At 25.5% G+C, this 72089-nt stretch overlaps 3 protein-coding genes across 4 annotated transcripts; 2 read left to right on the forward strand and 1 right to left on the reverse strand.

Annotated features, from left to right (window-relative positions):
- Nucleotides 1-3483: 3483 nt before the first annotated feature.
- LOC145840206 (ATP-dependent DNA helicase Q4-like) lies at nt 3484-29118 on the reverse strand. The gene is made up of 25 exons (XM_082947374.1): nt 28951-29118; nt 25172-26007; nt 24623-24756; nt 24116-24263; nt 23637-23687; nt 22918-23139; nt 22676-22812; nt 22369-22467; nt 21648-21818; nt 21031-21118; nt 20600-20688; nt 19831-19962; nt 19697-19766; nt 19583-19630; nt 19066-19204; nt 18560-18644; nt 17818-17915; nt 17561-17640; nt 8892-9050; nt 8210-8256; nt 7573-7654; nt 7173-7350; nt 4963-5101; nt 4296-4356; nt 3484-3824 (listed from the first exon to the last, which is right to left on the reverse strand). The coding sequence occupies exons 1-25, from the start codon at nt 29091-29093 to the stop codon at nt 3640-3642; spliced, it is 3621 nt and encodes a 1206-aa protein (XP_082803500.1). The 5' UTR covers nt 29094-29118; the 3' UTR covers nt 3484-3639.
- An 18575-nt stretch (nt 29119-47693) lies between these two features.
- Nucleotides 47694-48270, forward strand: LOC145840220 (NADH dehydrogenase [ubiquinone] 1 alpha subcomplex subunit 6-like). The gene has a single exon (XM_082947392.1). The coding sequence runs from the start codon at nt 47718-47720 to the stop codon at nt 48123-48125; it is 408 nt and encodes a 135-aa protein (XP_082803518.1). The 5' UTR covers nt 47694-47717; the 3' UTR covers nt 48126-48270.
- On the forward strand, nt 48163-66749 carry LOC145840219 (2-oxoglutarate dehydrogenase complex component E1-like). Of its 2 annotated transcripts, none has more exons than XM_082947391.1 (19): nt 48163-48526; nt 48592-48777; nt 52741-52843; nt 55295-55395; nt 55556-55710; nt 56711-56857; nt 58158-58240; nt 58482-58830; nt 58906-59002; nt 59068-59148; nt 59295-59417; nt 59604-59792; nt 63263-63450; nt 63933-64060; nt 64249-64427; nt 64617-64817; nt 65008-65244; nt 65478-65632; nt 65793-66749. In XM_082947391.1, the coding sequence occupies exons 1-19, from the start codon at nt 48290-48292 to the stop codon at nt 65893-65895; spliced, it is 3042 nt and encodes a 1013-aa protein (XP_082803517.1). In that variant the 5' UTR covers nt 48163-48289; the 3' UTR covers nt 65896-66749. The 2 variants fall into 2 exon arrangements, with proteins under 2 accessions (XP_082803517.1, XP_082803516.1); XM_082947390.1 differs by lacking the exon at nt 52741-52843 and adding an exon at nt 53959-54082 and having other exon boundaries at nt 48165-48526; nt 65793-66748.
- The last annotated feature ends 5340 nt before the right edge of the window (nt 66750-72089 follow it).

A 72089-nucleotide genomic window follows, 5' to 3' on the forward strand; every position in this document is an offset into this window, starting at 1 on the left:
TGTTGGCATAATTAAAATTATAGTACAATTTTTAACAATAAAGTTATGTTGCAGTTGTAATAAAACAACTATCTGTTTGTTACTGGTAGGTTTTTTTCGTTATATATTTTAACATCGATATTTTTTATTTTTATTTCACATTAAAATCTTAATGCTTTACTACTAGAAGTAGTAGTTAAATCTATCATATAAGTTATGTAACAATTTTAATATCTATAATTTAAGTAACTATATATTAATAAATTTGGTATGTATCCCATGAAGAAAGTTAAGTATACTGTAAAGTGTTTATTATAAGTATATATTTATCTCTATAGCACTATAAGTTAACATTAAAAGACTAAAAAAACTTATTATTAGTACTTCGTAAGACAATAATTGATAAGTTTTATATATTTGTAAATTTTTAGTTAGGATTATGATTAAAAAATATTTAATTTTATTGTTATTTGGAGACCAGTAAAACCATTTATTTTTTCTAATTTCAAATGAAACTATATTTTTAGTTGATGTTATATTTTTAAACTTTTCTAGAAATTCAAAAACTTCTACTTGAGAGCTTTTTTTTTGTAAGTTTTATAGTAATTAAAAAGCTATTTAAGTACTGTCAAAAAAATTGTTACTCAAAACTGTGTAATTAGCAAAGACTTTAAAAGACCTAACTTTAAAAGCATTATAATACATATTTTAAATTCTAGTATAAAATATTGTTTTTTAGCTAATATAGTTACGCTAAGGTAAGTTTTTTATTTAATGTAAAACAATTTACTATAAATTTTTTCAGATACAAACACTGTCTTAAAGTTTGTTTTGAAAACACTTTTTTTTTTAACCAAACGACTTTTTCATTTAAAAGATAACTTTTAGTCAAACTAACTAAATATTTATTGTTCACATTTCCAAACTGAAACTAAACGTAAGTACTTTAAATAAAATGCTGTATTAGCATTTTCTTAAAATAATTTATTTTGACTAATAATTTTGGCTATTTCAAGTTTTTTTTTATGTAAGATGAAAGCTTGTTAGCATTTTTTTTTTTTTGAAACCAATCACATTATAGAATATAAACATTAATAATCAATTACAAACGCTCCTACTAACACTTAATACATGTAACTAAACAAATTAGTAATTGCTAAAAAATATGTTTCAACTTTGAAAAGTACTTAATATACCAAAACTAAGTTTTTTTCTGTAAATACAACAAATCAAACCTCCTTACTTGGTTGAAAATATTTAAAATGTATTGAAACAAAAAATCTACTGAAAGAAATTAAAATAAAAGCAAATTAAAAGCTTTATTTCTTCAATCTATTTCAAGCTATTTGAAAGTAAGTACTCAAAACAAGGTTCGTACGCAAAATTTTGTACTGACATTCCTGATTAAGAGTGAAACTTTTCTAACGTTTGTTGGTCACCCAATTTAACTTATAGTCAGATAAAACGAAGTAATTTATCAGATAAGCTGTAACTGTGTGGCTTAATAATAATAGAATTTTTTCAATAAATTATTTAGTTAAACATTGTTTCTGGAAAAACTAATAAACATTTTGAGTTTTTTAAACCTACAGACATATTTAACAAACTACTTTCAGTGTGTTAGCTCACATACACATCCATCAACAACACTGATACACTCGCATTAAACATACTCGACTCCTTACAAAAAACCCTTAAACGTGTCAACTGAAAAGTTCTTTAACAATAACTGCTCAAAACAGAAGAGGTCTCAATTTTTTTACAAAATACTTGAAGCATTTATACTTGACATATTGCCTACAAAAACAAATGCTTTTTAATAAATAAATTTACGATTCAATGATCTAATCAAAAACTATTTTTACATCTTTTTTAGAAATTCATATATTTTTAATATTTGAATTGATATTCAAAAACTTTCAAGCATATGAAAAGATATTTTTCTATTTAAAAAAAACTGATTTAGCCTGACACGTATGAATCCTGGAAACACAAAAAGATATATTTCTTAGAAACACCTTATATAATATTGATAAAAGTCCAACTACAGTCACCTCTAGCGAATCTACGCACGTTGTGTCCATAGCAAAAATACATAACCAAACAAGAGAACGTAACTAAACGAGATGTAGCAAACATACCTACTATGATAGCTATTTTCTTATTTTGAATTTGATTAACTATAATATGGTGACTTTCTCACTTTTATTGTTTAAAAAATTAGTTTTCATTCAAGTTATACATTGAAGAGCTTTTTAAAAAAATCTTTATGTCTATTCAAATTTTTTTTCTATTTTGTAACATGCCTATTTAAGATTATACTAGTATTGCATGGTATTAGAGTTAAATCTTTCTATAATATCATGCAAGACAAGTTAAATCTTAGATGGCAAAGAACAAGTCAGCTAAATTTATTTATTTTTAAAACAATTTAATTTATTGAGTTGAAATGAATTTTTATGCCATAAATATTGTGAGTATTGAATATTGTTTGATTTAAAGGTAAAAAGAGAGGCTAAAAAACCAAAATTATAAAGAGGAAAGTTAAAGAGTTCACTAGGTTCCTTATAGAAAGCACAAAATAAATATTCAAAAAAAATTTATATTCTATATTTTCAAACCATATAAAAAAATAAAAGTATATTGCTAACTTTATACATACAATAAATTGACAATATTTACAATTTTGCAAAAACTTTGGAGAATTCTAAAACGCGTAATTAAACGAGAGTTCGTAACCAAACGAGTGCGTAGATTCACGAGAGGTGACTGCAATTTGATATTTATACCCTTTTACTTGATTGTCCTAATGTCTTAAGTACAACTATGCAGATTAATAAAATTAAGTAGTTTCCCTATTTCTTTAAAACATTTATGTTGTTAAACCTAGAAAAACGTTCTACACATTGCTAAGAAACACTTTTAAGTTCAGAAAGCATTGAGATAGATAAACCATAAAAGAAAAAATAATTAAACAAAAGTTATTTGTTATCTAAAAAGAATCCGTAAGTAAAATACTTATTATACAAAATAGTAAAATAATTTTATTAAATTATTTTTGTAAATGATACTAAGAAATACTGTTGAAGTTTTTAATTTCATACCAAAACTTTTTATTGAAGAAATTCAATGTAAGTGAGGACCTAATTAATTTCATTGATTAACCGAGTGAAACATTGTTTTATAATAAACTCGTGGACTAATAAATTTTTAATATTCTCATTGAATTCAAGTTGAGAACTTTGATTTATACTCTCTAAATTAATTAAACGTTTATAAAAGTTATTTTTAAATGCAGTATTTTATTTTATGTTAACTTTTAAAAGAGTTTAAAAAGTTTTATATTACATCTTTTTAAAAATTTTTAATTTGTTTTTAGAACGATGTAGAAAAACAAAACATTATTAAAAGTACATATACTAAAAAACTTTAAAAAAAAGTATATTTAAAGCAATATAGAAACTTTTACTTTTAATATAAAAATGTTACGTTTTATAAGTAGATGTATAAATAAAATTTGACTAGGTAAAAAAAATACAACATTTTTAGGCAAAAGAAAAACAGTCTTAATTATCAAACAGCTTTATGGCTATAAATATCAAAGTGGCAAAAACAGATTTAATGTCTAAATTTAGTTTAAAGAACGTAAGAATTTAAAGCTTATTGTCTCCATTTTATAAGCTCTTGGGTGGCAATTTTTATAATGAAATTGAATTCAACGTGAATCAAGTTTCTCCAAAACCTTCGTGCAGGCCCCCAACTTTTGCTGGGGTACCTGGGACTGGAAATTCCGTGGAATATTCTGGCCAGCACACGACCATTACAATCTTCACCAACATCCCCACCTTATATATTTACATTTGAATTTTAAAACTTATGTGTCTTATAAAGTTAGTTCGAAAATGGCTGTTTTAATACTAAAATATTTTTTGTAACAACTTATGAATAATTTTTTTATGGCTGTTTACAGTATAGCAAACATACTTTTATCGTTATTTATAGAATACAAACATTTTATTCAATTATAGAACTTAAATATGACACGTATAAAAGGAAAAATTCAAAGTAAGAAATAAATATAAAATGTTAATATAAAAAAACAAATATTTTTTAATTAAACTAAATAACTTTTAAAATTTTTATATTATTTTTTGTTTGAATCATTGTTGAAAAACGGTTTAATTTCAAATAAATATACTATAAAATATGAATCATTATTTATCTAAAAATTAGTAATTGTATTTAAGAATGTTAAATTAACCGTTAAACTTAATAAAATTAAATAAAAAACAGATTAAAAAAGTTATAAATCTAACCATGAACCATGAGAAAAGAATTTGTCAAACTTCTTATATCTTGTTCAATGGAAGAATCGGGCTATAAAAAAAAATCAAAATTTTGAACTAAATTACAATTTGTTTCTAAAATAATGTTATACTTTTCGAAAGAAGAATTAGCTTTCCATCGTTTAAAATATAATATAACAGACACTAACTATATTTAGTTTATATTTATCGATTAGAATTATTTTAATCTCTATAAAATAAATATCGTATATTTATATCAAATTAGTTTTTAAGTTAAAAAATAGTATGAAGATTTGTTTGACTTATTCTAGGCAAAGCTTCTAGAATATTTTTTGTTCAATTGAAGCTTCTTTATATAAAAACTCATACTTATTAGGTTTAATGTTATATTTTAATATATATTATAATTCAGTACTTAATTAGTTGTATATTTTTAATTTATTTACTTAAAAGGTACACATTAAATAAATATACTAAGAAAAAATTTGTATCAAATAAATTATTTATTTATAAACTTTATTTAAATCTAAAATAACTTAGTCGTTTTTGAAAGTTTAAAAAATAAAAGAGTAGCATAACAAATTAATAAAGTTCAATTTTCTTATCTCTAAATACCTGAGGTTATAAATTTTACATTTAAACAGGTTTGAATTACTTCATTTAAAACAATAAGTACCTGTGCATAAAAATTAATTTCAGGTTTGCTAAAGTCATCAGTTGGTTTTTCAAAATAATCATCTATGACCACTTTCATATCTTCGCTTGATTTTTCATCGAAATTATCCAAACAGCTATTTATAGTCGGCTTAGAAAACCTATGAAACAAAATTAGCACTAAAAAATGTGAAAAAAAGTGAAAATTTTGTCATAAGCAATATTCAGGGTTCGTGCGCGAAATTTTTTTCATTTAGCCTGACTGGGACCAATTTAGCCTGACATTTTTTCAAAGTAAGGAAAATCCCTTTTAGAAGTCATTTTAGATATTGAGGGGTCTTAATTAGTACTATTGTAGTCTCCGACTTCAACTAGCTTTATCTCAAAAACATATTGAGCTTTAAAAGTCTGCAAAAAGCAACTCATAGCTTAGTTACAACTCAATATAATAAGACTAAATTGTGAAAAAGGTGATTGACCCCCCCCCCCTATGCCCTTAACATAACAAATTCAGTGATAAGTTTAAAAATAAGTGTTATATCTAACACTAGTGTAAAAATTTAATATATTACTAAATACAATTGCTCAATTTAATTAAGCATCAAGTAAATACATTATAACCAAAAGATTTAAATTAAAACAACGTGCACTGTCGTGTTTTATTAAAATTTAAAATGAAATGCTTAGACAAATATTGAAATTCAAACAAACAGCTAAGTTGTTGAAATATACTCTAATGTTTAAACTGTATTTTTTTTATGAAATTTCATAATTATGACGTATATAATCTACTCAAAACAAAATAATGAAGATTCATAAAAAATTTTAGAGATTCAACAAAAGGTTTTAAGCATTTATTTTTACAAATGCTGACTGATTTTTTCTTTAATAGTTTTCTAATCATTATTTAGAAATAAATTCACATCTTAATTTGATCTTAAAAAGATTTCTTAATTCTTTTTAATCAATAATTTTGTAGCATTTGAACTGAGAAAAACTGAGATTCTCAAATTTTAAATAAAAAACTGATTTAGCCTGACGTTTTTCAACTTTTTTCAAAAAAACTGATTTAGCCTGACTTAGCCTGATTTAGCCTGACGCGCACGAACCCTGAATATTATTTAAAAACTGCACTCTCAACTAATTACACGTTATATTATTATTAACCTTTTAAATATATATAAAACATGTCTCAAAGAAAGCTTTTTAGTAAAATTTTGTGTTAAAATTAAAGTGAAATTTTAACTATGTTTCTCACATAACTATAATTGTTCAGTAATTCAAAATGCATAACTTTTTGTAACAAAACTGTCAGTAAGTACACAACAAAAAACAAAGGTTTTGTTACAAAGTTTATAATTTGTTGTTATTTCACGAATAATAAAATTCTAAATAACTAAAACTTTAAAGTGTAGTTATTAAAAATTTGTAATTAACAAGTAGTTTAAATGTTTTCAACTGAAATTAAAGAGTTACCACTATTTAAAGAAAAATTAACTGGATCATATTTTTATTCTAAATTACTCATGGAGAATAGCCTAAATAGATCTAAATAAATCTAAGATATTGACGATATTGAATCGAACTAGCTTTTAAAATGAATTAGACCTACTTGTCATTAATTGTATGTGCAGCTATACATAGTTGACATTTACAATATAAACTTTTAGATTTGATATTTTTCAATATAAACCTTACTAGTTATAAATACATTTAGGTTTTATCAATAAGTTTTTTGTTAAAATAGTGCAAAAACATAAAATTTTATTGTTTTGAGTTTAAAATTCTACTAAGACTTTTAATATTTTTGGTGACTTAAATTAATAATAATTATTGATGCTCTCCTATAAAAACTTTTAATTAAATGCTGATCCCAAATATTTTGGAAAAGTTAGAAGCTAAGCAGCAGGCGACTGTACTTAAAATTTTAACTAAAAATATTTAATTTAATTTCATCGATTGATTAAAACTTCTCTGAATGAAAAATCCGAACTGCCAAATGTTTCAGAGTAAAGAGTAATATATAAATTGTAAAAACCAATCTAAACTTATTTGCTATATTTGCTATAATTAAGTGCTCAACAGTCACGAACTAAACTGTTTAGTTGACAATAACTTTTTTTTTTCACAACTTTAACTTAAAAATGTATTAATTGAAAAAAAAAGAATTTATGAAGTAGAAATAATGAAATAAATTTTTTAAACTAATTGTTATATTTATATATTTTTTACTTTTTCATCGTTTGATAGCAAGTATGAAGTTGATTTAAATCTTTATTTTGTTGTTTGTTCACTCTGACGTATAAATAGTTGCAAATTTCGTCTAAGCTGTTGATTTTGCGACAAATTTGCACCACAAAGCAAGTATCACTGAACTCAACGGATATTCCACTTTTTGAATCACTACGATCTATTATTTGAAGTATTTTTTAAAGTTAAACTTGTTTAACCCTTGAAATTTTTACCTATAAAATTATACCTTATAAGTAAAAAGACTCTTTGACACAATTAAAGTTTTATTTTTTTTAAATATATAAACTTTGAAAATAATGTATTTACTGCTAAAAGTCAAACTTTTTATAACAGATGTTTAACTTCCAGTAAACATGTTTTTAGCTATTATGAAACTAACCAGTAGACAAATTTGAATCCCATGGAATTTTTCTCAAAATTCTACGAACATCAGACAAACTCATTTGTAGTTTATTAGCTACCTATTTAGAATTAATAAATTTTTACATAAACATATGTTTATTTAAGAAACACTAAACACAAACTAAAAACAAAAATAAAATAAAAATTAAATCAACCGGGGTTTCCCAAACCTTATTATTTATTAATCGCCGCTCTTCACTACAAACCCCAAAATATTTAGTGTCATTTAGTTGTTGTTGCTTTACTATTTATCGCCCTAAGTTTTTTAGTCTTAACTACAAACCTCAGAATATCTAGTGTAAGTTTTAAAAATTTGATTCAAAGAATATCTTGTGTAAGTTTCGTATCACCCGTCAATTATCCCTCAGACTTTTTTTACTCTTCATTACAAACTCCACATCTTTTAGTTTAAGTTTCAAAAATTCCGGCTCCAAGAATATCTAATGTAAGTTAGTTGTTGATACCTAACTAGTCACACCCCCTTACTAGTTATTGCCGTTCGACCTACTAAAAACGCCCAAAAGGGGGTTGAGTTATTGCCCTTTTGGTAAACCCCGGTATAGACTAAATTATTAATTTTTTGTTTTTAACTAAAACACAGAAAAAAAACTTACTTTCACAGTTGAAAATGAAAATTGGTGCGAAACCTTTTCGTTTTTGTCTAAAAATTTTAATAAAATTAATAAACAACCTTAATACAACTTATAAAAATATACTTATTTAACGCTAAATATTTTTTAAGTCAACAAAAAAAAAATCTAGTACTAAATGGGTATTATTTGAAAATATAAATTTATGCAAACTTATAATCTTCACTTCCTTTTCATAAAATAATTTTTTTCTCAATAACTAATACTTGTCATTTACAACTAATGTATAAATGCTGAAAAACAGTTATTAAATACTTTATATTTTCAGAACATATTTTGTCAGTTTTATTTGTTGTTTTTTAAGGTGAAATTTAGCAAGAAATTAAAAAAAATAAAATACAACCGATAAAATACAAAACTGTTAAAAATAGAACATATAACTTTTTTACTTACCGCATCTTAATATATTTAATTTTTGAAAGAAAAATCTAATTGATACTTACTACAAAAAAACTCAATAAGTAAACAACAAACTAAAATGTTAAAATTTTATTTGTCATAACGTCGTAAAAAATAGAAATATCTAATAGAAAAAAAACAATAAAATAATACACTATAATACATTATCAAAAATTATACACACTCACTGAATCTACTGAGTAAAATGAATATTTTTATTTAGATTTAATTCTAATTTAAAACAAACTTTTCATTTGCAGAGCGGTGGCAACAATAGGGCATACCCTAGCAAGTTTAGCGATTTGCTTGATGCCTTCACTACACCTCACACTACAGCTAGTATCACTGTTTAACATGACATTAATATGACCTGCTGATTCCAAGTAGCACAGAAGCGTTTCCAATGCTGTTCAGATAAAAAAATAAACAAAACTATATTTTACTTTTAACAATGTTTGTTTTTGTTTTTTTTCTTTCAAAAACTAGTTATTTAATGTGTTTAAAAATTTTTAACCGCTACTTTATACAAATGGAAATTTAAAGCAAAATTTACTACCAAAATTGGATAAAAAACTGATACATAATACTGATCTGGAGAATTACATGTAATGTTGGAAAGCTAACTTGTTTTTAAATTGTTTTTGGCATCTTATTAAATAACTCCAAACAATTGTTTGCTTTACATTCTAGTAACATAACAAGCTTTGCTGAACATTCATGAAAATTAACTTTGTCACAATAAAAGTAAAAGATTAAAAACTAAGTTCCATTCATTAGACAACAATAACAGCAGCCTAAATGACTTGGTCTAAAGAAAAAGGCAAAGTAAAATACATCTTGCTGTCATAGAGCAACACAGGTCAAACTAACTTTTGTTTGTAGTAAGAAATCTAAAGTTTAAGCATGGTAACTGTTCTTTGTTTATTAGTAAAACATGAGTTTTTATTTAAAACCAAAACTAGAAAAACAATTAAATAAAAACAGTCAGTATGCAATTTTGATACTCATAAACAAATCAATTACGATAATTTTTCATGAGAATAATCTTTTTAGTAGAAAGTATTAAATTTATAATGGTTAAAAATACTTTAAACCATTGTATCAAACTATTTAGCATCATTAAGTTTTATTACATTGCACCTTTTAGTTACTAGAGTCTATTAGTTTTTTATATTAATCTATTACATTTATTATGATATATTTTTATTTCAATAACCTGTTTATATTTATCAAAATATTTTTATTTAAGTTTACTAAAACCAAATTTCTATTAGTTTATCTTCATACCGCTTTGAACTTTTAGTTTAAATTTTACAACATTGTTTTTGCTTTTAATACTAAAACTAATTTTGAAACAAAAGTCTGTAATACTATAACTATATTGCTAGTAAGAAATTTTTAACCCAAATAAAGATTTCGAGGTAAGGTAATGCTTTAAGCTAGTATATATTTTTTAGTTAACTCAGCTAAAAAATTTTTGAAGAAATAAACTATTTAAAACTTAAATTTTATCATTTTATTTAACTTTTTAAAACTTTAAACATTCCTAAATATGGAGCTCAATTATTTTAGCAATCATTGCAAATAAAAACAGCTTTTTAAACGATGAAATCAAGCAACCTCAGGATTTTTTATTAGTGCAGTTAAATTACTACGATTATTTATCAAGAAGTAAAAACTATATTTACGATTTAAAAGCAAACAAGTTTAAATAGTATTACTGTCCCAATAAAACTGTTTAAAAAGAAGCATTTTAAGTGTTATACTGTCGGCTTGCGCAGAACATGACAAATAACTTTACAACTTTTTTTAATATCCCAACACTAAGCTACAAAAGTTCAAAGCAAGCTAATCCGATTTCACAAAGGTGTTTTGAGCATAAAGGGACACATGAATTTAAAGCAGAAAAACATTTACTATGAATTTATGCATATATCAGATATTTTATTTTTTATAAAATTAGTTTTTTTGTTTTTTAAGCAAAAGCTTTAGTACTTTTTTGGTTTTTTATTTTATTTTTGTTTTCATTTTATATGGTTATTGGTTGTAGTTAATAATATTAAAAGAAATATTTTTTTTTAAGTTTAAACTAATATACAACTAAATATACTGCTTTTTTTTTGTGTACAAACAATGTAAATTTATTTTTAGTTTGAACCTTTTTTTACATTTATTGTTAATCTAAAAGATTTTAAAACATATGCCAAGCTATAGTGATAGAGCTGGACAAATGTTTATGATAAAAGTTTTTTTTTAGCAAGCATAATATAAAATCAATCAAATCATGCTTCAAAATACTAGCTCAAGAACGAGGAGGCACACTGTCACTGAAGATTGTTAGTTAATATATTACAGTTCGTTTAAATAAATAAAGTTGTTAAAACGGAAGTTTGTTGATTTCTTTTTTTTTAAATAAACATTTTTGATTTAGTATTATGGTTATTATTGTTCAAATGTATTGCAGTATTAAACAAAACTTTAGTAGTTTTAATAAACATTTTTTTAATCTTTTTGTTTTGAAAATTTTATAATCAGTGAAAAACTGTTTACCAATAAACAAATTACTTTTTAAAGACTCCAATTTTAAAAAGTAACAAAGATTAATGTATTATGATTTTTTTCTATATTTAACTAGAATTATTTTAAAGGTAATGAAAACAAAAATGAAAAATTAAACATGGTAGAGCTTGACAAACTTAACGACATAAGAAAATTTAGTCGTGGAAATTCAATGAGCTGCATTTCGGGTAATACTGTAAGTTTTAAGTTAATATACAAAAATTTTTCATTTTTGAAATACTTAATGTAAAATTTTCGACTTTTAAAATACTCGATTTTCAAATAACTTTTCTTATGAAGGTCAAAACACTATCAAAAACTTTTCAACGGATCACCTAACCACTTCTTTGGCATCTACCAATTTAACACATACCTTAACAATACTATTATCTACTTATGCGACGATCAAAACATTTCTATTTGTTTCTGATACCAAAATTTTTTTAAGTATTTTTATAATGGAGATAAATATATTTTCAACTTTATGACAACAATGTTTGTTTTTAAGTCTTGTTGACTAAATAAAGGTGTTTTAAAGTACTATAGATGAACTAAACTAATACCCGAACAACTATTTCGTGACGTTTTTGTTCTACATTGTAATAAGCTTTCCCTTTAATAAAGCCTGAAATAAAAATTTAAATAGATTTTATCTACTTAGAACTTCTGAAATTACATTTATATTTGTACAAAAACAATACAATTTAGTGTAAAATTAAATAATTACCATTGCATGAAAAACTCAGGATTATTTTATTTATAGCTATACTTGTTTTTTAATAAACTTATTTATTATATTTACTAAGTGCTCCTAAAAACCACAGATGTTGAACAGAAGGTCATCTTGCTACAATATGATGTCGAGCAAACCGAGCACAATAGTTTCTACGAGCAGCAGAGAAAGAAGGTTGTCATTTGCTCCGTCGCTAGCAAGATGTAACAGTAGAAAATTTTCCTTGTTTTCATTCAACCAGGTTTTTTTATGACTAAATATAATAACAATGTGTTCTTCACTTGAGCTTGGTATGCTTTGTTTTATTTAAATTTTTGCAAATGACAACCACAAAACTCAATTAAAAGTAAGGGAACATATTAAACTTTCAAGTCAGGCCACAATATTTAAACTTTTTTTGATAAAATGTTACTTGATTATTTAAAAAAAATATAAAATATAATCAGCAGAATAACTTTTGTAGAAAATAAAGAAATATAAACAAAACACTAGCTAACTTTAACTTTTAATAAAATTAATTGTTTAGTGCAGGGTTTCCAAAACTCCTTTTCATAAACGCCCCCTTGGCGGAAATTTAAAATAATAAAAAGCCCAAGTTATTAGATATCGCTCCTTTACTAGTTAATTACCCATTTACTTTTCCACCGCCTTACTATTTAATGTCCCTTTATATCCAAAAAAAAATCTCTAGCTAAAGAGACAATACTGCCCACTTTGGGGAACCCTGGTTTAGTGTTAAAGGTTGCTCAATTAAGCATTAATAGAAACATTAAACTAAAATAGTTTATAAGTTTGTTTTTTAATCATTCTAGTACAGCGTTTCCGAAATGGGCGATACCGCCCATTTTAAGCGATTTTAATAAAACGGGCGGCAATGAATAGTAAGGGGCAAAAGAAGCAATTTTAGAATTTGGGTAATACATGGGCGATATCTAGTAAGGCGGCAACAAGCAACTTGCACTAGATACTTGAGGGTTGTCATTTAGGAAGGCGATTATTTTCAAACCTCTTAACAATGGACGATTATGAAAATTAGAGCCTTTAAAAGTACAGAAAAAATTAATACATAAAGTATTATTAGTGAAAATAGTTCCAAATGTAATAACAAAAGTCATAAAATGTTGTAATGGTGTTATCATAAATTTCACTTTGTGACTTTATAAATTAAGCTTTTTTATCTAAATTGAAGACATTTAATTTTATTTGCAGTTTTACATAAACAAAACTATTTAGGTTAATTTTTTTATGAAAAGTTAACAGGGACATGGCACCAGCTTTAAAATTGCTTGTTCATAAAAAAGTTGTTGATACTAAATTTTTCAAGTATAATTTCAATAAGCCCAACTTTGCTAAGATAAAGGGATTCTATTCAAGGACATAAATATGTTGAATGTTAATCTAGTTTATATTATCATAAAGATGTTCAAGCTTTGATTGAAAAAACTTCGTTTACAACTTTTTAGTCTTCGATTTAAAAACTCCTATAAGCTTAATCAACCATTCTAAAATTTAATTTATTTTTTAATTAATTTAAACTACTTATTATGTGAATTATTATCATGACTATCACAATTTCTCATTATACTAGCTAATTGCATAAATTGATAATTGAAAGTTTAATATAAATTATTTTCGAAAATCATCAAACAATCTTTCTTAAACTTAATCAAATCGGTAATCTAAGAATATTGATATGAAGAAAAAAACACATTAAAGGGCTAAGGGGTTAGGCATTTTCTTACATGTTGATTTAAGTTTGAGGTGCTTTAACTAAGCTAACAGTAACTTTGTAAATTTTGTTTTTGAGATTTAAGGGTACAAAATCAGAAAGTTTAATAGGTTTCTAATGGATTTGCCAAATCAGAAAGGCGAAAAAAACTGTTTGAAAAAAATTATCTTCATGAGTTTTTAACCAATAGTTCTAAATATTTTACTGTCTAATCTTAAACTATTATATAATGTCTATTATTATCAATGTAATTATTGTATGCACTTTTAACATTTTGGATACAAATATACTTTATCTTTAAAAATACTTCTAATGGTCATATTTTTTAACGCTAAAATACGATTTTTCTATTAACGCAAAGAATATAACCTGAAAATTTGAAGTCAATCGCATAACAATGAAGGAGAATACGTGTTTTTCTTGTATTGTTATTTGAGAGAAAACTAACGATGGAAATACTGCAGTCTTAATTTATTTATTTACAAAAATGAACTTTTTATCAAAAGTTATTCTCTGCTTTTTTTTTTTTGAAGACAGACTTATATTTTCAAGCTTTCATACAAAAGCCACTGGTAGTTTTCGTTAAAACAATGCTCTTACCTCTTTACCTTAACTTTTTAGGCATCCCCATTCTAACCTACCTTATATATACTTACAAATATAAACGATGCAGTCCGATATTCTTTTGAAGTACTTCTAAACAAAATTTTAGCTTTGATAAAATAATTTCGTTAGGTTATTTTAGTTACCATGCATTACAGATCAAAGACATCTAGTATTAAAACCTTAAATAAGAAGAAGAACAAAATTATTAATTTAAAAATATAGCCTCTTTATCTTGGAATGGAAAACGAAAACTCGAAAACAACTTACGAAAATACATACAGATTAGAAGAAAACACGGATGAGAGATTTAGGTCGAAACTAGTTCAAGAAACTACCAAACAAGTATTCAAAATTAAAATTCTATAAAACACATTTTTATATAAGAATCCTATTAACCAAGCTTTTTAATCATAACAATATGATAAAATTGTAAACAACTGAAATAGTTCTAGTTTATTAACATCTATATTTTTCTTAAATATTTAGCTACAATTTAAAATATAACAGATAAATATGTCGTGTCGTATAAAAAAACTATCTAATAGATTATTTTAACATATTTAGCAACCATATTTAAAAATATTAGGTTTATAACTAGCAAAAGCACTAAACTTAATTAGAGGTTAATATAAATTTATATAATATTTCGTGCTAGAATTTAACTTAGACTACTTAAATAAATCAATAAAAAATATTCTTCACATGTAAAATATTAGCATTATAATTTATTTTTCAGGTTTTAGATGATATTTTAGACAGTTGTAAGTACGTTCCCACCTTAGAAAACAAAAGTAAGTTTATTAGTTTTTGGTATTTACAAAACTTGTTTTTGCAAAGTTTCTTATAATTAAAACATGTTTTTTGCTGAACACTTTGAGAAATATATAAACTTTAAAATTTTTTTTTTTAGCTATTTAATACTTTTTTCACAGAACCTAATATTTTCAAAATACTAACTTTCTTTATTGTCAAAATGTTTAACAGTTAGTTAGTGTATTTTTTTAACTACCAAACAAGCCCTAAACTTTATTATATAAATAAATAAATAATAACTTTAAAAATTAAAACAACTAAAAAAACATTAAGTCAATAATAACTAATTTATATTAAAAAACAAATGTATAAGAAAAATTAATTATATTTTTCTATAATAAATACTTTATCGAAATACTTTTTTACATAAGTTGACAATGAAATATCAAACTATATTGTTAAAGTCTACAAATTCTCATAAACTTTAAAAAGTGCTTAATGATAGTATTTGAAACTATTTTGTAATAGGAAAGTTGAATTTTTTCAACTTTACCCACAAACGGTCGCTTTAGTGCTTTGTACTTAAACCCGTTTGGTTGAAATCACAACAGCGGTTTTTCGCGACTATTCCTGCCTAATGAGTCCTAACTAGGACGAAACCGGTCGTAGGATTGTCTCGGATGCCGTTGTTGTTGATCTTGCGGCAAAGTTCAACAATTATTATTGATGGCGCGAAACATCTCAACTCTGTTGATGATGGCCGTAATAACTACTGGGGAATGGGAAAGGAAATAACTATAGTACTCGTACTCGTATAACTCGTGTTTATTCACTTATCTGGACAGTTTCGGTCAAATTTATAAATTCTACAATTTTGTTTATTATTATGAAGTAACAATAATACTAAAGATAACATTATATCTTTGTTTAAAACTAGTTTAGTAATCAAAATCTTTGCATGTAGAGTAAATCACTTTCGAAATTTTCAAAACAATGTTATTTAAAATATAACTTTTAGTTTTTTATTCAAATTTTCAAAGCTTTTTTTGTAGGTAATTAAATTCTGAGTTTTTAGAAAATGAATGTATAACAGTTGCTTTATGTTTTATTTCTAATTCAAACAATATAACAAAAGTTATTAATTCAAACACTTTTTGTTTAAGATGAGGAGCATGACTATATATGTATTTTTAAAAGTTATATAAGTTTGAAACACTTAACATACCAGGTCTTATAAATGGACACGAATTCAAAAAAAGAAAACGATTTGCACTAACCATTAAAAACTAACCATTTAGCTTTTATCATTTATCATTTTAATATATACTACTCACAATTACTATATATATATATATATATAACTTTAAAACTTTTATTATGCATTGCATTATATGCAGAAGTTATATTATTATATAAAAAAAATGAATTTTTGTACTTATCCGGACATGTTTACAGAAAAATCTTACCCAACGTGTCCGGATAAGTGAATAAGCACTGCAGTGAAGCTTAGTATTTTGTATTTCAATAAATAAGACTCAACATTTTTATATTAAATATATAGCTTAGCACAGTAAGATTATCTTTAAAAATTGCAAACATAACTATTCTTAATTCAGTTCCAAAACAGGATCGTGTTTGAAAAACTGGTCAAACAATATTGATGGCGGAAGTCTGGCGAAGCTCATTGTGAAGGAAGTTCAAGAAAAAATAAAAACACTCGGAATGAAAAGGTTTTTTTTTTCGAAAAGTAAACAGTTTGTTAAAATTGTTAATTAAACTTAACACGTAAGCTGTACAGACTTTACTACAAGCTTGCAGTTTTGTTTTCCGTTTTACCGAAATAAAAATATGCAGAATAGTAATTTTTAATCTAAGTACACGTCTTAGATATAATTTCTAAAACATGTTTACTAAACAGGCACAAGCTAGTGGTAAACGCAGTTGTGAGTCAGGCGAAAGGACAGGGCTTGAGGGTCGTCAGCAGATGCTTGTGGGACGCGGGTAAAGATGGTCACGTGACCGTTCAAGCTTCAAACTCCGACATACACGTCATAGTTATCGTGCACGGTCTGCACTACGAGTGATGACGTCACAAACAACAAACTTAATTTCGTTGCACCAACAACAAAATAGTGTTGTCAATACTATAAAAGTGTAGAAGTTATTTCTTTTATCGAACAAAATTTTTAACATATACCTAAAGTTTAAGATAATTTCCTTATAAACATATTTAACGAGAATTTTAACCTAAAAAAAATTGCTTTATACCTAAATCTTTAACAACTTAGTTACATAACAAGAGTTCGTTGTAACTTTTATGATTTCAATTATTCAAAAAACATACCGCATTATTTTTTTAATACACTGTACACTGACTTTTTTAATTTTAATTTCTGATCAGACCTCATATTTTAATTTAGTTTATTTTTATAAATTTTGTTATAATTTTCTATGCTAATGTGTTTTCAGTTTTTTAAAATTAACAGTGAAAATAATAAACGACACAAAACAACTGATTAGAATTTTTACAACTAACTTTCTTTTTCAAGATCTAGTTCTTCGATTGTCCGTTCACAGTGCATTGATACATATTTTCCTTGTAATTTGCTGTGCTCCCTTGAAATTTAAAACTTTATAAATTTACTTACAAATATTAAACCTGAGGATGCGCTAAACGAAATTGATTAATAAACTTTTTTTGAAAATGAATGACTTATGTTTAAATTTTTTAGTTAAAACTAGTACCAAAACCAAATTATTCAACTATTAAATAAACTTAAAATTTTTACTTACTCGTCATTTGTAAACAGCTTTTTAACAAGCTTATTGATTGTAGATCTATCCATCAATCGGCTGTTCACATGTCTTCCCAACTCAAACATGTCTTCGTTCTATTTAAATAATATTTATATAATATTTTATCATTTTTACTACCTAATTCAAATTTTATGAATAACAAGAATAAAAAATATTACTTTTTATTATTAAAATTTTAACTTTATCAAGTGCGCGTTTTTTTTTTGGGTTTATTCGACAACTAAGTTTTAACGTTTAAAACAAAAAATACTTTGAAAACTTTTTAATCCCTACCTACTCCTACTGTACAACTGTGTACTGCAAATTAAAAATAAAAATAAAATTTAAAAATGCCTATGTTTTAAAACCTAAGGAACACATAATGATTCAGTAAAAAGGTTTTATGAGGCAACTTAGGTAAACTTTATGTTTGCTCTTAAAAAATGCTATACTAATGTGTGTCAATGAATTTTGACCATAAAGTTTGAAAGCAGTAAATGAAACTACATTCACAAAAAAACAAGAATAAAAATTGGTAAAATAACATTTGAAAAATGACTGTTGGCTTTATACTCTTTAGCACGTTTTTAAACTTTAAATAATAACTTTTAGTTGACCATAAATCTTCAAAGAGCTATATAAAGTTATATCTTTACTGACAACTAGCGGATATTATTCATTGTTAGGTTTTAAGTAAAAGAATGTAAAACTATAAAGCAACTGATAAAATGGTAATTACATTGGGATCAAGAAAGAGATGACAATGTGATTGTTTGTTGTCCCTACCAGCTCTACCTGTTTCCTGGACGTATCTTTCAAATGACCTGTTATTAAATTTGTATCCAATTTAACAATCATAAAAATATATAATTATTCTCACGGCTACAGCTCATATAGATTATTACGTTATAGTTCTTTATTTGTATGTTGAAATAACAATTTTTGCCGCCACTAAACATTACTCTAACTGTAAAGTAGCATTTGATTTATTTAAAATATATGTAAAGAGAGTTCATACAAACCCAAAAGCTAATAGATATTTTTATAGGTAATAAAATGCTAATTATGTATTTATAAGTGTTAATTGCTATGAAAAAATACTAAAAATAAATTTTTTATGTTTGCAGTTTTAGATTTCAGTTAAACTTCAAAGCTTTACTTTGCACTATTCAGAAAGTAATAACGACTTTAACAAAACTGAAATTTGTTAAGTCAACACGAGGACACTAGAAATGTTAGACTAACATAGGCATGTTGTAATGGATGACGGCTCTTACGTCATTTTTGTCGATACCCATTCCAAATGCGACTGTTGCGACGACAATTCTCAAGCTGCCATTCATAAACCTTGTCTGAACTCTCTTTCTCTCCGCTGAACTCATTCCTTGGTATTAAAAAAAAATTGTTTAGTTTTGATATTAGGAGTAGATACATAATGAAAATTTACAGCTTATCCTAATTTGTTTATTTATATCTAATATAGAATAAGTTTAAAGTATAAAATAATTGAATTTAGTTATTTTGCATTTAATTAAGATTTTATTAGAGTTGAAACAATTATTTTTATTTTAACGAAATTAAACAAAAATAAATTTTTTGAACTGTAACAAACATAGTTTACTATGTAAAGTTCTAATTTTTACAATATGTCAAACTGCATTCAAACTAAACAGGCTAGCCACAACAGATGCAAGATATTCAAAATTAACTAACATATAATATTATTTTTACTGTATACAAAGCATCATAAAAAATGTAATACCTGCATGATAACAATCAGCACTCCAACTGACTGCCTGCTTCTTTACACCTATTTGAAATAAAACGTTAGCACATTTACACGTACGTGTGAAAAAACCAAAACAACGTTTGTTACCTTTTGACGACGTGCTTTTACTTCTTTTGTTTCCTTTTTGCGTTTCCAAATCTTCTAGATGATCATAGTTCTACAAATTATTTTTATTCAAAACATTTTATCAATTTGAACAATTAATATTGAATTTTACAAACTGTTTCAATTAAACTCTGAAACTTGGTTCGAAGTCTAGAAGAAATTCTGACGACTTCTTCTCTTCTCGTGCAATAAACTATAATCGAATCTAGTTTACTGAATCTCTCACCCATTAGCAAACTTTCCAAAGCCTGTTTGTTGTGTAATAAAATTTTTGTAGAGATTATATGCCCATTTGATAATAAAGAAGAATATTAAACGGTTGAGATTTCTTTAAAAAACAAGAATTAACAAAAAATTAAGTTAGGTTATTTTCAGTGCACAAAACGATGTAATGTGAAATAAAAGTAACTATAAATTTTAATATATCAATAAACACTTACAAGCTAATGGACTTGCACTGTGCAGCCCGCGAACAAAAATATTTAGCCCGAGACTTATTTTTCGGTGGAGAATTCTCTTATGCAAATAAAACTTAGCTTCTCGAAAACAAGTATTTTAAGAGCAGCTCTTATTTTGATTTATAGAAGACAATAGTGTCTGTTAAGTGATTGTTTTATTTTAATTTTTCTTTGTTTTTTTTTTAATAAAAATTTTCAAATTATGTGGCCGGCTGATTATTTTTATACAAGTCCGACCCGCAAAACTTTTACTTTGATAAATCTGGCCCGTCCTATAGAAAATTTAACTCATACTTTCAAAGAGGTAACCACTAAACAAACACTTAAAAGTTTTATAAGTTTTGAGCAAACTAAAATTTTTAAACTTTTGAACTAACTTGTACAATTAAATGTATTTCAACTAAATTGCACAAAATATATTTTTAACCTCATCTTTGTACTGGTCTCTAGAAACGGACAGTGACAAGTTTCTTGGAAGCATCATGTGAGAAATAACACCATCTTTGTCATTAACACCTAGTATTAATAAAAATAAAATTTCAAGTAAAAAACTTTTGTGCTAAATTCTCATGAAATGTAGTCTTATGAACTACAAATACTATCGACTTTATAATGATACCTTGTTAGATAATTAATAATTTAGGACTTTTTTTTCAAAACTTAATTTCACAGTATTTATTAACTGAAAAAAAAAAGTATAATCAGAGTATTCAATTTACTTTTCTTAAAAATAAAAGTTAAATTTAAGATTTTTTTCTGACCTACTTTTTATTTATTAGCTTAGATCTGCGATAGATAACTCACAGTACATAATTTTTATAACTAACTTAAAAATTTTTACTTCAAAAGGTAAATTACCAATTAGCTTAGCAATGGATGAGCATGTTGATTTTGTGGCAGTGGCCGTCAACCCAATTATTCTATCAATTCCACAACTTTTTAAAACCTATTCACAAAATCGGTAACTTTTGATAAAAGTATGTTTAATGTATATAGCTTTCAAAAATTAAAATTAAAACAAGTGGTAACTAAGTACAACTGAATACTTAATAGTTAAGAAACTTTTAAGATAATTTTATGTTTGCTTTCTATTTGTTAAATGTATAAAATGTCTAAAACAATAGAAATCTATCTATTACAAAATACTTTCAAATGTTAAAGGAAACAAAAAAAAATTTCATCTTAAATCGCTTTAAATACATAAAAACGTTAATGATAGCTCCTGCTTACTGGATTTTAATTAAATTAAGAGAACATTTTTTACAAATTTGACACAAAATTAAATATAAACTCGTTATGAATTATCAAAAAACAAAAAAAAAGGAAAAAGTATAAATATAAATATTATAAATTACATCTTAATAAAATATATAAAGTATTGGACAAAGTAATAAAATAAATCAAAGTTTTTATTTTGCATAACTTAATCTCGAGTCTTTAAAATATTACTTATCAAAAATATGAGTTTTTAATACCTGGCACAATCTGAGGTAAGAAGGCCTGAAGTTGTGCGACCACTCAGATATGCAATGACACTCGTCTAAACATACTAAAGCCACTGGAGGCAACCTTGACAATGGGCTTGATTGTGGCGTCATATTTGCCCATGATGTGATTGCTTCGGGTGATAGTAACAAAATTGATACCTAACATTTAAAATTTGTATAAGAAACATTTATTTGTTATGAAAAATTTTTTATATAATAACCATAATCAATACAACTATAATAGATAACGACTATTTTAAATAAAGTTTTATATACTTTTACAGTTTATAGTAGAAAATAACATACTTCTTAACTTCATAAACACTTGAGTGTATACATAATTTTCTAAACTAAATATACAGATTTTTACTAACAACTATCTTTTGTTATATTACATAATAAACGTTTATTAATAAAAATTAAAGGTAGTCCATAACAATAACGTTTTAAAATACTGTAAAAAGTATTGGTTACAACTAATTAGTGTAAATTAGTGTAATTAGCAGCAGCTTAAACACTCACTCTACAAATTTTACGCTTTGTAATTTATCTATTGAAAAAAAATAACCAACGAAGTATTTAAACAATTAAGTAGGTTAGTATGTATTGTACCATAAGCAAATATCAAAGTTATAAAGACCATCAGAGTATATGTCACATCTTTATGAAATAAATATAATTTGCTTTCGTTTACATTGTAATCAATAACCTCTTCATTTTCTAGTTGAGCCATTGCTTTTTCACGTTGAGTTTTTGTTAAACCAGAATGGATTCTAACAGCTTTTAAGAACTTAGGCAGACCTTTCACCTAAAATAGCATAAAAAACGTTGTAAAAAAATCATTCTAAATATAACTATTTTAAACTGATTGTTTAAATAAAAATTTTCTTTATGTTTTTTTGCAACTTCACAAGTTAGAAATTTTAAGAAATGATATAATAAATATTTAAAACGTTAAAGTTTAAGGTTTTTGTTAAAACATAGGTTTTACTCTCACATGCAATAATAACTTGTACCTGATCATCCATCAGCGAGACAAGCGGAGAAACAACAATAGTTATGCTTCTACGATGTTTGTGGTATAAGTAAGCAGGTAACTGGTAACACAATGACTTTCCCATACCAGTTGAAAGAACTAGGACTGTTGATTTACCTTCAATTTTAATAATTTAAATTATAAAATTTAACTTCGTAAAAGTTTAGTTACAACTAAGTTATAAAATTTTTTTTTTACTTTGTCACAACACATTTCAGAAACCTAATAAAATTCTTTGGACAGCTTCAGATTGCCCAGGTCTAAAGTTTTGATGTCCAAACATTTGTAGCGCCTCATCAACGACACTTTCGTCATAATCATCAATGAACAAAGGATCACACTGTGACATCACAACACGGTCTTCTTTTTGAGGAAAAAATGATGACTCCTCAATTATTTCTTCACTTTTAAAGGGTACTGCGTTCAAAATGTCTTCGATTGTTGCTACAATAATAATGTGATCACTTAAACATTGAAAACTACCAAAAATTCATAATAATAAATGTACTAAAATATTTTTTATATTCTATAAATTATTTGTGGTAAAAAACCAGTAGGCATAACACTAGTTGTAAAACGAATAAACAATTTGTTTCATTATTACATATAAAAATTAAATTTAGTATGGGAAACTTACACAAAGTTTTGTTTTTAATGTCTTATGTATTTGAAACTATAATAAGTATCTAAGTAAATGGTGAAAATATTTACAGATAAGTTATTATTTATACACAATAATAAATCATTGTATAAACTATAAAAAATAGACTTTAATATAATATCTAAAAAAACTAATGATATTTATTAAATATTTTTCTTATACGGTACAAACTTCAAACTTCAACATTTAAATTTATGGATAAATTATAAACTAAATAAATTGTAGTTCAACATGCATTAAGTTCAGTAAAAAATATTATTTAATCAAATATATAGATTACTTTTTATTTGCGAATTTCCAAGAACCATGTCAGCAGTAGACGTATTTTTACCTGTAAAATAATTTTTGATAGTATCACTAAATGATATAAAAAGGTAGAGTCAAGTTTTTTCATAACTATATTTGTTATAAAAGTTTATGGTAGTCTCATTTATATCTAATTACTATCTTTTATCTTCTTTATGGTGAGAGCTTAAAAATATTACCCTCTGAGAGATTAAACTTTATCATTTATCTGACGTTTTAAAAGTTGTTAAATTATTTATAAAAAATAAAAAAGTCAAAAACTGTTAGTTGTTTACAAAGTTAACAAGCTTTTAGTATAAACATTAAAAATGAAAAATTATATCTTAAACTGTTAAACTTGTATATTTTGGGTGGAAAAAAAAATTACCATTTTTCCAAGCATACGTAAAGATAATCTATACTTTAAAAAATATAAGCGAAAAAAATTGATATTATATTAAAACATTCCAGTACATTTTGAAGCCCAGTGACCAGTTTGACCACATTTGAAACATTTATCTTCAGATTTGTCTCTGAATTCAGACTTTTTGAAACCTCCACTTCTTCCCTTCCATCCACTGTAGCTTGATAATCCTTTCTTTTGCAACTTTTCTCTGTACACCTTAAAGTGTTTTTACATTAAAAAGTTATGCACAACTAGGTTTTAAATGGATATAAATTAACAAGCGCTAAATGCTTTTTTGTATGACACAAGATAAAACAGGTTGACTAAATTATTATATGCATTTTATTTCATACTTTTAAAAAATGAAAACAAAATTATATATTTTTCCTATAAATTGTTTCAACACTTGATTACCAACTTGATTTATGTTTTTGTAGATAACTCCTTTTAAGTATTTTTTTAGTTGTATTTTTTTTTCAATACTAATAAAAAAGACAATTAAAACTTATGAATTAAATAACTTTTCACATTTACTTATTAAACAAGTATATTTTAATTTTGACTGTATTACTAACTTGTTTGCGTAAAAACTTTCCTTGATTATTTCCACGCTTATAAATTTTTTGCTTCATTTGAACTCTCACAAAGTTATTGCTCACTAAACCATTAGATGATTTACTGCTACATGCTGATTTCTTAACAGTTGAGTCTAAAATTGTTTAAATAAATGCATAACTAAATACTGACAATATAAAGGTTGTAACATAAAAAAGAAAAAAAAATCACTAAGTTGAATACAAATATCAAATTATTTTAGTAAATATTAGATCATTCTAAAAAACTTAATGATTAGTAAGTAATAAATAGTAAATGAACATAAATTTTAGTTTTTACTAACTTTGGTTTTAATTATTCTGAAAAAAAAATTGAAAAAATTTGAAAATTTAATTTAAAAGGCTTCAGTATAAAAGTCTTTAACTTAAAACAATCTCTTCTTATTTTATAATAACAATTTTTTAATAAAAACTATAATTGACTCAAGCATCTAAAAATTATAGTATAATTAGTAGTGTTAAAAGTAATATTAAATATATAAATATTCAAAACATTTTAAGCAAATAAACCTTTTTCAATATTACATTTTTCAGCTTTGTTTATTGATTTTTCTTCAGATAATTTGTTTTCCATTTTTTCGAACTCGTTTAAGGTAGAAGGTTCTATTTTTTCATTCACCTCAGTGATTTTCTTGATGCGCGGTAAGGTGTTATCTGTTTTAGTGTTATCCTTTTTTGTCTGTTCTTCAACTATACAAGAGTTGACGGTAGTTTTTGAAGTAGGCTTATCTAAATTTATGCTTGAAGGTTTGTTTTCATCAGAAATATTCTCATGTAGTTTTTTGTCTGCAGGCTTAAGTTCCAATGAAGCATCAATTTTATCAAAAGTTGTTTTATCAAATGCTCTGTTAATTAAAGTTTTATCCTTTTTGAACATCATAAATGAACTTGCTTTTGTTCTTAGTTTACTTGAATTTTTCTTTAGTTCTAAAGTTTTTGGGTCATTAATCTTAAGTTCATTTGAGTTTAATACCTTTAAATTTTGATCGTTCTCAGTATGCTGTTTTTTGTTTACATTTGAGTCTGATTTTCTTTTTAGCTTAGATGAAAATTGTTTAAGTTTTGATGCATCTATAAACTTTGTTGGCTTTTTAAGTACATTTTCAGATGTTTTTGAATCAACAATTTTATTTGTAATTACAGGTAAGAGGTTTTTAGTATCTTTGATTTCTTCCTTTGTTGGTGTGTTGTTTTCAACTTCTTCTTCTCCCTTTTCTTTCTCTGTTTTAAGTAGTTTTGAATTCCAAATATTGTTTGTGTTTTTGCTTGTTTTGTCGTTACTTATTGATTTATCAACTTTAATTTTCTTTTCACTTTTCTTTTTTTCAGATATTTTCTTTTTAAGCCTAAAAAATTTAATAAGTCAAAATAGTACTAATTTTGATAAAATGTAAAGTCTATGCCTAGATATAATAAAATATAAGTAAAATATGAGTAAACTTTACTTATTATACTTATAGGATACTTATTTATCTTTAAAGTATCAAGTATACAAAACTATTGCTAAAGAAAACCATGTTGGTCTTTTTGAGTACAATAAAAAACTGTAAAACATTAAATTGAAGCATTGTAAAATTATTTTACAACAAACTCACTTCTGTACCTACCCTATAGGTGCTAACTATATTAAAAATTTCTTTAAAGTTTATGTTTGGAATAAACTTCATAAATTTTGATAAGATTTTATGTTTATTTTCTTTTGACTTTAACAACTTTATTTTATTTTGTCATTTTTATTTTGGTTACAAGAAACATTTTACATATCAAAATACTCAGAACTGGTGATTTTGCACAAAGAAACTTTTGTACAAAGAGTCATTTTCGCATGAAGGTCAATTTTTCACGAGAGTAAAATAAAAATAAGTGTATAAAAAACTATTTTAAAAAAATAACCTACCAATGCTAAGGGTTATGCGTAACATTGATAGTAAATAAAAAACTAATAATAATAAATGTAAAACAAAAAAAAATAAAAAAAAAAAAACAATCAAGGGGTAACATTGATTGTAAAAAAAAATAAAATATTTTTTTTAAATATGATGAAAAAAAAAACCAAGGGTTAGAGGTAACAGAGATAGTAGGAAAAAAAAAGTTAAAAAACAGAAGACATAAGTTAATAAAAAAAGTTTAAACCCGTGCAAAAGTGACCTTTTGTGAAAAAGTCATTTCATGCAAAAGTGTCTTTGTGCAAAAGTGTCCCTTTGTGCATATTTGGCACCTACCTCAAAATACTATATTCAGTTTTTTTTTGAGATACAAGAAACTACAGTAGGATAGTTCAACATATGAGGAAAATTAAAACTAAAAAGGCAAAATATATTATTTCATTAAGTATTTTTTCTCCTAGAACTTTTAATTATTTAATATCTATTAATGTTTCAGTATATTCTTTATTTCTTTATAATTTGCATTCAGAATTTTTTATCCAAAAAATATTCTTTTTTTTCTTTTAAAAAATTTTTAGAAGTTTTAAATTTAAATTTTTTTAGTTTTTATTTGTAAATCAAACATGTAAAGATTTTAACACTGTAAAAGATCATTCTCTTAAATTTTGAAGTCTCCAGCTTAGAAAACAGCAAATAGAACTTATATATATTTTTAGTTTTTAATAAATTTGGCACTTTGACAACTTTAATCTATATACTTTTCTTTACAAACCTTTAAGCAAAACTGAATTTATCTCAGAACTTAAGTATTTTTTTCATTTATAAAGCAAATTGCTGAGTTCATATTTTAAGCTTTCATTAACAAAAAGTTTAAAAATTTTAAATGAAAGAGTTTTTTCAACAACCCTGTTGCTTTGAAAACTAGAACTTTAATGTTAAATTATAAATTTTTTATGCTTTTTATTGTTACTAATAAAATCAAAGGTATTTAAAGGCTGACCTACATTAGTGTAAAGTAGTTTTTGGCCAAAGGGGGGTAAGCCATGTTTTTTACAAGTTGATCTTATTTTATACAGTTTTTACTAAGCTTCAAGCTGCTTTTTACCATTTAAAAAATTCGAATTGTTTTTAAGATATGACAGGTCAAATTCAGCCCGCATAATAGGTTGTTCCCTATGGGGAGAAAAAAAAGACTATTTCATTTAAAATCTATCTCCTCCTACATTTTTGAAGCAATCTTATATAAACTTTTACAGTTTGACCTTTATACAATAACAAAAAACATTACTTTGGACTTTTAAAAAGTTTAAGTAAAAATACTTTTTTTTTTGAAAATTTTAATTTTTTTAAAACGTTAAAATTCATAAGTAACATTTTTTTCTCATAATATAAAGAAAACTTCCTTAAAATTTTATGTTAATTGCTTGAAAAATGAAGGAGGAGATAGATTTTTAGAGATTTTTAAAATTTCCGAGAAAATTTATTCAAAAAATTTGCGGTTCATACATTTGTATTGGAAACTTTTTACAAAAAATTAATATCTAAAAAGTTAAATGATATTTTTAAATTCTATAAAAACTGGCTTGTAGTTTGTACTTAAAGCTTTCATTTTAATTTCAAAATCTAAATTTAATTTTTGTAAAAAAAAAATGTTGGACCTCCTCCCATGGACTTAAATTTAAACAGACTCAAAGTTTACTTATCATAAACAATATTCCTTTTTCAAAATAAAAATTAAGAGAATTATTGGAAAATTACTGGCATATTTATACAGAATATTATTAATTGAACTCATAAAAGATAAGAATTATTTTATTAACATACTTTTAAACTCAAAAACTATTAATTTTACTCTTTTTTTGACTTAGAATAAAACTCTTCGAATAAGAGAGACCAAAACTCGTACATTACGAACAAAAAGAAACAGTATAATTTTTCAATTACATAAACTGAGTTTTCATTTAGCGAATTAATCAGTTGTTCTAAATTTTCTAGAGCTGTTTGCAGTAAACTACTGTACAAATAAATTGGCATATTTTCACTCAATACAGCATATAAATTATTACTGCATAACTAGTACAATTAGGATTTCTTTTTATTTGTTTGTGAATGTTGTACTAAAATTATTCAAAAAACCTATTTAAAAAATTTATAAACAAACTAAGTTGTTTTACAAACTATTTTTAAGAAGTATTTAATTATTCATTAAAATTTTGGTGCAGAGTGAAAATATAAAAATATTCACTTTTTTAGAAACACGTATTTTATTTTTTTTGTCTAATGTGGTCTTCTTAAAAAAATAAAAATTCTTTGTAATTATAAAAACTAAAGCAAAAATTTACAAAGACAGCAATTCAAAAGTTTAAATATGTAAAGCAAAAATTTGAAAAAGAATACTCAAACCTGTTGTAGCTTAGATAAACTTTTTTTATATCATCTTTATCAATGTCTGTTTTTGTTGGAGCTTTGCCATTAGCAGATGTGAAGTTTTCTTCCCATTTTTTTAGAATTATTTTAATTTCAAACAAAGAATGAGACACATCCATTTATAAATAAGTAATTTACTTTAAAGATTTTCTTGATATTAATAAATAGTTAATCATTTGTTAAAAGCATGTATCCCTAAAAATGTTATATTACATACTTTTTAAATAAATGAAGCAAATGTTATGTTTCTTAACTTTTTTTGAAACTAAAACTTCAGTTTGTATATTTGTTTGTTGAATAATAATATAGTCACTATTCAAACATCGTTTAATTTAAATGATGTTCAGCAGTTAAACTTTCATGCAAAATATTTTTATAGTAATTGATCTTTATGTAATAATTTGTGTCATATAAGCACAAAAATTATAATAAAATTCATAACAGATTATCAAACTATACCTTAAGTTATACTTAAACTTTAGGCTAATACAAGGTATCTTTTATGTTTTTTACTACTTTTCTTTTTCTTTATTTACTTTCTCATAACTTATATTGTCTCAGTTTATTAAAGGTGTTCTATCTACTTTTGAAAAGGATTAAGTTTAAGTGCAATCTTACAAAACCTTTATGGTCATAGGCTAGGCAGGCTTGTCTGAATGATAGGGTTGCCAAAGAATTTTTGAAAATTATTTCCAGTTTTTAAAATTTCTCTCAGGTTTTTGAAAGTACAAGTTTTTTCTTATCCATTTTTAGTATAAAATTAGTTTAAATGTTTTAAATAGTACAATCGTATTGAAAATATACTTTTATATTACCTTAAATGTGTTTTATCATAAGTAATATTTTAATTGATAAAAAATTATTACGTATATAACAGAATTTTATACTTATTTAAATTTAATCATTTTGCATGTAAAAATTGTTTAAAATTTTATCTTTTTCCGAGCTTTTTAGTAATTTAAGTTTGAAATTCCTGGTTTTCCAAAACTTCTCAAATTACAGCTTTTCAGATTATTTTTGGCCTAGATTGTCAATCTCCAGCTTTTACTAGGACTCAAGGTTTTTGGCAATCATGGAATTAATTAAAAATACTCTTTTCTTAGCTTAGAACAAGTATTTATCGTTAAAAAATTTAATATGTTTTATTATAAAGTTTAATTCTAATTTTTTACGCTTTTTAATTTCATACCATTTTAGTTCAAAGTGCTATTAATACTTCAATATAAGTATAAAATAATATTTAGAATAGCTCAATTTATAGGAAGTCTGAATTTTGCCAGAAAACATAGAATGTTATGCTATAATTGAAAAAGTTACTTAATTTTTAAAACTAAATAAAGATATAAGAAAACTGTTTGTAAGCTTTTGAGGGTTTAATTAGATGAAAGCATAAGATATTAGAATGCCAGGTTTGTTTCTTAGGACTTTAAGGGCATAGGGGGGGGTAAACACCCTTTTTTGGTTTTTGATCTTATTTTATATAGTTTTTACTAAGCTACAAGATGCTTTTTACAAATTAAAAAAGTTCAAAATATTTTTTGAGATATAGGCGGTCAAAGTCGGAGGCAACAATAGGATCCTTATGGGAGGCGCAAACTAAAACGTCAAATAACTAGAAATCACTAAAAATCTATCTCCTCCTACGTTTTTTGAGATAACTACCTCAAATTTTTTAGGAAATGTTCCTTGCAGTATTTAGAAAATTCTGTTGGAACAGAATTTAAAAAAATTAAAAAATAAAAATTTTATAACAAAAAAACAAAAAAAAAAACTGTTTTTTTTGTTTATTTTTTATATAAAATTTTTATTTTTTATTTTTTTCAAAATTCCTACCGACGGAATTTTCTAAATATATCAAGGAACCTTTCCTGAAAATTTGAGGTAGTTATCTCAAAAAACGTAGGAGAAGATAGATTTTTAGTAAAATAGTCTATTTTTGTCGTTTTAGTTTGCGCCTCCCATAAGGATCCTATTGTTGCATCTGACTTTGACCGGCTATATTTCAAAAAATATTTTGAATTTTTTTAATTTGTAAAAAGCATCTTGTAGCTTACCAAAAACTATATAAAATAAGATCAAAAACCAAAAAAGGGTGTTTACCCCCCCCTATGCCCTTAATTGTTTTTAAGAATATTCAAAACCAGTATGTTGCTTTTTTTAAACTTCAGGTAATTAATTCCTTAATAATGACTTAAAATCAAAAATCAAATTTGTAACATTCAGGAACTTTTTTTAAATGGATTAAAATGAGACTTAAAAGAAGTAAAATAATGATTATTTGCAACACGTATACAAATTTCCATAAGCATATGTACTACAGTAACTTAAGAAATAACAATGTTATTAGCTAAAACAAATTATTGTTTTGACACCAGACTTAATTTTACAGAACTAATCGACTTAAATTAAAAGACGTAACTGTCTTAAATAGTACTTATACATAACCATACGTACATATACTATGCAACAAGTGGGAATTTCTTTAGAAACAGCATTCCAACTGTTCTTAATCTGTCCTTAAATAAAAAGTGTAAAAAGATACACTTTACATAACAGTTAGAGTAAAGTTCTAAATAAAAACTTTATTTTTGGAAACGTTACTGAATAGAAGTTAAATTTGAACTCATAATTTTGAAGCACTTTCTAAAACTAATCTTGTAATGTAAGGTGATCCTTTTAGTAATTATAACATCAAAAGAATGCCTTAAGCAATGGACCTTTTTTTTCTAAAGTTACTGCATTTACTATTTATGAAAAACTATACCATTGAAAACCTTTTTAAAACAACTTTAGACTTCAACCATTTAGAAAATATCAGATCACAACAAAAAAAAATGTTTTTTCAATAAATAATAAACACAATTTTCATGTGAGGTGCAACTACAAGACTAACCTAAAATGAAGAAATGTTTTAAATAAGGTCTTAAATAGCACTTTAACTTAATTTAATAATTATATATTTTATATAAAAGACAAAAAACTTCTCAAAAAGTTTGGTCTAAGGACCTGGAGTACAAAAAAAAACCTTTTGGTTATCAAGTCATACTCCACAAATAGAGTTTAATGTGTTGTCAAGGACAATAGTGTCTATTAAGGGCATAGGGGGTCCACCTTGATTTTTACAAGTTGATCTTATTTATCTGAGCTATCAGACATTTTTAAGCCCTTGAAAAAATTCAAAGTATTTTTTGAGATATAAGAGATCAAAGTTGGTGACCTCAATAGGTTCCTAATGGAAGGTGCAAACTAAAAACGCGAAAAAAAACCATTTCACTAAAAATCTATCTCCTCCTTCATTATTCAAGCAATTTTCTTCAAATTTTCACAGAATATGTATTATTAAATTTTAAAAAGATTGAATGCAGGAATTTTTTTGATTTTGAAAAATAAAATTTTTATAAAAAAAAACCACCTATTTTTTTGTTTTTTTATCTAAAATATTTATTTTTTATTATTTTTAAAATTCCAACATTAAAAGTCTTATAAACTATAAAAGGAACGTTTCCTGAAAGTTTGAGGTCTCTAGCTCAAAAAATAAAGGAGAAGATAGGTTGTTAGTGATTTTTTAAATTTCCAAGAAAAATGATCCCAAAAAATTTGCTGTCCATACGTTTGTTTCAGAAACTTTTTATAAAAATTACAATATCTGAAAAGTTAAATAAGGTTTTTTAATTCTATAAAAACTGGCTTGTAGTTTGTACTTTATGCTTTCATATAAAATCCAATGTTATTTTTAGTAACAAATGTCAGACCCCCCCCCCCTATGCCCTTAACTTCACCAAAAACAAGGTCCTTATTTAGAACTGCACTTTAAAACTGTTCTCCAAAAAGATGGTCTTTTTCTACACATTTTTATAGTTAGCTGAATATGTGCATCCTTACATTCATATATTTTTACCTTTTGCACCAAACCTGCAGTTTACATTATAATGTTTTAATTATTTATATATGTATTTTCATAAGTGGCCTAAACAGTTATACAAAGTTTTAAATAAAATAAACCATTATTGACGTCATAATTTACACCTGAAGACAAAAAACTTGTATAAATCATACATATATAAAGTATTAAATGATATAAGTAAACTACAGGTTTGGTGCACCAGCATATACAAGTATATGAATTTAAGGATGCAAATATTTAGCTAACTATAGTAACCTTTTTCTACATCAGGTCCATTGATCATAGTTGAGAGAGCTCCCGCTTATCTACATACAAAATTAAAAAACTATTTTAAACTTATACTGACTGTAATCTTTCTTACTATTTGCCTATCATAAATATATTCAAATATTCTTAAAAATTTAGACTGATTTTTATAACAAAAATAACTTTGTTTTCACTTGTAACAGTAAAAACAGGGTTGCCACACACTCAGGGAACTCAGGGAATTTTCAAACTATAGAAAATCTCAGGGAAACTCAGGGAATCTCAGGGAATTTTGGCATTTTTCTTTTAACTCAGGGAAACTCAGGGAAGTTTTGATTTTTTCTCTAAATTTCAGGGAAGTTTTTAAAAATCTCAAAGAAATTTTTTTCTAGATCTAGAATGAGGTTTAGTTAATCCAGTTTCAATATTTTGTTCAAAAGTAGTAATTATTATTATTTAAGTGGTTATTTAGAATTTTTTTAGCCTTGCGGCTAGTTCTTCAATATTCTTAGTATTAACATTGTAGTTTTTTAAAGTTTTAAATTTATATTTACTTAAGTAAAATCAAACAGTTAAGAGAAATGAAAGTTGTTGTTAACTATTCATTGAAAAGTTCTAATAAACTTTTTATTTTTAGTTACTTATGTAGTTTAAAAAACACTATGTTGTACTATTAGTTCTTATTTTTTAAATAATAAAGTTATGGAAATAAAGTAATATTTTGGATGGACCAAATGTGAACGTTGCTCTTGCAAAAAAAGTTGTATTAAGATTTTTTTATTAGGTAATGTGAAATTGTTTTAAAATTAAAATTATGTTTTCAGTTATTTAAAATAGATTGTGTATGAACATCTAAAAGACATAAAAAAAATTTAATTTTAGATTATTTTGTACCAGTTGTTAGGTATTAATTTGTACTTTGATATGAGATATTTCTTTAGCTATTTCTTTAAACTTTCTTTTTGCAGTTTTTTTTACAATAATGTTAATCTTTTAAGTTTTATTTACTGCATTCAGAACAGTTGCTAGGAAAGACATACAAGTCATAATGAAGTTATTATGTATGCATTTAAGTGAGTTCTTCATGTGAAATTATTATTATAGTATAATTAAATTTTGTCAATTAAAGTGCCAAACAAATTAAACTTTATTCTTTTATGTAGTAACTAACAAGTTTACACAAAGTTGTGCAAAAATTTAGTTTTTAATTTTTAATTGGTTTAAACTTTTTAAAACTGAGTTTTTGAAAACAGTTTTTTTCATAAATTTAATGCAGAAGCATACACATACAACCTTCCTTTTATTATTAAAGAAGAAAAATGAGAATGAGGTATTAATAATTTGTGTTAGAAGAGAAAAAATTTTTTTAAGAATTGAAAAATACTCAGGGAAACTCAAGGAAACTCAGGGAAATTTAAGGTTACTCAGGGAAACTTTTGGTCACTCAGGGAAGATTTTTTGGCTCAAAGAGTGGCAACCCTGTAAAAACTACCAAAAGGTTGTATGTAAATTATTATCTAGATTCTTATTTTAATAGATTATTTATATAGTATAAATTGTAAAAACAAATATATGTTCATTTTATGATAAAAAACATCAGTATCTAACAAAATATTTTTTTTTATAAACAGTAGACTAGTATTATTTTTTTAAGTAGGTATCTATACTTTTTTGAGTATATAAATTGGGTTTCAATAGCATTGCTCCAGTCTAGTTTGTAGAAGATAGTAACTTTTTTTTGTTTACACTTTGATAGTGTATTAGTAAACAATTTCATCAAATAGTCTACATTTTATCTGTGTAAATAAACTTATTAATCTTTATATGTATATATATTCTGCCAGAAAAAATTTAATATTTAAATCATAACCTGAAATTACTGATAACATTTGAAATTAGTAATAGGGGAACTGTTTTATGATTATTATTGTTTTTTTTTTTTTTTTTTACAAAGAAAACTGATTTAGTTTTTTAAGTGTTTTTTGTGCTTGTTTACAATATTATTTTGGTTAGGTTAAACTCATGTATTTAGATATTTATCAAAACTTTAAAAAAATGATAGTTTTTAATAAAAGGGTATATTAATTTTATTTTTTACTTAGTTTAAGCATAGCTTTTTTTTTTGGAGACAGCTTTATAATACTATATTTTCTTTTAATATTGCAGCTTTATTTTGTTTTTTATTTATTTTAATGTTATAGTTTTATTTTATTATTAATTATTTTTTTTAATAAGTTAAAATAAGTTTGTAGTAGAATCTAAATTCTTAAACATACTTTTTGAAACTTTAAATTTATTTTTTAATTTATTTTTTTTTAATCATATAATATGTATAAAAGGTAAAACTACTTCTTAAAACTATTGATAAATTTTAAATTAAAAACACTTCAAATAAAAACAGCAGTATTTATATTGGTCTGTTAACTATGCTTATAGTAATGAATTTTTTGTAGTAAGTTGTTTGTTTATATTTATATTATATTGCAAGTGTCAGCTGATAGTAGAACTTATTTTGGCTTTTCGCGCCGTTTTAAAACAAATTAAGGGGAATCTTATAAAGTTATTTGACTAATTTCAAAAGAGTCATTGAACTTTTTATTGGTTTGCAAAAAATAATTGTTTATAAGTCAATTACTTTTTATGATAATATCAATTAAAATTTAGTTTTAAACATTGTGATACTTACATTTTTTAGCATACAGTTTTAGCTAAAATTATTTAACATGGGTAGGTGTCTAAATTGCGCGAGCGTACAAAATTGCACGAGGGGACAAAATTGCACGAAAACACAAAATTGCACGAAGATACTTTTGCACGAAGACTAATTTGCACGAGAGCACAAAATTGCACGAAGATAAAATTGCACGCAGACAAAATTGCACGAAGGCTCACTTTTGCACGAAGACACTTTTGCACGAGGGTATATTTTTGCACGAGCAGACAATTTTGCACGCAGACACTTTTGCACGAAGGGTCATTTTTGCACGAGTGACAACTTAGCACGGAGGGTCAATTTTGCACGGGTTTTGTTTCCTTCCCAGGGACGGGTCAAAATTGCGCGTAGACATTTTTGCACGAGGGGACAAAATTGCACGAGAAGACTATTTTGCACGAAATTTTTTAATAATATTTAAAAAATAAAAAAATAAGAATTAAAAAATTTATAACTTAATAATAAAAAATACAAAACAAAACTATATAATATTGAAAAAAAAAATCTGAATTATAATATTTAATAACTAAATAACGAAAAATAAAAATCAGAATTAAAAAAGTTATAACTTAATAATAAAAAATACAAAACAAAATTATATATTGTTCAAAAAAATAAAAAAATCTGAATTATTAAATTTAATAACTAAATAACGAAAAATTAAAAAAATTAAAAAAAAAACAGAGTTAAAAATTTTTTAACTTAATAATAAAAAATACGAAACAAAATTACATATTATTCAAAAAAAAAAAAAAATCTGAATTATAAAATTTAATAACTAAATAACGAAAAATTAAGAAAAAAATATTAAGTAAAAAAAAAAAAAAAAATAGTGAAAAATTTAAGTGAATAAAAAAATATGTATAGTACTTTTAAGTAAAAAAAAATATTTTCCAGTAAAAAAAAATTAAATGTTAATTAGATTCTTTTAAATAATAAAAAAAGTTAGAATATAAAAAATCAACTAACTTAATAATAAATAAGTTTTAAAAAATCAAAAATTATTTAAGATTTACAAAAATTAAATAATAAATACATTAAATAAAAGTCCAAAACAAAAGTTAATAAGATTAATATATAAAGTCAAATTAAATGAAATAAATAACTAAATAAATTTAAATGAAATAATAATAAGTATAAAATTATTTGAACAATTTAAATAATAAACAAAAATCTATCAAAAAAATTTATATAAATAAAGATAAAAACAAGATTATAAAATTAGATTCTAACCGTTATTAAAATACAATTACCAAAAAAAGAGTTTTGTTTAAACCTTTTTTTTTTGTTAAAAATAGAAATTAACTAATTGTAGCTGTTGTATTATTTTGTTTGTTTCATTTAAGTCTAAAGCTTATATTTCCTTTTTCTTCTAAAAATGTAAAAATAAAATTGCTTCTGACAGTGCTTTTTCGCAAGTCTTGGTTAGATAAAGAGAAAATACAGAGCAGGAGAAACTTAAGAGCTAATTAGACTAAAACGCGTGCAAATACTGATGCAACTAAGATAAAGTTTAGAAAAATATAAAATAATGATATATAAATTAGGTTTAAAACTTTTATATAAAACAAAAAAGTACAATTTTAAGTATAATTTATGGAATTACAAAGCCGTAACAGAACTTTTTGTACAATGCATAATAAAAATTTCAAAAGACGGATTTTCTCTTTTCTAAATTTATTTAATTGTTTCACTATTTCGCATGCTCGTTTTTTCTGTACAAAAGTATCTTCGTGCAATTTTGTCCCCTCGTGCAATTTTGTACACTCGCGCAATTTTAACACCTACCCATGTAAAATTTTATTTATTAATTTTTATTTTAATCTTATTTTATTTCATATTTAAATTTAGTATAATTATAATATAATTTATGTTTACATCAATGCATGTCTATTTTTAAATAAGGATTATTTTAAGTATGATAAAATTCTAGTTTTATTTTTATTAAAATAAAATTTTAATTTATAATAGTTTTTAAACACATTAATTTAGTTTAGTAAAAATAGGGTTTTACATATTGAAAAAAAATTAAAAAAAATTAATTTAAACCTGGTTAAATTAGAATGAACAACACTAGCACATGCTTATTATTTTTTTTTATAAAACATAAAGGTTTTATTATATTTTTTATTTAGTTATTTTAAGTTGATATTTTTTGTTCAAAATTGACCCTCCGTGCAAAACTGTCTGTCGTGCAAAATTGACTTTCCGTGCAAAATTGTAACTCGTGCAAATTCGACCTTCCGTGCAAAATAGTCTTCGTGCAATTTTGTCCCCTCGTGCAATTTTGTGCCCGCGTGCAAATTAGTCTTCGTGCAAAAGTATCTTCGTGCAATTTTGTACACTCGTGCAATTTTGTTCTCGTGCAATTTAGTCCCCGCGTGCAATTTAGTAACCTCGCGCACTTTTGTCTTCGCGCAATTTAGACCCGTTCCCATTTAACATAGTTATATAAATATATATTATATAGTATAGTAAAATATAGTTATAAAATGTCCTAGACAAAACTTTAAAAGGTATACAAGAGGTGTGCGACTCGATTACCGAAAGGTGTTTTCGTGCACCTGGTCCTAGAACCAAATATTTTGAGCGTCTTTTTTTTCGCTCAATAAACTTTTAGAAATAAAATAATTTAAAAACAAATAAATATAAATACTATTTTGTTAATTTTGTTAAATTCTATCTTTATTTTTGTATAATTAGCCGTATATTCCAACTATGTACATTTAAAGTAAAAATGCATAATAAGATAACAAACCATAATATATACTACTTACATGAAAATGAAGGAAGTACTTATTCTAAATATTTATTGGTTACTAATCATAAAAAAAGTGACAAATAAGTACGTCGCAATATATATGAACATAAGGACTAGCTAGTAGCTAGTTAATTTATACTACAAAGTTATATAATTTATTCCTTTTGTTAAGAAAAAGTAATAGAGCGCTTTAATTTAAAAAATTAATATGTAATCTATTGTGAATAAAAGGAATACAATAAACATTAATTATTAAGTTTATAAATTAAGCAATAGTAAAGGCAATAAAAGCCACTGAAACTTGGTATAATATTTTATTTATTGAATGTTTATAATTGATAAATCTAAATTATAACAAAATTAAAGTTAGATACAATTAGAGAGCAGGTTGAATTTAAAATTAAAAATTAATAAAATTTTAAACAAATCACAAAAATCAAACGTGCTATTAAGCTTTCAAAGTCCTTACCAATAATTAAGGTACAGCGCCATGCATAAAACCACCATAACTTAAACTACATGTATATGATACAACTAGTTAAATGATTAATTCATGATTGTTTTAGAAAGGAGCAGTCGGGTATCTAAATTAAAGATCTTATACAGATGTTTTAAATATTTAATAATTAAACTATGTTATAAATTACGGGTTTATGTTTAATATGAAAGTTAAAATGTAAAACTGCTAAGTATAAACCTGCAGTAAAAAGACCTCTAGCCGTTCTATTGGGCGTAGTAGGTAAAAAACACGGTTTATCTGTGAATTGAATACAGGTTTTCAATTAAACTTGGAACTGCCAAATATAGAACCTTGAACGAATGGCAATTGTAGCAGAAGATAATAAAAAATTACTAAATAAAAGACGTGATATTTCAAACAACTGTGTACACAAATGACGGTTCTTTATCAAATAACACCTTGGCGCTTTCTCACCTTTCATTTTTCATTTACCTTTACATAAACACACACACTCACTTAATTTATGTTAATATAATAATATATCCTAAACAAAAATATAGTTTTGTTCATTTATTTTTATATATTTATTTCACACATGTCTTTTTCTATTCTCCGACATTTTATATATTCATTTTATTTTTCGACTATAATCCTTTATATTTTCATTGTTGTAGTTCCAAGTTTAAATGGAAACCTGTATTCAAATCACTGATAAACCGTGTTTTTTGCCTACTACGCCCAATAGAACGGCTAGAGGTCTTTTTACTGCAGGTAAATACTTAGCATATAACCACCTTGTTGTTTTATGTTTTACATCGTAATTTATAACATTGTTTAATTATTAAATATTTAAAACATCTGTAAAAGATCTTTAATTTAGAATATATTTAATATACTTTAACGAAATCTATAAAAAATAGTTATAATACAATGTTAAATTTTTATTAACATTAAATAGTCTTATCAAGAAAAACCATTTGTTAGTCCGCAACTTAAGTGATTAAAAAATATTTCAAAATAATAGTGATAAGACCTATATTCTAAAAACAAAATAACAAAAAATTACATAATTATTTTTAAATTTTTATTAAAAATTTACCTTATTAAAAAGCTGTGAAAGATATTTTATTACATGTTTAGATTTTAATTAGTTCTAAAAATGTTTTAAATTTAGTTTAACATTTATAACCTCTCATTAAAATGATTAAAGATTTATCAGAGTAAAATATTAGAAACATACCAAAGTATTTAACAACAGTTAAATTAGAAACAATTAACTTTGAAATACCAAAAAGTTTGAAAGTTTTTATTCACCCTATAAACAGTGAAATATATTTAACAGCAAAAAGGTATTAAAAAGCAATTTTAATTTAAGTTAAAGCTGGTCTTATATTCTGCTTTGCTTATTATAACAATAAAAATAACAATCGAAAACATAAAGATTAAAGCTAATAAAAACAAAATCTTCTATCGGTACTTCTTGATTTTTTTAAGATCAAACAGTATCGATAAATCTACAAAGTACGCTCTAAAAAATCTTTTTAAGAAGCAGTAAAACAGAAGCCAATTAAAATTTAAGCCTTAGTACATACTAAAAACACTGAAAAAAAATCAAAGTTTATACATAAACTGTAGAAGTTAGAAATATTTGATTATCTAAAATCTAGCGAAACTAAAAACTATGTACACACCCTACAAACAGTAAAATCTATCAAACAATAAAAAGTACTTAGAAGTTAGAAGCACTTTTTTAGTTCTAAGCTGGTCTTATAATCCTTTTTTTTTCCATCATAAAAATGAAAAACATATAGATTAAAGATATTAAAAAAATAATTTCTTTGGTACTTCTTAAAACTAACTCATTAAAAAAAATTAATACTTTTAAAAATCTTTGTCAAATAGTTTGTTGTCATTAATTTATGATAACTTTGAAAAAGTTGAAAAAGAAAAGATCAGACAACATCAGTTAATCTATTTTGGAAAAAAAACATTTTAATATTTTCTTAACTGGTTTTTCATAAAAATTAAATGTAATTCAAAAAATAAAGCTTAAAATTATAGTTTTAATATTTCATTGAAAAGCTTCTGTATTAAAAAAACTAACTATTATATTTATATGAATAAATTCATGGGAACATCAAATTCAAAATGATTTTTTACGCTTGAATAAATTGAATATCAAAAATTACAACACTATGTTCAGTTAAAAAAAGAATTTTAAAGGTAGAAGGTAAAAATTATACTTAGTTTCAAGCTGCAGATATTACCAATGATCTAAAACAGAGACTTATAAAAACAACAATTTGATTTAAAATAAAACGAGAACGAGAGCATAGTTTGTAAAACTTTTTTGTTTTAACTTATCTAAAAAACCCATAAGACAAATCAGTTTTTACAAGCAAACAATAAATAACTTGTCATTTGAAAAGTAAATATAAACAAGGTAGTTGCAAAAGTTGTAAAAATAATAAATTTGGAGTAAAAAATATTATCAAGTATTAACTTAATTGAAATAAAAGTTATATATTTTGTTTCAGAATTTTTTTTTTGGTTAGTTTATAAAGATTGTCGAACGGTAATAACGCTATACTAGATTGACCCTTTTAATACAGTATAATTTACAAATATAGTTAATATTGGTTATTTTAACGTATTGGCTATAAATGGCGTTTTTACAACTGAGTTGCTTAGAAAAGAAAATTTTACAAATAATCATTTTTTTAAACAAAAACAACTTTTCATAAATTCAAATTGTTAATCGGTCTGTAACACAACACGTAAAAAAAAAAGCAAATACTTTAATGAAAGTTAATTACTCTAAATTTTAGAAATAAAAGTATAGTTCATAACTTTGTTTTTCTTTTAAGTACGGATGCTGTATTGTTATACTAAAGAATGAATTGTTTTAGTAAAAGTTTTACTATTATAAGGTTTTTTTGTTTTTAAAAGCTATCTGCAATTTAAAATCATTAAAAATTTTTAAAAGTTTATTTACTACCTAATTCTCTTAAGCTGTACTTAAGACCTTTTTAAAATTTTACCATATTAGAACTAAAAGATACAGTAAAACTTTAGGTGGTCTATAAATAAAAAACGATTCTAACCGAACAAGAAAACCAAAAGTTGAACACACAAATAGCATCGAACGGCAAAACAGCTATATTGACTACTGAGTACTGACAATTTATTAGACTTTTTGCGATAAGTTTTTTGTTTGACTAACTTATTTATTTTTACCACGTAAAGCGAATTCATCATAAGTTTTAATTTTCTAAAAAAAATATCGATTACAATTCAACTTTCGAAAAGGGCTTAATAAAAACAGCCGAAAAGATTTTAATGTTTATTAGATACATAATAAATTCAGTTATTTATGTGACAAATGGTTTTTGAGTTTTAAAATATCTTATTATAACAAAATTTTAAGTTGTTCTATAAACAAGAAAAACTAATAAGCTCTATAGGAAGTACTTGTTTTTCTATAACAAAATAATGAGTAATTATCTATTAAGTTTCAAGAAAATTGTACTTTTATGAAATATATTTTCACATATATTTTTTAAGTTGGTTATACTAAGCAATTAAAAATTTAAAAATTCAACAAAATACTTAAATGTACCTTATTTATTTTAACTAGATTACTTTAGCAAAACAATAATTTACCTCAAATACTTTACATACACTTTATAATTAAAACATTTGATTTTACTTTGTTAAATATTGGTTTAATTTAAAGCATCTTTTTGTCTATAGCCTATGTAAATAAACGAAATTTTTGTATTGAAATGATACATTTAGAAAATAATTATTAATAAAAACAGTTTGTGAGTTTTAAACTTTCACAGTATTTTGCTTTTTAAGCATTAATATTTACCAAACAATAATATTTAGATTTAAAAATTCATCACAATTATTTTAGATTTTTCAATTTTTATTTATCGAATACCATTTTGTTAAAAAATAGTTATTTGTTTTAGTCCATCGTTTTTATATAATGATATATATGTTTGCATTTTTAAATTAGACATCCCTGATATTTTACTTCAAATAAAAATAGTCTTATTAGTACAAAAGTCATGTAAGTTAAATTCAGTAAACAAGTAACTTTTCTTATAAAATATCTTGATGTCTAAAAATTATTGAAAGGGAAAGATTAACCTTTATAATGATATACAACATAACCTTTTTTTAGAGAAAAAACATAAGTGCTAAAACTTTCTCTAACAATAAAAGTAGGGAAAAAGTATAGCTGTTACATAATGTGTTAATTTCTGTAATATTGAAAAAAACCCTTAAAAAAAATATATTGAATCTGTTTTATTATATTTTTAATTATGTGTGGCCTGATTGTGTAGGGGTTCTAATGATGGCTTTGTTAATTCTCTTAGTTGAACGTTGCAAGATCAAAATCCAATGGTTGTCACATACACAAAATAGTTTGAGTCTGATATTTTTTACCATTAAAAAAATCTTTTTAATTAAAATGTTATTGGCTTGTCATTATTTTTACGTTAAAAAAAACATCAGTCTAAATTCTACCCCTCTTTTTTTGTTCTGGTAGAAAAGAAAGAAAAATGTGAATGCTCATAACTATGGTCAATGGATTGGTGTGGAGAAAGACCTTTTGCTCATCAATCCTCACACCATATATGTGTAAATAACTTTGACTAGTTTTATTTTAAAGTTTGATAAAATTTACTTTTTTAAGTTAAATGTAAGATTTTTTTAAAAACACAGATTAATTAGAGAAATTAATTCTTTAAGAAAAAAAAATGGTATGCACTCTTTTTTAAACCCATTACTGCCAATATTTACCATAAAAATCATAGTCTACCATGGACACCACACTGTCTCCTCCCAAAGATTTCGATTTTTATGATCATGTACGTTCACATTTTTCTTGTTGCCCTCTCTACAAGAGCAACCCTGAAAAATGCAATAAAAAGGTCAATAAAAAAAACAAAAGGGAGAAGTGGTGAAAATGCTATAACTAACATATTTTTCTTTTCTAAAACTAAATGTTTTTCAAAAATCAAACAAAAAAAAAAAAGACATCAGACTTACTCTTCCCTCTACAACAATAACTGTTTTTTAAAGGTCAAGCAAGCAATTGGTCATCACATAATTAGTAGTATATAAATTTGTTAGTATTAACTTGACACAAAACTCAAAAAAAATTGTATTAACTTTATACTTTAACCTCTAATTTCAAACAAAAGATAAAATAAAGATAAAAAGTTCAAAAGTAAAAAATAAAATATAAAATGAATTATCTTAAATCTAACACAGTCACAAAAAGATGACAAAAAAAATAAATTATCAATGAATATAACTTACTTCAATAATTTATAATATTCACTCTTTCATTACCAAGACATTCAAAAATAAAAGATCCAACACAATCTGATCTCCATATAACATGAATCAAATTTAAACACAAAAAAAACACTCATACAGAAGCACTCTAGATCTACTACCTGTGGTTATATATCAAAAAGTTTTTATAACTAAATTTAAAACAATCTTTTTTTAAGTATTTAAAAGTTTCAGGGACACTAGACCAACCAAAACTTGGACACAAATACCTAAAGCAGTCAGACCAAGTCTCGTTCTAGGTCTTTTGGCTATAAAATTCATTTTCTTTGAAAACCTTGTGTTGTGTGAGTGAACAGAGCTAGCAACTGTAAATATATTGTGCTCTACATCAAACCCTGTTATACTATTACTTACAAATTTGCAACTTATAGTCATCATTTAAGGGCATTAGGGGGGTAAAACACTTTTTTCACAATTTGATTATATTTTATATAGTTTTTACTAAGCTACAAGATGCTTTTTACAGATTTAAAAAAATTAAAATAGTTTTTGAGATGCAGCTGGTCAAAGTTGGAGGCTACATCAGGTTTCTTATAGGAGGCGCAAATTAAAACAGCAAAAATAGCCTATTTTACTAAAAATCTATCTTTTCCTACGTTTTTTGAGATAACTACCTCAAACTTTTAGGAAATGTTCCTTAATATATTTAGAAAATTCTTCCAGAAAGAATTTAAAAAAATTTAAAAAATAAAAATTTTATATGAATAATAAACAAAAAAGTCAGTTATTCAAAATTACAAAACTTCAGTTCTTATTCAAAACCACACCCAAAAATTTTATACCATCTTTCTACTTAATAAGAAAACCATTAATCTTTTCACTAAATTCACAATTTTTAAAAGTTTTATGGAAAAGAAAAAAATTTGTTTTGAATACTTGTAAAACGTTTACTAGCATGAATCATTTAACAACTTTAACCAATTCCTTATTAATTACATCATTTAAATGCTCAGATAGCTTAAGCAGGCATCATCAGCAAACAATCTCATATTTATCTCAGTAGAGGAAAATAATATTATTAATATACACAAGAATTAATAATTCAAGAAACAACAAAGGACCCAAGCAAGAACCTTGTGGTATTCCAACATTCAACACTATTTATGGCAGTTGATTTGTTTCTATCTTTTAAATAGTCTTATAGTATATTTAACATTTAACCTTATTTACTATAATTTTTAAGTTTTAATTGTAAAATTTTATGAAATAACTGTATTAAATGCTTTAATCAAATCAAAAAAAAACAGAGCAATTTCTCACTCACTAAAAATTGTTTTGAAAATTAAAATAAAAGAGAATTAGGTTGGTATTTATTGATCTCATTTTTCAACCAGATTTATAAATTGGGATTACCTCTGCAAATAAACCAACTCAAGAAAGACACCATACTCGACACATTTTTTATACAGTTTAGAAAGATAAGGGGAAATTGTTTTTGCACTGAACTTTTCAAAACAAATACTAGGGAAATAAGAAAGCACACTTTTATTTGGATTCGTAGTTTTGATATAATTCTGAATCTCACTATCAGAAATTTCATTACAGACAAAATATTTTTTAACTGAATCAGATAAATACTCATCATTCTTTACATCAACAACATCTTTTCTCTCTTTTAACAATGTGTCAGTAATATTTACAAAATTTTTATTCATTAGATAGCCTACACATTTTGGGTCTTTCACAATTTTACCACACTCATCAAGCACAACTTTAATTCTACAACTAGATGTAAATTTAGTGGAAACGGTATAATTAACAATTTTTTATAACTTTCTTTATTCTTTTTAACTACTTGTTTACAATAAAGTCTCTTGGAACATTCTATAATTCTTGCTGAACGTTTTATGGGGAAAAGTGAGTGTGTTACATCATCTATAATTTTACCTACCCCATTAATATTAAGTTTTTAATTATCCAAAAATAAAATAAACAAAAAAACTATCCTTTAAACGAATAAAAAAAACCCTTGGTGACATGCCATTTGGAGAACACTACAAGGCTAAAATCTCAACAATAAAAACCACAAAGTGTGAGAAAATTATGAAGCTCAAATAAAAGTGTGCAATATGATTTCCCTATTATTTGTTTTGTGAAGTTCAGTGCAAAAATTCTGTCTGAACAAAATTTAAAAAATTAAAAAAAAAAAATTTATGACAAAAAAACTTTTTTGTTTATTTTTTTTAACTTTTTTAGTTTTTAAATATTGCAAGGAACATTTTCTGAAAGATTGAGGTAGTTATCTGAAATCATGTAGGAGAAGATAGACTTTTAGTGCAACAATTTTTTTGTTATTTTAGTTTGCGCCTCCCATAAGGAACATATTGTTGCCTCTGACTTTGACCAGTTATATATAAAAAGATATTTTGAACTTTTAAAATGTGTAAAAAGCATCTGTAGCTAAGTTAAAACTCTAAAAAATAAGATCAAATTGTGAAAAAGTGATTAACTCCTCTATGCCCTTAAACTTAATTAAAGTTTGTAATTATATTCTTCAACGAGTTTAACTGGTCTATTTAAATATTTCTTTAATCTTAGCATTAGTTTTTAGTTTATCAACAACTAAAGTCTGCACAATAATAAGTTAGTAAAAGTTTTGGTCTATAGTGACCTATGTTTAAAAAAATTTTCCCAAAAAGACATTAATAAAAAATACTATACCATTGTATAGCTAGAAAACAAAATTTATATTAGATAGCACTAAGTTTTTTATGTTGAGCTTTGTAAGTTGTAAAAAAATAATAGTTTAGAGTTGCCATACATAGATATTCTACGAATATTCATGATAACTCATGACACTTTAAAACTTTTGAAAACCTGAGGATAACTTGGCTAGTTGAGCTTTTTTTAAAAATCTTACAATGACTCAGTTTATTTTTTGTGAAAAACTCAAGATAGTTTTAAGATTTCTTAAAATCTCAGACTATTTTTTTTTCTACATTTGTAATGAGATTTAGTTAAATTAATTTCAATGTTTTACGATTTCATAGCTAATTTTGTTGAAAAACTGTTGATTTTTTTTGATTTTGAAAAATCAAAATAAAACAATTCAAAAAAAACTCAGGATTACTCAAGACAGTGGCAACCCTGTTTAAACAAGTAAAAATTTAAGTGAAAATAAATACAAACTATTAAACAATTCATTTACTATAAATAGTAAATAATATTTTTTTTTCAAGTATGTGTATAATATATACATATGGAATTTGATCATACATTGACCTAGTAATAATTAATTGATACAAATTTTTAAAAGATAGATGTATTAAATATAAAAAATTGAATGTCTAATCTTGTAAGGACAACAAAAGGCTCTGCAGCCTTGGCTCAACAACTTCACAAGCGAGTTCCCGTCAAGCCAATAACGTCATCAAACCGCCTGGAGGCACAAAGAAATGTAAGAGGATTGTACAAGCAGTGGATTCGTTCAGTGCCAGACATCATTGCCATGTACAGGTTGCCCTTCAATCAGAAGCAAGTACAAAACAGAATTAGAGAAGAGTTTTACAAAAACTCACATGTAAGAGATGTTAGAGTGGTGGATTTGCTTATAGTAAAAAGTCAGATGGACTTGCAAGAAACATTACAGCATTGGAAGCAGTCTTGCCACATGAGAGAGTTTTTTGGAAAGCCAACTGACATTGAAAAACCTACTACTTTTATGGGAAAATTTCTTACTCAAAAACACTAAAATATGTTTATACTAATATGTTGTTTAAATAGTATTTAAGTTTGTATTCCAAGTTCATAAAATAGTTGTTTTGCATATTTAAAACATATGATAATTATTCAAGTCTTTTCAAATAAATAAATGATATTTATAATTTTAAATACCCAAAATTTAACCAACAGAATATGTTAATTAGACTTGCTTCCCAATCAGCAAAGGTGCTGTCTGGCTTGCAGCGGTCGTGTAAAACACAGACAGTTAGAAATGTAGTGAGAAGGTATGCAGATTCCAGTCCTAAAAACCTGCAAGCTGCTGCTGTAGCAGCTGCAGCAAAAGCTGAACCATTTCTCAGTGGAACCAGTTCTGTGTACGTGGAAGAAATGTATGAAAGTTGGTTGGAAGACCCCTCAAGTGTTCACAAAGTAAGTCAGAAAAAATTAAATATTTTATTTTTTTGTTTTTAAAATTTTGCATAAATTTTCAACAGTCCTGGCACGCTTTCTTCAAGTCTGTGAATGCAGGATCACCACCAGGTGCAGCTCATCAGAGGCCGCCTGCATTAGGCGGAGTGATGCCATCAGAGCTGCCATCTGTGTCAGCACCTTCAAGTGGCAATGTAGACGCTCTTGTGAAAGAACATTTGTCTGTGCAAGCTTTAATTAGAGGATACCAGGTATGATAATGCCTAGATAGTTTTTGATAAATGAAAACATATATAAGTTTATAATTTTTACGGTTTTATTAAATATGTTACATTAGTAGTTTAAATTACAAGTAAAAATACTTTAAAATAAATTTATAAATGGGTTAGACTAATGTTTTTTAAATTTGTTAAAAAAGTAAACTTATACTCAGTTTAATTATTTTATTAATTAAAATAACTAGTTTAACAATATTTGATTTATACACTAAATTATTATTTTCTTATTAACCATCATATTGAACAGTTTCATAATTTTAGAATTTACTTATATGAGTAGATAAGTTTAACATTTAAATAAAACTCATAAACCTAAAACCTGACAAAAGCCTTAAACTTCAACCTTCCTTTATAGTTATTTAAAATATTTGCATATAAATATATTTACAAACTAGACAATTCAATTATTCTTTCCAATTATATTCTATATATACCAGGGTTGCCGCAAAGTCAGGCTAATTAGAGAAACTCCGACTAATTTACACTTTTTTCTAAAACTCAGGCTAAATCAGACTAGTTTGGATATTTTATTAAATCTCAGGCTCGTTATTTTGACTAAAATATTTTATTCTTTAAAAATTGTGTTTTATCAAGTATTTTTGTATATTAGGTATTTAAGCATGATTAAAATTTTTTTATTTTTAGTCTCTTATTAATTTATGTTTCTGTTTTCTCATAAACTCAGGCTAGCTTGGCTTAGTTCAGTCTAGTTTTTGGTCACTCTGGCTAGCTATTTTGCCTCAAAGAAAGAATATTAATTCTGATATATAAACTTCACAGTGTAAAAATTGTTTTAGAGTTTTTTAAAATCACAAAACTTCAGATGTCTGTTTTAGTTTTTTAAGTTTAAAATAAATAGTTGAGAAGTAGTATATAACTCTAAGCTTTTTTGCTTTAACACTGGTTGAAAGTTAACTTTTAATTTATTATGAAATAATTAAAAAAAAAATCATTTAAGCTACTTTTGTTTTTCATAAGGTTATTAGTTTAATAAAGTATAGGTTTATAACTACTTCAATTTCTTCAAAAAGTATACTTAATGTGATATTCTATATTTAGTGTGCTTTTAGTTAACTTGAGTAATAGATTTAATTTAGATGACTACTGTTAGTGTAAACTTTGATATATAATCTTGAATTTAATAATACATATTTAAGAATCAAAAATTTTAATTAGACTTGCTAGTTAGTTAAACTTCTATAACAATTAAACGAATATACTTGGTTAAACTTGCTAGCACACAAAGTTGTTGAACTGTTTGTGATAAGTTACATTAACAATTATTTGAAGAAAACTTTAAAAATATATAAGTTTAATTAGTTAGTAGCTAAATTAGTTTTTTATAGTATTTTGTTTCTGGGTGCTCGACTATTCAAATTCGAACAATTCAAATTCGGACAGTTCAAATTCTTAAAAAAAAATTTAAAAGGCCACAAATAAAAATGTAATTTATATTTGTCAATATAAATAATACATATGTAGGTCATATTAATATCTACAATCTATTTTTTTTTTCTTTTTGCAAAACATTAAATGTTTTTTGAAATATGGCTTAAATTAAGTAAAAAACATAGTTATTTTTAGTAGTTTTCAAATATCTTGAAAAATATTAAAATTTTGCGAAAAGAAAAAATTGGAAAAGTGACTTGTTAGATATTAATAAGATCTACATATGTAATTTTTAATTAATTTATATAACTTATTGAGATATAGTCTTTGAGATATTTTTTTAAGAATTTGAATTGTCCGAATTTGAGTCGTCCGAATTTGAATTGTCATGTAACCTTAATTTCTTCATTCTTTTACCATTGCTTAAACTTAAAAATCTTTCTATTTTCTGCATGAGTTTAAATTTGTAGTGTGTTTTAACATTATTGTGATCAAATTAAGTTTATAGAGACTTCTAACAAATTGAAAAAAATACTTTTTAAAAGTATAAAAGTAACATTTTTGTTATGTTTTTTTTGTAAGCTATAGTGATAAAGAATATTATAACTTGTAGATGTATGTTAAAGGCATAGAGGGAGTTAGGCACATATTTAAAAGCTGATATTATTTTAAAGATCTTTGACCTAGCTAGCAGTTGCTTTATACCTTTTTAAATTAAAATTATATTCGAGATTTAAGGGTACAAACTTAAGAGTTCAAAAGTTTTATTACGGACGGCCCAAGTTAAAAGGCTAAAAAAGACTATTTCTTTAAAAATATATCTTCCTCAACAATTCTCAAAATTACTTAACTTAATATTGAACCACCCATGTTGAAGAATTTTTGATCAATTTATAATATAATGTTAATAAAAATATATGAAAGTTTAAAAAGTATTATGATTATTTTTTATATTTTACCATTAGTTATTTAATTAAGAGCATGTTTAATTGTTTCAATATGATTCTGTCCTTAATGCAAGGAACATTTCCTAAAAAGTTGAGCTTAATCGCTTAAGAAATTTAGAGAAGATAAGTTTTTAGTATCTTTTTTTAAACTCTAAAAAAGTTTGAAAAAAATAAAAGTTACCTAGTATTAGTTTTTAATACTTTCCACTAAAATTAGTATTTCTCTAACATTGATTCAACTTTTTATTGTTACGAAAAAAAAATTATAGTATATTATGAGCTTTCAAATAAGAGTCAATGTTATTTTTTTAAACTATTCCAAACTCAATAATTATTTCAAAGAATAAGTTGTCAATTAAAATGATATTATTTAAATTTAAAATTTTTTACTGTTAGAATTTAACTAGACTACAAAATAAAGAATAACTTTATTAAGGACAACCTCAAAGTTTTGTTTCTACTTGATATTTTAACTTTTTAAATAAACACACAAAGCTTGTATAGTTTTAAATTGAAAATTTTTATTCGAAGTTTAGTTTAGCTCCCTCAATTTAGAAAAATTTTGATTATTTGTAATATGGTTACGCTTCAATCAAATATTATAAAATGTGAATGTTTTATTATTAAATTAAAATTAGTATGTTTTAGTTTTTTTCTAAGCTTGAATTATTGTTTTTATTTGTATTGCACAAATAAATTTTAATTTTATATAAAATACACTTTTTAAATAAACTAACATATGTATAACTATATAATTTGTAATATATAACTATAGCTATATTTTATACTTTTTTATATTAGTTTTTTAACAAGTGGTGTTTTAAGTTTATTCAAGGCTGCTATTTTGTCAGGATAGTTTAAAAAGAATTTTAAACTTCCATTTATTGACATAGTTATTAATTTTGTAAAAACATTAGGATATGTTTAGATTTTCTTTTGAGTAACATTTACTCAATGTTGTTAATAAAAAATTAAAATTATTATGATTGTATTCAATTTTTTTAATGTTTTTAGTTTCTAAAAAATAATTAATTTTTCAAGTTACTGGCTTTGTAGCAATCATTATTTAAATTTATTTAATATTATTCTTAGATTTTTGATAAAATAAGTAGCGCTTGTGTCAAATTAACAAAATCAGATAAAACAAGAGTTTGAATCAAAAACTGTGGTTATAAGTTGTGGCAGGTCAAAGTATTTACTAGTTTAGATGGTTAAATTAAAAGATGCTAAAAACATTTGACTTTAAATTTTTAAAGTTTCTGAGAAAAACATCATTGTTTTATCTTAACAAGCATAAGTATTAAAAGTCCTGCACTGTGTGAAAAAAAAAAGTAAAAATCATGGTATTAGCTTTGAAAATAATTACAACAAAGATGCAGTTTTTTAAATAACCTAATTAATAAAAACACAATTAGTTTTTTACTCAAAGAAAGGCAACTCAGTTTATGCCGATGGAAATAATTTTTTAAACTATTTTTCTATAGGAATAAACATATAAAAGTTTATCACACCGCTTACTCTTACACATTTTGCTTTATGTATAACATGTTATTTGTTTGTGGTTTCAAGCGCTTTCTCATTACAAGGTTGCATTCTACAGATTCGCGGCCACAATGTGGCCAACCTCGACCCCCTCGGTATTTTGAACGCAGATTTAGACGACGAAAGGCCGGCTGAGCTCGTATTGAGCAATTACGATCTCGGTAGTTGTCTGTTTTTTTTAAATAACTTATATTTCCTCATGTCTTGGGTAGTAATTAAGTTGCATGAATTCATATTTAATTACTCGAGCATGATTGATTAAATGATTTCGTTACTTAAACTTTTAGCTTGCTTCATTAACTAGATAACTAGTATTAAACAATCCAAATGAAACAAGTTTACCTTCTTTAAATTAGTTTTTATTGCTTTGGTATAACTTTATGTTAACTAAGTTTTTCCTACTCTCATTGTTTTATAAATAAAATAACTTGCTTTTTACCAATTGATTTAACTAAATCTTAATATTTTTAATACATAGCCTTATCAGTTCAAGAGCTGTCTAGGTTACTCTTTTAACACTAAATTTTCCTTTGTTTTTGTTTAAATAATACAGTTTTGTGAATGTACTCTTGTTTTTTATTAAAGGCTTTGATCGGTTAGAACAAATGAAGTATAAGCTATGTTTATAATGTATATATATGTATATAGATATACTCTGATGAAAACTCATTGTATCAAATTTAATGTTTTTGGTTTTAAGTCATATAACAGAAACTGTTGTTTGTTATTTAAATATTTAACTGTTGCAATGTTTATTTTGCTTATTTAGTTTAATAGCATTTTATTTATATGTATTTTATGATATAATTAAGATTTATGGAAATTACAGTACATGCTTTCTATAAGTATATGGTATCAGTCTAATAAATTATACACACAACTTTAACCAATGCAGTGTACATTATTTTAAAATAATGTAATATAATTTTGTGGGAAAATCTTACACAGACCTTAATTAAAGTGTAATATGATTTAAGTATTTCATACATTGTTAAACCTATATAACATATATTTATGCAAGAGTACATACCTTATCATTTCTTATGTTTTAACTCCAATGTTTTAGTATTATTTCAGTTATATAAAACATCTACTATACAAATGAAAATGTTATAAATTCATAGTTTTTAGTTGTCCTTATAATAATATTACATAACCTTATTTAACATTTATGCATTTACATATGGGTAATTTTTACATTAGAAAAGTAGTTCTTGAGTTTACAACAACATAACTTTGTAAATAAAAACAACCTGACTTCAACTCCGACAAATAGATCAGAGGACATCTACTGTCAGACTTGGATCCGCTCAAAATAGAGACAGAGCCGCTAATTAACACGGTTTCGGACAAGCTAAAAAGTAAAATGGACGTTATCATGGGGAGGCCGAGCCCTTTTGGTACTTGATTATTTGCTGTAGTACACCGTTGTCCGTGTTTATCTCTTTTTTCTCAGCATGATTTCGTCTACACTTTAGCAAAACTTGCATTTTTACTATCAAAATTTCTGTTTTCTGATCGTTTAGCTTGGTATAATTATTAAAGACGTGTTAAAGTATTTTTTAGTTGTTTTTTTAGTGTCTTATAAATAAAATATAAAGTGCTAAAAAAGTATACTATTTAAAGGTTTGATATTTCAATTTTATTTTGTAATTGTTTGATTTTATATGAAAATCACAAAAAACTCTTGTTTTTATGTGAATTTAAATGCATGGATATTTAAGCTTTTTTAGAGTAAAATAGACTTTTAACTTTACATAACATACTAAATAATTTAATTTAAATTTTGTATTGTCTATGTTGTAAATGCATTATTTTGCTTTACCTTTATTTATTATTTCTTGATCGTTTTAGACAAAAGTTTTAGTTAAATATCATGTATAATGTTGTACTTGACTGTGGTGTTCCTTTTCGATTTAGAAAATTAATCATAAATTCAAGTATTTCTTGAATACAAAAGTTTAGATGATTTTTCATAGTTGTAATTTGCACTTTATAATTTAAGCAACTGTTGTTAAGTTTTTTTTTATTTAAATTCACTTAGAGTCCAAACTTAAAGTTTATACTATTTTAACAACACTTAACTTCCGTATAAAGTTACGCATAATTTAAATAAAACAATTAATTTTAATAATTTAAAAAGTAACAAAATATTTTTGAAATTTCATATATGTTATAGTTTTTTTCAATATGTTTGTTCCTAAGTTATATACGAAAGTCATCAAACTTAATCAAAATGAGTTTACTAGTAGTTGAATGATAAGTTTGCATGTTTATAATACGCATTAGTACCTAAAAAACAGTGTAGCAATTGTTTTTACTTTGCATGTTTATTGATCTATAACTATTGTAAGTGTTTTTTTAATAAAGTTAATTTAATTTTTAATGATTTGTAAAGTTTTTTAATTAAAAACTTTTTCAAGCAACTTAAAATTTCTTAAATTGACTTCAAATCAAAAAAAAAAAGTTTTTAAAAGTCTTTTTTAAATTAAAAAATGAATATTTTAATAAGGTTTTTATATATTAAAATCGGTTTTCAGAAATTAATTTTTTTTAATATTTTATTAAAATTTCAAGTTTGTACTTTATTATAAATAAAATAATAAACTTAGGTGAAGAAGACATGGAAAAAGTTTATCAACTTCCAAAAACGACTTACATTGGTGGTGAGGAAAAAGCTCTTCCTCTCAAGGAAATTATCAACAGATTAGAAGTTAGTTTACAAATGAATGTAATAATAAAATGCTGTCAAAGTTCTTAATATTTTTGTACTATGAAAAAAAGACTGATGAAATCATTATAAAATTTTATTCAGTTTTGTATGCCAATGCTTAAAAATTATTATTTTTTATCTGAGCATTAATGCTTTACAGAATACATACTGTAAGAGCATTGGTGTCGAATACATGTTTATTAACAATTCTGAACAATGTGATTGGATAAGACAAAAATTTGAAACTCCAAATTGTCTCAATTTACCCACTGATGAAAAGTTACTTGCTTGGAAACGTTTGTTGAGATCTTTTAAGTAAGTTTATTTATTATATAATTTTAAAAATTTTGGTCCAGTTTGTTTGTCTGAAATTATTTGTTATATATAACTTACAAAATTACTTTTATGTTGTTATGCATTACGGTTAAATTAAAAAGACACTTTTTGCTAGTATAAATTCAAGTTGTTTTTGTTTTGCTGGTACTTGTTTTTGAGATTTTGTTTTATATTAAAGTTACTCAGGAATAAAGGCTCCTACTAAATATTAAGCATAATTCAATTACTTATAATTTTTTTGATATAAGTGCAATAATACTGCAGTTTATTGAATTTAGTTTAAATTTTTAATTAAAAAGTTTGTAAACCTTGCTCATGGTTAAAGAAAAAAATTTAAGGATTATTATTTATTTAAAACGTAATAATTTAAAGTTTTGTAAATATATACCTTTTATTCCAGTTAGATATAACTAGCTGTATTTTCATAATTTTCTCAGACAATTTGTATGACTTATTAAAGTAGTTACTACTATTAGTTTTTTAAAATAATCTGCTACATAAATAGTGAAGTTAAATTAGTTTAAAAGTATGTAGTTATTAGCTGTGTCATTGAATTATTTTAAATATTATTTTTAAAGTTCAATAATATGTCAAAACATTAACAACAATGTTTACTTCAGTTTTGTACAAAGGTCGCTATGCTTAGTTATTATGTACTATATTTTCTCTAAGTTTGATTAAAAATTTACTACAGAGCGTAAGAAGTAATAAAAAAATGTTTTTGCTTTCTCGATAAGCTTATACATTCGTCGAACTGTTTTTAAGTTTTTAGGGTCGTTTTCATTGGTCGATTTAAAGGTGTAAAAATTTGTGTTTTTTTTATTATAATATTTCAGGATAGTCTCTGTCTCTAAAAAAACTTTCAAAATATCTTAAAACTAAACAAGTTTATTTAAGCTCATGTTTACTTCTACATGCTTGTTTCAAAATTATCTAAACATTAGAAACAAAAATTGACTAGCTAATTAAAAAATTAAAGATTTGAAGAATTTCTGGCACGCAAATGGACAAGTGCGAAGAGATTCGGGCTGGAAGGCTGTGAGATGCTCATCCCCGGTATCAAGTCCATAATTGACACTTCATCCAGTCATGGTGTTGACTCTTTTGTTATGGGAATGCCTCACAGGTTTGCTTTACAAACTTTTCTTTAAGTAAGTTTAGACTTGTAAATTTACAAAATATTTTTTTGAAATATTATTCAATTTTTGAAATTATATTTCAAGTTTAAAATATTTTTTTCTATTATTAAAAATATAAGTTAACTAGTTCGTAAAAATTTCGAATTTGTTTTAATACGTTAGATTTTACTTCGTATTGTTTCCTTCATTGCATATGTAATGTTTTTTAATCCAATTTAAATAAATTTAGTCTATTTTTTTTAATGTCTTTGATTTTCAATATTGTTTAAAAAAATTCTTCTACGTTTATAAAACTACTAAAACTGACTACTATATAGTCAACTTGAACTTTTTGTTCCAAATTCAGTAATTAAGAAAAAAAATGTTTATATTCAATATTAAACTTTAACTCATAGATGTGTTTGTTTTGCTTAATTGCAAAATTTTATTCAATTAAAACTCTTAATTGTGCTTGAAAAAATTAAAGATACCTACTTAACTAATTGAAAAGTACGACTAATAATTATAGTAGATCAGGGTTTCCCAAACTTTTTTGCTAATGGCCCCCTTTAAAGAGTTTGAAAAAGTAATGGCCCCCTTCTACATATAGATCACTCATAAACTACGATAATATACACATAAGACCTTTTTTTTTTTTTTTTTGCTCTTCATCTGAAACTCAAGAATACCTAGTATAAGTTTCTAAACTACCATAAAATACACATTAGACCTTTTTTTTTTTTTTTTTGCTCTTCATCTGCAACTCAAGAATATCTAGTGTAAGTTTCAAGTTATGGCCTCATGGCCCCCTGAGTATCTGTCATGGCCCCCTAGAGGGCCACTTGGCCCACTTTGGGAAACCCTGTAGTAGATTTACAGAAGTTTAAAGTAACCCTTCCTAAATGTTTGAAAAAACAATTTAATTTTCATCTCTTGTCTCTGAGTTGTAAAACACCCCTAATTGAGTAAACATAAAAAAAATATGTATAAGAAAAACTTACTTTTTGACCACAGTGTTACGTCATAGTATTAAACAAAGCTATTAACCTATAAATAAACGCCTAGCTTTAAGCTTTGCTTGCGCAACAACTAATTGTGTGAAAAAATCTTACTATGTAGCTAATTTTAGCGGTATTGTCAAATACTGAAATATTCGAAAAAGTTAATACTTAAATTTTAAGAATTAACTTGTTTTTACAAAGTTTAAATAATATTGTTATTTGAGTGTACTAATAGTATTTTTTGGTATTTTAAATCACTTAAAAACTTTTGATTTTATCATTTTATTAAATATTTATTATTTCACAGAGGTCGTCTTAATGTGCTTGCAAATGTAATCAGAAAAGAATTGGACCAAATTTTTTGTCAATTCGACAGTAAATTAAGAGCAGGTTATTTGTTTTACTATAAATAAATAAAAGTATAAAACTATAAGTAAGCTTTGTTTAAAGAAAGTAAAAATAACTTAAATGTTGTCTAAAAGTATACTTAACTTTAAAAGGGTACTAAATCAAAAAAAAAAAATAAATGAAGCCAAATCTTTTTTTTTTGCAAGTCCTCTATCATTAGAACAACTTTTCATTTGAACTGGAAATAAAACAAACACAAATAAATAATAAACAAAACAACCAGGCGACGAGGGCAGCGGCGACGTGAAATATCACCTGGGAATGTCGCACCAGCGCATCAACCACCCGACCAACAAGACGATCAACCTCTCGCTGGTGGCCAACCCCTCCCACCTCGAAGCCGTCGACCCGGTCGTGCAGGGAAAGACCAAGGCCGAGCAGTTCTACCGCGACGACGCCACCGGCGAGAAGACCATGTCCATATTGTTGCACGGCGACGCCGCCTTCAGCGGGCAGGGAGTGGTGTACGAAACGTTCCACTTGAGCGATTTGCCGGCTTACACCACCCACGGCACCATCCACGTCGTCGCCAACAACCAGATCGGATTCACCACCGACCCCAGAAGTTCCAGGTTTGTGCGAAGACGTTTTGAAAGTTAAAAACACGCGATCAAGGTAGGGAGCTGTAAACTTTTTATTTTGTCCAGGTCTTCACCGTACTGTACCGATGTAGCGATGGTCGTGAGAGCTCCGATCTTCCACGTGAACGCTGATGATGTCGATGCGGTCATTCACGTTTGCAAGGTAACTGATTGGTGTGCAAATAAGTTTTTTGTATAAACAGCTCACGTTGTTTTGTTGGTAAACAGGTGGCAGCAGAATGGAGAGCAAAGTTCAACAAAGACGTCGTCATCGATCTTGTGTGCTACAGGAGAAACGGACACAACGAAGTTCGTTTTCATAACTCATCATAGGCTAAATTATTTTAAAATTAAAACCGAAGTTTAGCAAATACTTCATACTTAAGAAAAAATATTCAAGGCAAACTTCTATTTCTATAATATTTGAAAGAGTTCTAAGTATTTTTTATTAACAGATGGACGAACCGATGTTCACACAGCCCCTCATGTACCAGAAAATAAGAAACCACCCCAATGTGTACAAGATGTACACCAATTACCTGCTTGAACAAGGCCTCGTTGACCAGAAAGAAATTGACGTAAGTCATTTTTATGTGTGAAAATCTGTTAATTATTGTTAGTAAATACATAAATTTACTGCTTTTATGGATAAAGTATTTTATTTTAGTTTATTTTGTTTAATGAAATATTGTTTTAATTTAGAAACAAAAATTTAACTTTTTCGTCCTCAAACAAACAGTAATAATTTACAATGCGCTATTTAGAAAAGAGAAAAAGAGTATGATACAATTTGCGAAACGGCATTAGAAGATTCTTCAGAAATCAAGCAAATCGACTTCAGAAATTGGCTAGATTCTCCTTGGCACAACTTTTTTGTCAACAGAACTGGTAAAGTCAACCTCGAATGCAAAGACACAGGTGCAGAAGAGAGCGTTTTGAAACATATCGGAGAGGTTTGATTGGATTTTATAACTCAGTTTAATACTTTAAATCAGGGTTTCCCAAACTCATTTACTTAATCGCCCCCTTTTCAGAAATTTGAAAAAAAATTGCCCCCCACGATTTTACAAAGAAGTTTTTCTCTTTAGTACAAACTTTTTAGCCAGAAAAGTAGTGTTCGAAATGTAATTTAGTGTGGTACTTCTTAAGAACGCACTTTTGGGCTGTGTTCAAAGTAGTTTACAGGGCTTGAGAAATTAATTTACAGTTATTCTCTTTAAAGCCAAGTAAAGTGTATTAAATTACTTAATTATTAAAAAGCCTCGTGTAATCTGTTATTAATCTTGTTTAAATATGAATTGTTTTGAAACTAATGAAACTTTTAGGTCAGTGGTGGACAACTTTTGTAGTCAGCAGTTCATATTTACTAAAAAATCTTTTTTAGTATCAACTCATCAAAAAAATGTTATTGCGGGCTGCCTAATTTGAAAAAATAACATATAACAATATTAAGAAACTCGAACAAAGTTGTTATAAAATGATTTAGTATTATTGTGATCTAGGAAAAACTTTTTTGGACTGAAAATCAAATTCAAAGCGTATTTCAAAATATTAATTATCAAAAAATTAAATTTATCTATTTTGCACAAGTAGTTTTCAAGTTACTTAGCAGTTCAAAATTTGAATGGATCTGAACCGTAAGTTACCCATCTGAAAACTTAACTGAAAACAGGCATTCTAATAGTCTCTCATATAACGAAATTCGGACATTTAGAAGTTAACACTAAGTAACTTATTTAAGCCGCAAAAAATACTTAAATTATTTTATAAAAGGATTATTCTAAAATTACTTTCAAGATTAGAAAACTATAAAAGAATAAACAGTGAATTTTACACATAATAAAAAACATATTAAAACATAATTTCTGGTCTAGTTTGAGGAAAATTGACCGACTGGTTGATTATCTCACTTTAAAAGTGTTTTCATCAACAGCTTCAGTTAATGCAGTAAAATTATTAATTTTTATGCTAAGATAAATTATAAGCAAGTTAGTTGTAAAGTTAAAGACTTAATTTTAAACTTTTTAAACTATACGTTTCGTAGTAGAACACCATTAAATAGTATTTGACTTGGAATAACATTTAGGAATCTAAACCTTAATTCTAACAATTTATTTTTCTTAATTTATATTCAAAAAAAATCAAATATTTTACAATTAATTCTGTGAACAGAAAGTAATCAAATAAAAAAAAAACTTTTTATTAGGTTAAAATTTTGTTTTGTAACTGTAGCAGTCTTTTTGGTGGCTTATTTAATTCTACTTAAAAACAAAATTCTAGCTGTTAGCCTATAATATTTTAACAAAACAAAATAGTGAAAAATTAAAAGCTAGTCTTAAACTATTAAAATAAACAATACATTCTAATTGCTAATATATTTTGAATTAAGATAAAACAAAAAAAAAACAGTTGAATTAATAGTTTAAAATTCCTTAAGATAAAGATTTTTCAACAATAATAAATCAAGTTAGAAAATAAAATTGAGTTTTATAACTTTTTACATAAAAAACTTGAAGTCATTTCAAATAGAGACCTCAAATCTATACTCTTTTAAAACCAAAAAATCTTTTTTGAGATAACAACTTAAATGGTTATCAAGTTTTTTTATTAATTTATACAGATTAAACAAGTAAAAACAGAAATCTTTCAAATAAGTGTCTTTTAAACAATTTTTTTAATCACTATGCTATAAAAAACTTTAAGTGTAATGTAAAACGACAAATATAAACTACAAAATTAACCAAATAAAAATAAAACTACTAACAACTTTAAAACATAAACCATTTAATAAATACAGTAGACTTCCGCTTGATTTCGCACTTTGAACAAAATTAAAAAGTACAAACTTAAGAACTAAAACCTTTTTTTTTACAGAATGACAAACTTCAATAGTCTATATGGCAATAATTTTATGAATAATCATGAAATCCACTAAAACATAAAACAAACATTCATTAAAAAATAGATCTATATAAGCTATCTAAAATTATATTTTACTTTTTTCAGTAATATTTATTCAGTAATAGACTTTATTTAAGTTAGATTAAAGAAAATATAAATTTGCACTTTTTTGGGTAAAAAGTGCGAACTCAAGAGTGAGTCTACCATAATTAATGTTTATTAGGCATTATGCAAACTTCTTGTAGAATAAATAACTTGATAAGTGCGTGTTATTATTAAAAGATTACTGAAATATGATACAAACCAGGTTAAGTAAAAAATATTGTAAAAGATCAGATAAAATAGAAAAAACTTTCATAAAACAGTGTCTGCTACTGAAGTCTAATATAACGTGAAGGATGAGGTTCATAAATGCTTGCATGTTTTTCTAATCTGACTCTCAATTAGTAAAATAAAGCCTCAAGTCAACTACTTTACAAATATCTAGATTAGATCTTTTGCTCAAGATGTTGATAACTGAACTGAAAGCATTCTCAACAACATAGCTAGACGGAAAAGCTATAAACAATAATCTAAATTCCTCTCAAATAATTTGATACTTTTGCCTTAGTTTTTGTTAAGTCCAAAAGCTTTTTTATCATTCTTTGGCAAAATTTACTTTAAGTTCAAGGTCTGTTTATAAGTCTAAGAAGGTTTTCTGTAAGTCGTTTACTTCAAAAAGATATGCCTCGAAGGGATCTATGTTTTTATCTAAATAATAGTATTTTAGTGTCAAATCGAAATTTTACTATTAATGTGTTAAAATGTTAAAATTCCAGACTTTTTGTTGCCTAAATTGTCAAATTCCAGGTTTTTTGAGGATTTAGGTAAATTGGCAACCCTGTTTAGTTTTATTTCTTAGTCTAACTTAGTGACTTATCAAAAACAAATTGAATATATCATGATGTGACAGTTAATAATAGATAACATAGATTTTTACAAACCATTTATGATCCAAAATAACATATATGTCAGGTTTTAAAATGGTGAGAGGGATTTCGATCGTCGATGATCTATGTAATTGTTATATAAGAAATTATATGAATGAAAATATGAAATTTACTTATAAGTAGGAGTCATAAGCACTTCATTTTTTTCTATATTTTACATAAACAAAATAAACTTTTTTGTTTAAGTTTAACCTCAGGGTCAAATGTTTAAATAGCAAGCTAAAATTAGTAAAATATCAAGATTATAGTAAAAATTTTATGAGAGCCCAAAATTTTAAAATCGCCCCCTTTTCGCCCCCTTATTAGTTATCGCCCACCCTTTCGCCCCCTTACAAATTATCGCCCCCCGACTTGCTAAAATCGCCCCCAGGGGGGCGATATCGCCCACTTTGGGAAACCCTGCTTTAAATAAACAATACATATTATTCACAAGTTATTTCTAAGCAGTATAAGCAAATTTTATATTTCTAAGCTTCTCGCAATTTTGCCTTAATTACGTAATTGCTTATTTTAATTGTTTTTATTTTCCGCAGGTCTTTTCTGACCAGAACCAACTAAAAGTACACAGAGGATTGACCCGAGTGTTCAAAGCGCGCAAGGAAATGATTGAAAACCGCCAAATAGATTGGGCCTTGGGAGAAGCACTCGCTTTTGGAAGCTTGCTGATGGAAGGTAACCACGTCAGATTGAGCGGGCAAGACGTTGAGAGAGGTACTTTCAGGTTTGTCGAGTTTTTTTACATTTTTTTTGGTAGATATAGTATATAAATAAAAAACACGAGAATTGGTACTAGTTAACATGAATTGATAATTTATTGCAAGAAATTGATTTTTACGTTACAAACAAAATTGATAAATTATTTTCATTTAAGTAAGACATTTTTCATATAACACAATAAAATATATTTTATAAATTTTTTATATTATTAAAAGTTTTCTAAAAACATACATTTTGTAGTATCGTTAAAGTAATAATTAATATTTTTTTAGCTACTGTTATAAAAAATAGAGTTTGTTTTAATTTTATTTAGTACTAAAGTGAAATTTGATGGACAAAACTTGATATAATTTAATATAACTACTTTTGCTATCTTTCTCAGATTTATTTATATACGGTAAAGCAAATTTCACCTAAAACAGCTTCGAACTTTTATGTATTAAGAAACAATCTTCAACAATATTAAAATAAATAATAAACTTGCAGTCACCGTCACCACGTTTTGCATGACCAACAAGAAGATAAGAAAATATACGTGCCTTTGAACAATTTGAGCGAAGAACAAGCAAAGTATGTCGTTTGTAACAGCTCACTTTCCGAATACGCTGTCCTCGGTTAGTTTGTGCTCTTCATTTCTAAACTAGTATATATTTTATCGTTTGAGTATGAATTTGCGTCATTTAAATTTTTTATGCAATTTTAGAATTATATTTATATTTTAAAATTGTTTTAAAACAACTAAATACTATAGTATTATTGAAATTAAGTCAATTTTAATATCCAAATTCTCATAACTACACAGGATTTGAGCTTGGTTATTCAATGACCAACCCGCGATCACTGGTTATTTGGGAGGCACAGTTCGGAGATTTCAACAACACAGCTCAGTGCATCATAGATCAGTTCATATCCAGCGGTGAAGCTAAATGGATCAGGCAGAGCGGTCTTGTTCTGCTCTTGCCCCACGGATACGAAGGAATGGTTGGTAAAAAAACCTGTAATAATTCAAAACTGGAAATTTAAGATTTTAAAAGCTTTAAATGGCATGAAACAATTTTTTTTTTCTAGAATTTGTCGAAGTTGGCTTGTTTTTGAAATTAAAATGTTTAACATGTACAAAAAACCCAAAATATTTTTTAGCAATCACTAATAATTTTTTTTGAATTTAAGGGACCTGAGCATTCTTCAGCTAGACCTGAAAGATTCCTCCAGATGCAAAACGACGATCCGGATTCGATGCCGGACATCAACGATCCCCACTTCAATTTGCGTCAGCTGCAGTCGGCGAACTGGATCATTGCAAACTGCACCACACCCGCTAACTTGTTCCACATTCTCCGCAGGCAACAAGCTCTCCCCTACAGAAAACCAGTAAATTTTTTGTTGTAGTCATGTATGATTGTAAATAAATAAAGTAAACTCAAGTAATTCTTTTTTCAAACTAAGTAGTCATAGATGTTTTATTTTTTATAAGATATTTTTCAAGCAATATTAGTGCAAGTCAAATAAAAGCTATAGTCAATCTGATAATGAATAATTTTATAATTTTTCTTTATTCCAGCTTATCATCTTCACTCCAAAGTCTCTGTTGCGTCACCCGATGGCCAGATCTTCATTTGACGACATGCTTCCAGGCACTGAATTCAAGAGGGTAATCCCCGAAAGTGGTGCTGCCAGCAACAACGCGGATGGAGTGAAGAAGTTGATGTTTTGCAGCGGAAAAGTTTATTATGACATCATCAAGGAGAGAAGCAATCGCGGCTTTGACGATAAAGTTGCTGTCTCTCGTATCGAACAGGTTTGTTTTAATATATGATGATAATAGGTTTAAATTAGTATTGGTTTTTAAAATAGCAAGTTGGTTATTATAAAAAACAAGTGTTTTTGGCACTTCAAGGAGATACATGTATATATATTGAGTGAAAACAGCGCTTTGGAAAATCCTTACTACAAACTTTAAAAGTTTAAAAAGTTATACTTGTCTCATTCTAAAGTTATATTTATGTACCATAAGTTTGTTCTAAAATCTAGGTGGCGCCATTCCCATTCGACCAGGTCATAGAAGAAATGAACAAGTATCCCAACGCCGAGATCCACTGGCTGCAAGAAGAACCGAAGAACATGGGATACTATGATTACTGCAAACCGAGGATCCGCGTTTCTTGCGACTGGAACCGTCGTGTGCAGTTAGTTCAACTATGATTTTGACAATAAAAAATAATTTGTTCGATTATATTTTTTAATGATAAATCAGCTACAAAAGAAAAGCATTCATCTTACATTTGGTTTATGAGTGGGTTATAAAGTGTGGGTTTAACAAAAATAATTATTAAATATTTTCACCAGCTACACCGGCCGCAGCCCTGCAGCAGCACCCGCAACCGGCTCAGTCGCTCTGCACGCCGAACAAATCGACGAGATCTTCAACAGCGCCTTCCACGGCTTATAATGACGTCACAACGACCAGCGGTATGCAAATCGGATCCCAGCGGTGCCTCACAAAACGACGAAATTTCAGCCGATTTGTTTTTGTTTGCCACCGTTCTTATTTATTGTCAATTATCTCGTTTTGTTTGAAAGTAGAGCGTTTCGGTGATAAAAATGCACAGTGGCTAGGTTTATGTGAATTTCAAAATAGTACTTCACTTTTATTTTATTTTCTCAAATTCGTTTAAAAACTCTATTTGATTGAACTACTTTTTAGTGAAGTTTGTGAATAACCGTAAATTAAGTAGTTTCTTACGGTCTTTAAAACTAAGAAATAATAATGCACAATAAGAAATGTAGTCCTTAAATGTTAGATAAATTGACGCCTTTTTATATTTATTGAGTTCAGAATTTTGTTAGTTAATTTTTTTTTGGTGACACTAGTTGAAGTAATACTCTTTAATATAACAAATTTACCTAGTCCTAACATTTTGCGTTTTATACGTCACTGAGTCCGAAAAGTATTAGTTTCGTTGAAGAGCATCATAGATAAAATTTGGTAAGTTTCGCTTATTTATTTTGAATTGTATAGTTAACAATGAAAAGATTTTATGATAATATTTCTTTACATTTGAAAACGATATATTTTTCCACTGTGTAGAAAAATATTTATTTACTCGTTCTTAAGTTCTGTCCAACAATATTTTTTCATAAGTTTAGTCCTGTTTCCCTGACATTTTCTACAATTTAGTTAAAAAGTAAGAACTTTTAATTTTTTAATAGGTACTTTTTTTTCGCTCAATTAAGCGAGTATTTGTCTGAATAACTTCATCAATTTGCTTTTAGTAGTACTCTTGATTCGATTTGCATGAATAAAATATGAGTACATATGTGCTATATTTTGTTAATATAATTTTAAACATAGATATTAGTTAAAAGCTTATTGTAGTTGTAAAATTTTAGCTGCTCGAACGAACTATTTAAAACAGAATTTCTTAAAGACTATTATTATTAAAACAGAAAATTTTAAAGACAGACAGTATTGCTTCTGTCGTAATCTAAGAGGTTGCTTAAGGATAAGAGGGGGTAGAAGAGGTTAAAAACATTTTAAATTAGTATAAAAAGTGGAAGAAACTTTTTTTTTATGAACTAAAAACACGAAGCGCAAAATGATTGAATACTACAGCAAACTAGACTAGAACTACAATTGAACAATGATATAACTTATAAGCACATATTTAAACCTTAAGACAGAATAAATAGAACTATAAATTGATACTTTTAAATCGCACCACCTGACTGCAACTGCACGAAATTGCACAAACAAAAAGAAGCTGTTTCTTAAGTATTTAAACGAGGGTTTTCTAAAGTGGGCATTTCAAAATTTTAGGTGGCCATAAACTGCTAAAAGGGGGGAGGTGGTGTGAGTTGTAAAGGTGCCATGAGGCCGAAATTTAAAAAATACGTTAGATATCTGGAGTAGACGGTGGGGAACAAAAAACAGGTCTTAGGGTAGTTTTGAAATCTGAAATTAGCCATTTCAGAAATTTGGTGGGCCATAAGCAGCAAAAGGAAAGGGGGGCATTAGGTCAAAATTTAAAACTTATACAAGATATTCTAGAATTGATGAAGAAAAAGTGTTTTAGGCGTATTTAGCATTATATTTTTGAGAGAGAGCGCCATAACTTTTTTATTTCTTCAAAGAGAGCCTTATGAAAAAGTTTTCGAAACCCTGATTTAAACGAAAGTACCTCCTTGTAATAAAATAGTTTTACAAAAGGATGTTTAGAAAAACTTAGTATTTTTTATTATTTCTACTATTTCTAGCTTATTTGCGTATATTTTTATAACTATAAAAACAGCGTTGTTGCGGCACCTTCAGGGCGTTTTTGACTTTCAGGGGTCGTTAGCCAGTAAGGAGGCGAAAAATAATTCACCGGTTAAAGGGCGATATTTAATAAATGGGGCAATCTTTTTTCAATTTATCTCGTGGGGATGTTTATGAAAATGAGTTTTGGAAACTCTTAATTTTGAAGATCAATGTTTAGCCTGAAAAAAATGAGTGGTTTAACTCTAATCAAATAATTTTAAACTATATTAAACTGAAGTAATTTGAAAATATGTTACTATAATAGATGAAAAAACATAAAACTTCATAAAAAAATTTCAAATGAAATATATTAATTATTCTTATATTTTAAATACAATTCACTTAAAATTTCGGTTCAACCGCGGTATAAAAATTTTCAACTAAAATTTTGCCTTCACCCAAAAAAGGAAATCAATGATTTAACTAAGATCATAAAATTTTTATGAATATTTTTTGAAATTTACATTTAGAATAAAATTGATTTTACTGAAGTTATTTTTTTTTCTTTAAATACAAGTTGATACTGGGAATAGAATAATATTTAAAATATTTTGTTTTAACCTTTAAAACTTTTTTTAAATGTGGATAGTTTTACCTTATTAACAAAGTACGAAAAAAAAGATAATTTATTCTTTTAAACGTGTCATCTTTTAGACATACCTATCAAAATTAGCAGCTAAAAATTTTTCAATTGAACTTGAACTGTTTATCAATTGTAAACATTAGAGTTGTTGTGATTATTTTTATTATCATTTACTTTTTATTAAACACTTTTTTTTGGAGACAGATTTTAGGTTTTGTAAACTTAATTATACTTTTATAAAAAAGCTTTAGTGCATCTACATATACATATTTTGTTGTTCATTTTAAAGCTAAGTTTAGATATATGAACACTAACTTATAGTATTATTACTTTTACTGTTATTAACAAAACTATTTAGAAACCTAAACATTGTTAAATACTTTAATATTAGTAAATTTGTGGGTTTAAGTTTATTTATTTTTTTAGAATTTTTAGTTAGTAAATACCTACTTTTATATAGACTTTTTATAGAAATGGTACTATAATTCATTAATTGCAGTATATCTTAACGTAGTCAAGTTGATAGAACAAACTTGTGGAGTTTTCTAACTAAAGATCATCCAAGCTAGTGTATATTTTTATTAAACTATAATTTTGATGTTTAACTTTGTATCTAGTGTTCCATGTCTAAATATGAACATAAAAGTTTTCTATTTAATACGTTAGCAGTACTTTTTTTACCCTATCTTTTGCCCTATTATTTGTTGAAATCGAATTCTTATAGTCCTGATTTTTTTAGTAATTTCAGTTGATTTATAACCTTTTATTATAAACAGCAAAAAGTAAAGTTTTCTTCTTAAACATGTTTATTTAAAAAAAATGTAGGTTACTATTAATTATTGTAAAATTTTTTTTAGGCTAATTAACTTTTCATAGTATAAATTAAAATTTGCATAAATAAATGCTTTTTTGATTAAACAGGGTTGCCAAAAAACCTAGAATCCTAAAAAAACCTGAAATTTGACAATTTAGACTATAAAAATTTGGAAAAACCTGGAATTTTGAAGAAAAATCTTAAAAATAAGTTTTAAAAAATTAATAGTAAAATAAAGCAATGCAATTTCGATTTGACACAAAAAATCTATCATGTAGATAAAAAATTGTTTTCATCATGATTACTTTTATTAAAAACACATTAAGAATACTTCTAAAGTGTTTTTTTTAATATTGTTAAACTACTCTAGAATGTTTTATACTATAAATATAATTCTAGAACAAAAATATACCCAAAATCTTCTACTTTTGAAAGCCTGAAAGAAATTTCTCAAAAATTTTTGGCAACCCTGATTTAAAAACGCGTAAAACTTTGGGTACTGTACCTTTTTACAGACAAAAATATTCATTCAAAGCTACTAGAAACTTTCGAGATTTCCTTTTAAGAAAATATCGTCTGGCATGTTTTTATCAAAATGATTGGATAAATAATAAACATATGACAAATTTATTTTTATTTTTTCGATATCTTTATTTATTTTCATAAACAAATTTTATTAACATACTCTGTAGTTTTACTTTGGTGTTTGGTTATCATATATTGAAAAGTTTAAAGTTCTTCTTAATAGTTATTATTAAAATTTTTAAAGCAAGCTAAGTATTTATTTAAGATATATGGCTTAAAACTTCAATAATTCTAATATTTTTAAGACTATCGAATTTGTTAAAATTTAATTTGAAAAACTAGCATTATGATTTATACAAAAGTGTGATAACTAACTTTTTTTTTGTAATGTTTTCTGTTTACCAATGAGTTAAGACTCACGGACTTATTTTTAGAAGTTTTGGTATTTAATTAAAACGAAAAAGGTTAATCAATTTTTTTAAGTCAACAACAGCTTTAACTTATGCAGTATTAAACTTATTTTATGCAAAGTTTATGTTTTTTTGTTATAGGTATACACTTACTTAAATGTTTTTAGTCATCTAAATATAGTTAATCATTTTAATAATAAACTAAACGTCCTTATACAGTAATCTTCCTTTTGAGTGTAGGCACTTTGAGCACAGCCCAAAAAGTTCGTACTAAACAGGAATAGTGTACTTATCAAGTACCATTCTGATTGGGTAACTGTGATTTTATTATGAGGTAGTTTTTTGATTAAAATAGATTTTTCAACAGAATTTGCGTACCTAAAAAGTGAGTAACAAAAAGGAATATTACTGTATTTAAAAGAGTCTTAGTAAATAAATTAAATAACTTCCACTATTGTTTGTTCTTTTATAGGCTATCTTGAAAAAATGAATTGTATGCACTCTTAATAACATTAAAAGTTATAAAAGAGCTGGAAACTTCGCAATTTTATACCCGAAAATAAATCCAATAAAAATAATATTTTAACAAAACTTATACATTTTAAAGAAATTTGTGAAACTTTTAAAAATTAACTTAATTTTTTCTAATATAGGTTTTTTAAAGTTTAATATTTATTGTCATCATTCGTAATTACTTTTAAAACTCATAAGAAAAGTATAATTCTAAATTAACAAGCTGTTTATTTTTAGACTAACTAAACCTATAAAAACTAATCTGCATTAGCATAAAATGGACTTTGCTAAAAAAACCTTGCACTGACTTTTGCTTCAAGCTTCAAACATTATACTTTGCTTATTTTATAGTTAGTTTTTTTAGGTTTAACGAACAAAATTTTAAATTGAAAAAACAACTGTGGAAAGACATAAAAAAGCAGTGATAAGTAAAATGTTAAAACTCTGTGTCATCAAAATTTACTTCTCCATTTTCGTCTATAGCGTTACTAAAAGCTGCAGCTAAATTTGCATTGTTTGATTCGCCACCGAAGTTGTAGTCAATGTTGAAATCCTCTGTGTAGCTCTCAGTTTGTGATGTTTCTTTCTAAAAAGTAAAAGTATAGATAAGCTACTTAATAAATATTACAATTGATATTATTATTTTTTCTATCATTAAGGAATTAGATTAACTATAAAGGTTATGTGAAACCATACTGAAAAAAACTGTAAATATTTTAACTTTTAGACCTTGCCTTTTTACTTTACATTTTGAATCAATATGAAAATATACTCTCTATCTTATTCAGTTTCACTATGCTTTAACAAAAGCACATAAAGTAAACTTTTAAACTTTGTAGAAAGATAATTTACGTGAAAATAATAAAGCTTACCTTAATGATAAAAAACTGTCTGATTGTCAAAACAATTATAATAATTTAGCACAGAAAAAGGACATTAATAAAAAATTTATCTTTTTAAATAACACTGTACAAGCTGTCGCTGATAAAAATTGCTTGTATTTTTTTTGTTTTTTTATTAAATAATAAATTAAGTAATACAAACTAACATGTAAAGTAAAGCTTTTAAGTTAGGTTTAACATTTAAAAAATAAAAATAAACTTTATACCTAAACTATATACAATGTTTATGTATGGTAGTTTTCATAAAGGTAAATAGATTATTTGTTTTAGAAAACATAAACTTCAAATAGTTTTATAGCATATTTTTTCACAGAACTTTTTCTTTCGAGAATGAATTTAGAAAACAGTTTAATAAAAAAAAGTATACCTCTTGTTTTTCCGCATCTAATTTAATAGAGTTATTATCGAGGTCATCGAAATCATCGTGAGTACTCTCGTAAACATCATCAATATTCAGGGTGACCTCAGCTCCTTCGTCTAAAGTGTTGAACAATGGATTTTCGCTGTTAAATTTATTTTTTGTTCTATATTTCAAACTATACAGATACAAAAAAAATCAAGCTAAGTACAAATCTCGAACTTCGGACTAGGGTTTCCCA

Source organism: Thalia democratica, chromosome 7, assembly GCF_965202585.1.
Source record: "Thalia democratica chromosome 7, ktThaDemo2.hap1.1, whole genome shotgun sequence".
NCBI lineage: Eukaryota > Metazoa > Chordata > Thaliacea > Salpida > Salpidae > Thalia > Thalia democratica.

Coding starts and splice junctions, on each gene's coding strand:
- LOC145840206 (XM_082947374.1), bottom strand. CDS start 29,093: ATGGATGTGTCTCATTCTTTGTTTGAAATTAAAATAATTCTAAAAAAA. Junction 19,767..19,830: donor TTCAGAGTTTAATTGAAACA/GTTTGTAAAATT, acceptor AATAATTTGTAG/AACTATGATCATCTAGAAGA. Junction 3,825..4,295: donor TTCTTTTCTCATGGTTCATG/GTTAGATTTATA, acceptor TAAATATATAAG/GTGGGGATGTTGGTGAAGAT.
- LOC145840220 (XM_082947392.1), top strand. CDS start 47,718: ATGTCTAATCTTGTAAGGACAACAAAAGGCTCTGCAGCCTTGGCTCAA.
- LOC145840219 (XM_082947390.1), top strand. CDS start 48,290: ATGTTAATTAGACTTGCTTCCCAATCAGCAAAGGTGCTGTCTGGCTTG. Junction 56,858..58,157: donor GTTATGGGAATGCCTCACAG/GTTTGCTTTACA, acceptor ATTATTTCACAG/AGGTCGTCTTAATGTGCTTG. Junction 59,418..59,603: donor TTGACCAGAAAGAAATTGAC/GTAAGTCATTTT, acceptor TGCGCTATTTAG/AAAAGAGAAAAAGAGTATGA.